This window comes from Manacus candei, unplaced genomic scaffold, assembly GCF_025592945.1.
Source record: "Manacus candei isolate 608988 ecotype Guabito, Panama unplaced genomic scaffold, ASM2559294v1 h1tg000016l, whole genome shotgun sequence".
Lineage (NCBI taxonomy): Eukaryota > Metazoa > Chordata > Aves > Passeriformes > Pipridae > Manacus > Manacus candei.
The window spans coordinates 9,868,234-9,940,000 of record NW_026138064.1 but is presented as its reverse complement, the minus strand read 5'-3'; the positions used below and the strand labels follow the sequence as shown (position 1 = coordinate 9,940,000).

The following is a 71,767-nucleotide window of genomic DNA, read 5'->3' as shown; positions in this document are numbered from 1 at the left end:
TTATCACTTTAAAAATAATAAAGGCCACTTAAAATTTAAGGCCTACATGGAAAGGTACTTGGGAAAACTGGAGTAGCTTAGATATCTATCAACGAATAAAAGAACAGCTCAATCATGGCCATTAATCTAAACATTTTAGATGGGCTCAGGCATTCAGGGTGGAGGAAGATGTTCAAAATAGCACACAGGGAACAGATGGTGACAAGTTGCTATGCCACTGAGGATTTAGGGCTCAGTTTTAGGGTTTGTGGGTTTTTTGCCAAGTTTTTGAAGAGAACCTTGACTAAGAAGTTGTATCAATGCGATTGATATATTCAGGTATATTGTGCTCATATACATCCATTTAGCCACCTCCACTCCTTCCCCAAACCTATTCAACAAATGTGACTGGGACGGAGGTTCAGCACTTCTAGGAGGTTAAGCAGCCAAAGGCAAATTCATCGTGCTGCAGAAAAGCAGACTGCTAGGCAAATTCATACATAAACAGTTAGGAATAAAAAAATTCACGAGGAAAAATTTTATAAAAATCTCAACACAGGGAAAAGTTCTGTGAGAGCTCAATGTATATTAAGAGCCACACAGCCACATGTAACGAAGCATTTATTATTTTTTTGGCACTCTAGGGACTACTTCACAGGGGTTGTTTTGCTTTTTTGTTATTTAGACAAGTAACACCTACTTCCCCAGTTCACTGTTTTACTGCAGTGTGTGCACGCAACTTACCAGATCACACAGCTCAGCTTTTCGAAGTAAGACACATTCATGTTCACATGATAAGCAGATTCTCAACCCAGGCTGCAGTGTCTTCTGAGAAGGGCAATTATCAGTCCACACTAGATTTAAAGCAGCACTGCTGGCAGCTTCAGACAAGAGTAGAGATGATGCAGGTTAAACCAGTTATACGGGTACAGATTGGGCCACCCATCAGTTGATCTGTTCTTTGCAAGTGATCTTGTTCTTCCCTCTACTTACTCGGAACTCCCATAAAGCTGATTTCTAACTACACTTTTTCTAAATTTTGTCTTGCCATAAGTGATTAAAGCCACCAGGGCTGAGGTGATGACAAATGACCCAGTTGTCAAAAATACCTGAGGGTCCCACTTTCAAAAAATGTCTCCAGAGAACGGAAAACTTTCTGAAGAAACCAAACTCCCACCAAGATCCCCACGAAGACTGTGGGGATGTGCTGTCATTTGGTCACTGAAAGCCCTCTACTTTGTATGAAATATAATGCTCAAACTTACTTCAAGCTGAGATGTTCAATTCAAGTGTCTCACAAAAAGCCCCACTTGGCTTGGTATTGCACAGGTAATCCTCCCTTTTTCAGGTGCAGAAGCAGCTTGTTCATCATGTGAGCAAGATTTCCACTATGATCACAGGAGACTTGCAGGGACAAGAGGAGCCCTAACACAGCAATGTCCTTTACACTGTCTTGGATCAACGGATGTGAGTCGTAGTTCCATTTTTATGCAGGCACCACTATCTTTTTCATAAGGTAAGACCACAATGCAACAGAGAGGTGATTTGGGGTACACCTGGGTTATTCTGGGCAGGGAGAAAAACTGAGAAAAACTTCCTTCTTGCCTCTTTACATCAGTTACACCTTCAAGTCACCACAGAGCCTCTGTTTATTGTCAGATTAATTTCTCCAACACTGAGTCCAGGATGGAAAAAGGGAAAGTGGTTACAAGTTTCTTAATTTGCTAATACAATCAAAGAGCTGTGCAGAAAACAGGCACCATGCAAACAAGCCACTGCTTTATAGTGTATGAAAGTCCACAGAGCAGGCAAGATCATTGTCAGGCTTTCAGACTGGCATCAATAGGAGTAACCTAACGGTGTGAAAGGTATATTCCTGTACTGTCAGAGCGTGCCTGGAGTCCTTCACAGCCCCACAAACAGCAGCACCATCACTACCTGTTTTTATGCCAGAGAACACTGTCCAATATGACACGGTCTGCTCAGTGATGGTTCTGTTGTTTGCACTGAGCAAGCACCCATCTGGTGTGTGGCTTGTTTCCGTGTTACTGCCTCTTCCTCAGCCTACTCATGCTGAAATTAGGACAAATGCTGGGTAAGCAGGTAGTCAAAACACAGACCTTCATTCAGGAACACAGCAGAGTGCTCTCTTGGCCTGAATATTTCTACATTGACTGCAGTAAGTTCTGTTTATTGGTTTGTCAAGACATTTTCAGTGCTCTGAAATGAGCTCAAGATTTTGCAGGCTTGGACTGTGCATTAGGAGAGAGACAGGCTTGAGATGGAAATGCTTTCTTCTATCCCTCTATTTTCTCAATAGAAAGGTGCCTGGTAATTTCAGGACTGATAATGAGGGACTCCTTTAAAGTGAAATAGTAGACAGATAGTTATGATACCTCATTTGGTACTGTCTCCTGCCTTGTCATTCCAGAACAGGAATTCCTACTCCCACCCTTGAAATGCTTCTAATTGTTCAGAGATTATCAGGTGGCAAATCCTCAGAGAAGCTTCCATGTGGACATTCCTTTTCATATTGTCATTTATCATTGAACTAAGTGCTTTGGTGGAATGGAGACCAAAGCTGCTCAACCTTGAAGGATTAGGGGACATTTTAGCAAGCATCTCTCAAGAACCAAATGCATTACTTTCACAGATGAAAGGAAGCCTTGACCTTCTGGCTCCTTGACCTTGTAGTCCTGATAAACACTTACGCTTCTTTACACCTCCTGGACTGACAGACTGATTCAGAGTAACAAGACCCTCATTTTTCATTTCAGACAGCTAGAATGTGTAAGTTCTAAAGTATAAAAACCTGAGAAGATGTGACAGAAAGAGTCAGCTGTAATTGGTGAAAGACAGGTTTTGCTCCTAAATTTTCAGTACCAGCTGTTACAAGCAGGAGGAGAGATTTCCACCTCAGCCCAACATCCTCCCTTTCTTTATAAAGAAATAACTCGATGACAAACAAACTTAATTCTGTCTAGAAATACCACTGTGCCACTTTCCCCTTAATCAGCAATGTAACCAGCTGAACTTAAAGATATCCTAGGAAAGACATCCCAACAAAGTAAATAAACCCATCCCAGTGATCCACCATGACAGTCCCAGAGCCAGAGAACATCAAAAGAAATAGCATCCAGCTAGATACAAATCAAGAAAAGAAGATGCATATTGGTTTGTGCATATCCTTTGTTGTACGCCTACTGGAATAGTTGGAAAACCCAACTCTCTGGCACACTGTGAAAGAATTCCCTGTTTCTCCCAGCAGAACACATCTCAGCATGATTAAGTGCTCCCTGTCGCAGCCTCCAGGGAGTTACTGTGCAATTTCTTCCACTGTCTAACAACTCACCCAAGGGACTCAGCTGGTTTTCTCTTCAAGGCAAGTCAAGGAGTCCAGGTCACTGAAATCTGTATTTATGATTTATTCTACTCACTTTTTCCCAGCTTAGGCACAGGGAACAAGATCACTGAGCTGTGTGGCTGATCTGAAAATAGTAAGGGCTTTCTACTGGCATTTTCTATTCAGTCTACACTTTTAAAAAATCCATATGCTTTTTCATCTGTATGACCTGTTTAAAAAAAAAAAGCCACAGGTCTTTTGGAAGGACTTTAGACTCTTGGAAATTTTTCAGAAGCACCAATATATACTGTTATCTGGAGGAGTCGAGGTGGGAAATAAGGCCCACTGTGGAAGCAGTGTTTTCGAAAATAAACTAATAGGCAGTTGCTTCCATACCAGTAGAGGAGTCTGGACGTTTTTACAGTAAATAATACAGGGCATTTATATTATATGACATTAAAAAATCCTTCTTTCCAATTTATGGTATGGTCAGAGCTAACTCTACTAGATTCTGCAACTTCTTATCTTCACATATCACAACCTAAGAAAGAAATAAATTTAAGCCTAATTTAACTTGGGTTGACATCACTGATGAATCTTTTAAAGAACTAACAGTGTCAGCCAAGATTGCTTTGTTGATTTCCACAGGTCTGCTGAAAATATGAAGAGACACAGGATGAAGGTGGCAGAATTCAGTATTCAAATGGTGTTTAGGCAGCCTGTACACTTAAAAAAAAAACAACCTCAAAACCAAACAAACCCTCCCTGCTCCTCCCAAAAAAAAAAGGACAGGAAATGGAAATTGAGGCTAAGCCTTCATAGAAAATAAATCCCCACCAGAATGGTAAGGCTCCATGACAAAAATAATTAAAATGAGGACCTAGATCAGTCAGGGACCTATGGAGATCTTTAGGCCAACGTTCTGCTCAAAATAGGATAAGCCACAGGATCATACCTGAATGCTCAGGGCTTCAACCAGTCTGGACTTGGAAACCTCTGAAAGATGGAGACAGCACAGCCTGTTTAAACATTTAACTCAAATCTTATTTCATTAATAACAATGACCACCATTACTCAAATAAGCCTGGACACAAGTGATCCTGAAACCTGAACTGATTCTGTGTGAGCAGTGCATCCATTGCCAACCTGATCGTGAAGTTTGGGATGCCCATAGGAAATCCCACCCCTTCGTGTCTCACAGATGGTGGTCAAAACCACATAGCCTTTCCACTTCATCTAAAACAGCAGCCTTATAACTGCTACAGGACATTAGCCTTCAAGTAGAACAGTTCTGAGAACAAAAGACAGAAACTCTGTTAGTGGCCTTCACAGGTATTTGCTGATAGCACAGAACATGATGTTCCAGATTCTCAGAAGTTCCAGAGTTTAAAGTACCACAGCTTGGTGATTCATACCCCTGTGATCTGCACAGTTATCTGCAAGCAGGCCCATAAACTGCTGCCAAACAGAAATGGAACATCTCAAAATGATACATAAGCAGAAAGTGAGGAAAAAAATAAAATCAATAAAAATGCCGTCAACAGAGACCTCAAGTTTTACAGATTTGTAAAGCAGCACAATATATTTTCATTTGCTTTTGGTTTAGGCCCAAGTAGCTCAAAAACTCTGCTTCTTTTAGCCAAAGTCCAACATCCTGTGTTCTCCTACTTTCCACTGGTCCTGTCCAAATGTCAAGCCTACAGACTGCTTATGCTCAAACTTATCACAGCAGCCAAGAACAAAAAAAACCCAAACACAACCAAAACCAAACCAAACCAAAAACCACCCCAAAACCCTCATAATTTTTATTCTTTCTGACCAGGCACACAGGTTGGAAAAAAAAAGAAATCACATTCAATAACATCTAGATATATAGTGCTTCTGCTTAGTGAAAAGAATTTGAAATTTGAAAAAATAATGCTTTCTCCTTACCCCCAATTCTGTTTTCTAAAACAGCAGAATTGGTTATTATCTGAAACACTGGGGGGGGAGGGGGAAGGGGGAAGTCACAGGCAGACACCAAGCATGGGAAGTTTCCTTCCAGGTCTTTTAAAGCTGAAAAGTTAAAAATAACACATCAGAGGATCTTATAATAAAGGGCATAAATAAGACTTACAGTTGGTTCTAAAATGTACCAGAATGGCTAATATTTCCAAAGCCCTCATACTATCTCCTTCATAGTCACTACTTTTTCTGAGTGAAATTGCTAGTCCTTAATATATTTAAACTGCTCAGATCTGATGAATGGACCACTCTGATCAAGCAAGGACCAAACTGTAGTCTCTTCTCTTAGACAAAGTCAAATGGCTGTGTTTCCCACCTCTCCTGTGAAGCTCTCTGAAGTTTTATTTGCTTTCTGATTTGGGATAACAGTCTCCATTCAGAAAGAGGCATACAATCTGGCACTGTGAGGTCACACACTGCATAACAGAAGTGACACAATTTTGAGTAGAAATAGCAACTTAAATCTACCCTGTTACTGCAAGTCACATATATTTTTGTATGCCTATAAAAACCCTCAAGGTTTCTTCAGAAATCTACCTCCTTCAGACACCTCATTTACATGTTGTTGGGCTCTCTAACCTGGGACTTTCCAATGCTAGAGTCCCAACAGAGCTCCACAGAAAACATGGCAAACATTTCACCTTCTCTTGCCACAAACACAGAATGAATCACTTTGTCCCTTTCCACCCTTTCCCAGTTACCCTATAAGCCAACCATACAAGATACCTGGTCAGCTTTGTGTGATCTCTTATCTACACTTCTGTAGGTGCTAATTTAATTTGACAGCTGAACTGTTTATTCTTCATCTCCCAAGTGTAGTCTAATTCACAATTACAAAATCTGAGTGTTAACACATGAGGACAACCAACACAGTGGCTGGGGTCAGTTTTAATCAGCAGGATTAAAACTAAGCAACCCATACTTCCACCAACAGTGAAACTCCACGACATCCAGAACAAGTGGTGGATCGATCTAGCTGTAAAAACTAAGTTATGTACAGATACAGGTGATCACAAAGGATTCTATGAGGCCCTGAAAACAGCATATGGGCCTACGTACCAAGTCCAAAGCCCTCTACTCAGCGCTGATGGTCAAACACTTCTGACAGATAAAACCTCCATTCTGAATCATTGGTCTGAACACTTTCAGACTCTCTTCAGTACCAACCGTGTAGTCCAAGACTCAACAATTCAGTCCATCACACGACAACCAGTAAAGTATGAATTGGATACCGCCCCCACTTTAGGAGAAACCCTCAAGGCCATACAGCAGGTGGAAATTGGCAAGGCAGTTGGGGTTGATGGAATTCCACCTGAAGTCTGGAAACATGGGAGCCTTGCACTCCATGCTAAATTTCATGAGTTCGTGGTGCGCCGTTGGGAACTCGGCGAACTACCATCAGACCTTTGTGATGCAGTCATCATCACTTTGTATAAGAAGAAAGGAATTAAATCAGATTGCTCAAATTACCATGGTATTACTCTGCTCTCCATTGCTGGCAAAATCCTGGCAAGAATACTTTTGAACAGACTAATACCCGCTATAGCAGAAGGAATTCGACCTGAAAGCCAATGTGGTTTCAGAGCCAACAGGAAAACCACAGACATGGTGTTTGTTCTCAGACAACTGCAAGAGAAGTGCAGGGAACAGAACAAAGGTCTCTGTGTAACCTTTGTCGACCTCACCAAGGCTTTTGATACTGTGAGCAGGAAAGGTCTGTGGCAGATTTTGGAATGTTTAGGTTATCCCCCCAAGTTCCTCAAAATGATCATCTCACTCCACAAGGATCAGCACGGCCAAGTCAGTTATGGTAACACACTTTCTGAGCCCTTTTTAATTAAGAATGGCGTGAAACAAGGCTGCGTTCTCGCTCCTACCCTATTCACAGTCTTTTTCAGCATGATGCTCCAGAGGGCCACTGCAGACCTCGATGATCAGGACAGTATCTACATTCGATATCGTACTGATGGAAGCCTTTTCAACCTGAGGCGACTGAAGGCCCACACCAAGACCTTAAACCATCTTGTCCGGGAGCTGCTTTATGCTGATGATGCTGCCCTTTTTGCCCACACAGAAGCAGCTCTGCAGCGTTTAACATCCTGCTTGGCAGATGCTGCTGAGCTCTTTGGGCTGGAAGTCAGCTTAAAGAAGACAAAAGTTCTCCATCAACCGGCACCTCAGGAAGTCCCCCATCATCCCCACATCACCATTGGCCAATCAGAGCTCAAATCAGTCCAGGAGTTTAATTACCTAGGTAACCTCATCTCCTCGGATGGTAAGATTGATGGAGAGACAGACAACAGGTTAGCAAAGGCATATAGTGCTTTTGGAAAACTCCATAAAAGAGTTTGAAGAAAAGTACAAAGATCAGTGTTTACAGTGCTGTCTACTCTCTTATACAGATCTGAATCATGGGTCATCTACCGCCACCACCTGCAACTCCCAGAACGCTTCCATCAACGCTGCCTCCGTACAATCCTAAACATCCACTGGTCAGATTATGTGACCAATACATCTGTTCTTGAACAAGCAGCAGTCACAAGTATTGAGGCCATGTTGCTGAGAACACAGCTGCGTTGGGCAGGACACGTCTCAAGGATGAAGGACCACCGCCTCCCTAAGATCTTGCTTTATGGTGAACTTGCCACTGGCTGCTGCATGAGAGGAGCCCAAAAGAGGAGATACAAGGACTCCCTGAAGCAACATCTCAGCCTTGGCCATATTGATCAACTCTGGCCTCAAACTGGGAGATCTGGAGACACACCATCTATAACGCTGCGGATGCTTTTGAGAAAGCACGCAGTATCAGCCTTGAGGAGAAAAGGCAACACAGAAAGAATTGTGCCTTGCAGAATATACCACCTAAGGAGTCTTTCTGCTGTGCCTTTTGCAACCGGACATGCCTATCTTGTATTGGCCTTTTTAGCCACCAACATGCTTGCAACAAACGTGGGTAGAGCCCTCCCCAAATCTTCATTTGCGAAGCCTGGCCATGATGATGATGATACTTCCACCTGATTAAAGCTATTGCATAGTGATGACCCTGCTACTGTTTCTACCAAAGAAAAAATTGCAGCCCTTTTCAGAGCACAGGAGTGTCTAGAAACACACAGGGCTGGATAATAGCAGAATCTAGTAAAATAGAAGCCTATAGAAAACTTATTTTGTCTCAGTGTTCTAAATTACATGTTTCTTCTCACTTCCATGGTTTAGTCCCAGCCAGCAACTAAGCCTACAAAGCTGCTCACTCACTCCCTCAGCAGTGGGATGGGGGAGAAAACCAGACTGGCAAATTGTGAAAACTAGAAAATTTGTGGGTTGAGAGAAAGACAGTTTAATAGGAACAGCAAAAGCCCTGCACACAAGCAAAGCAAAACAAGGAATTCATTCCCACTTCCCATGGGCAGGCAGGTGTTTGGCCATCCCCAGGAAAGCTGGGCTCCATCACATGTAGTGGTGACTTGGGAAGACAAAATTACATTATTCCAAATGTCTCCCCCTCTCCCTTCATCTTCCCCCAACTTTCTATGCTGAGCCTGAATATCCTTTTGGTCAGTTGGGATCAGCTGTCCTGGCTGTGACATTTCCCATCTCCTTTTGCACCCTCAGCCCCCTTGTAGTAAGGAGCAGAAAAGGCCTTTGTGCTGTGCAAGCCCTGCTCAGCAATAACTAAAGCTTCAATATGTTATTATCAGCACTGCTTTCAGCACAAATCCAAATTATAGCCCCATACTGTAATTTTCTCACCGTGAGGAAAATTAACTCTATCCCAGCCAAAACCAGCACACTTACCATAAAGCAAAATTCCCGAGGAGAAGAAGAGGGACAAAAATCCAGTCACTTGCAAAATAACACTAATTTTTCCATGCAAGCCATGAAGATGATGTGACAGCCACGTAGAGGGAATTTTTTCAGCTGGAACGAGTAATCTGATGACAGGCTTGCATCTTCTCCACCCACAAACCATAATCATGCAAATGTAGGCACAGGCCTGATCACTGAGCTATAAGGCACACAAAAGGTAGTATTAAGGCATGATAGCACCTATTAAGGCATAACACAGCATTCTAAAGACACCACAACCTCCAGCAGTGCAGCCATGAAACAAAACTGCAGCATCAGAGTCCTCAATTTCAAAATCTAAATACAGAGAAGATGCACTAGAAGCAGCCCCATTAGTAAACCTATTTTTCTTGCCACCCTGCCTGGCAACAGGGTATTTCTCCCTCTAAAAACACCACTTTGTGTCTGCTGCCTGACAGCATCAACACCAGATACGGCTGCAACAAATGCATGACTTCAAATCCAGCCTCACTTTGCATAAGAATGCTTAAGTAATGTGACTGTTCCCAAAAACAGGTCAAGGTCTTACCACCTCATCAGTGACTTCTCCCTGCTCCTCACTTGCATTCTTAGCTTTCAATTAGCCTTCCCTTTAAGCAGGGTAGGATATACAATTCACAAGTGACAAACTTGGCAGTTTAACAACCTTGCAGAGCAACAGATCCTTTCCAACACCTCTGAAGCAAAGGAAATTCTGTATTTGGATCACCAGGTTCCCCCTGCCAACAGTAATGTACCAATTTAAATACCTCTCCCACAGATGGTCACAGCAAACAGTTGATTTCAGCAATATCAAGCTCTCCATCCTGCTGTCCTGCATGTGAGCAAAATCAACTCTTGTTCATGGCAAACTGAGGTTCAGTGCTTTAGGAACAGCAATTTGCCACAGATTTCAAAGGGAACATAGGCACTGAATGGACACTTAACCAGATGTAGAAAACGGCCTTTTGTGTATTCTGTTTCCTTTATATTTGTGTACCAGTGAGGCAGTTACTGCAAATTCCATGAAATGTGAAAAACAATATAGCTATGTACTCATTTAGTAACAATTTAATTTCTTACTGCAGCTGAACAAAAAATAGCTGTTGATTTGTTATTTATAGTTATGTTATACGTTATTTATGCAGATTTGTTATTTACGCTCATATTTAATATATTCTAATAGCTTCTCATCTTAACCCTGCTGCTCTTCTGAGATTGAGTATTCCCAATTTTTGTGGAAGCTTTCCACAGGACACAGTTTACAGTCCAAGACACAAACTCATGGATCATGAATCACACTCAAAGAGGCATAATCTCATCAGAAACAGTTGTCCAAATGAACTCTGCAGCAGTGTTCCAGTAATGTACTGCATAGTCCTGCCCTTTGCCAAAGGAAAATTTGATATTTTACATGGAGGCAGAGGAAGCCTCCATGTAAAGTGCTACTATGAAATGCACACTTCAGGAGGATCAGCCATTCCTCTCACTTTAAGCAACAAAGGCTCCTCAAGAGACTCAAAGAGCATATCAGGTCTTAACAATGTAAATGTAACTTGAAATAAAAATCAAATTACTTTTTTTTCTCTACCTTTAAGCAGGAGCACCTCAGTGCAGATGGACTGCCCCAGACTACATACTGTCTGTCAGGTACCTGCAAAGCTACACACTAGTTTGTTTCTTTTCACTGCCCTCGTTGTTTTATAATCTCTGTCACCTCTCTCAGAGCTGGTTTTAGAAGCAAAGCACTACACAAAAGCTACTGGCTGAAGAAAACCCTGATAATTTCTCTGAAGTCTCCTTAAATATTAGTTCTGCTCCCAAATTTTCTATCGACCTAACCCATATTTGTACATACAAAGTCCCACCAGCTAATGAACATCAGCTGACTCTCTATTTGGTCCTGTCACACCATCCATTCCTTTAATACACTTCTAACTCTTCCAGGCATGCCCTTTCACACACACTGCTGCCTCTTCCAGGTGTGGACTCCTCACTTCAGCCTCCCTACAGAAGAGATCTCTGTCCCAGGTGTTCAGCACTTCATTGTCCTATTTCACATCTCACCCCGAAGACAGACCATTTCCTATTCCTTTTTCTATTCTGAAATCTTTTTCTCCCATTCTCTAACAGAGGCTGATATCACTACCTTTGCAACTTGCATACTTTCTCCAATAATAAAAAGAAAAAAAACAAAGATTTAGGGTAATGACAAAGGTGTGGGAAGAAGAATGCTTAATTCAAAGATATAATTAAGAATGTGTCTGATTGTGCAAGACCTTGACCAATTCTACATATACAGACACTTGGGAGACGTTGCCTTATTTTCTCATCTTTGGTTGCTGCATATTTGAAGTCAAATGCTTCACATTACAAGGACAGCAACCAACCTTTCCCCTGGGATGGCAAACGGCTGCTTGCTGGAATATCTGGTTACTCCTAGACTGTCACATCTAAAATCTCTTATCTCAGGCAACAAGAATTTCAAGGATGTTGCTCCTTGCCCTCAGCACCACGGAGTATTCACATTAGTGTGTTAAGCCATATAAAAATAGACAACTGTTTTGAAAGAAACTTTGCACTCTAGGTCTCTAGGCACAAACTGCATAGGTACACACAAAACAAAACACATTAAATCCTATTTTTAGTACTAGACTTTCAGGAAGTGAAAGTATAAGGCAGATACTGCTTTGTAAGAGCTCACAAAGGAAAACGCCAAAGCAAAGGGATGAAGTGGAGGTAGATATCTTCAGAGTCTACTATTCCTTTTCTAGACTATTACCATTACTGAAGAACATGTGTTCCTTAATTCTACTGTAGTAGGAAACACCACAGATGCCAGTGTCTTCATAAAATGTGCTTTGATTAGAACTGGAGTTAAATTGGGTGTGTTCTTAATATTTATGTCTCTTGCCTAGCCAGTAAGTATTTGTCACTATGAGGATGATGGAAAGAAGTTAAGTGCTGACCAGAACCAAGAAGTTTCACATCCTGTTCTCTCCCTCACAGGTCGCATCTTCTATAAATAAATATATAAATACAGCACTGGCACTCGACCAGTCAGCAACATCAGCTACAGCCTGCAGCAATGCTGATCCATCATGTATTTTGTGGTAATTGAGTAATTAAATTATTCCCATATACCATTTAATCACAGATGAAATAAGCCTACTTTTCTGGATAGATCAGTGAAGTCACAAAATTTTGTAACTTGTGGCTTCATAATCACATAGCTGTAGGTTCAAAATAATGTTTTCAGAAGAGAGTGTGTAGAACACTGTTGGCAACCCAAATCAGGCAAGGAAAAACTAAAAATATAACTGACAAAGATGTTCTCTCAACTCACGCCACATTGTTTCCGTTGACCCACAGAGTATTTTCAAGCGCAGAAATTCTGGGTTAGTTTTGTACAATGCGCTGGACTTAAGAGAAATCAGAGAATAAAAATTTAAACATTAATGTGGATGCCTCCAAATATCTGTAAAACCAAATGAAATATCCAGGTGTGAGGTCTGTGTATATTATTTGAGGACTGTGTGTCTCAGTTTCATTCATTCATGCATTCTTGAATGAATGCATGCTCAATCTGATGTTTCAAAATGTGAGTCACAGTTTGCCTTCAAAAAAGTTCTGTTAGTGTGGGGTAAGAACAAAGCATATAATCAATCAAACTGCTTGGGCTGTAGCTGGATTCATCAGATGACACTCGACAAGGTCAATGAACCACAGCATTAAAATGTGCACAGAGGACTTAAGAATAGACAACTACAGAATTAGTATGACTTCAGAGTAATTTTTTAATCCCAATTAAAAGTGCATCATAAATAGCTTTTGACTAAGCAGATATTCAGAAGTTTTACAACAAAGGTAAGGACTCCAATACCAAAACTTAGGAAGAAATACTTTATTTTCTTAGCTACTGTTCAGAAAGCCCTGAGGAAACTGATCCCCAAATCCCTAAGAGGGTCTGCAGCAAAGAAGCAGGAAAAGCACTCTGTGCAGACAGCTCCCGGTAGTACTTGGTAAGAAAGCGAGGCACAACATACCCAGAAAGCTTGCTCAGGTCACACCTTCTCAACACCACAGGAATTCCATGTATTCTTCCCTTTTGGCAGCAACTAAAAAGAGAGACACACGGTTCTCCCTGGCAAGTATCCTGCTATTGGACAGGTAACAGGTTTTGCTAGCAAGTTAAGGTCAGACACCTGTTGTTCATCAGAAGTCACAAAAACACTGTTTCACTGCTGGAAAAATGGGAACAGCATTACTCATAAGGCTTCAAACAGAGCAGCCATAAACCCTCTCAGTCACTCAGCATACAAAGTTACAAATGAATAAAGCTTTTTTTTTTTTTTTAAACAAAGAACAAGCTCAACAGACTTTAATTCAAATACACTTATAATAAGTAAACATTTCAGAAATCAAAATTGTAGGGAGCGGACTGAAACACCCAGACATTTTTGCTTTACTCTCCACCCTCCTAAAGAAGGAATGGTTACTTCTGATAGCAGTTTGATCAATACAGAAGACTCCCACAGACTAAAAGCTTTTGCCTCAGTTAGGTATTAGCTATATAGTAAAGTACATTCAAGAAGTCCTTGTATCAATTTGGCATTTTTTCAAGTACCTGACAGCTAGTCCTTTTACAGATAACAAACAGCCCCTTTTGGCCTGCAGTGTTAAATCAAAATCCATCTCAGTCCATATACAAACTGAGAATATTATTTAGATGAAGTCTACTGGCTGTCTCAGGCATTGACATTAACTTCTCTAAAATGAACACATTATGAAAGACTTATTTTTTATTTAGCAGTATCACATATCCTACTGATAGATTTGAGTTGTGTTACTGATAATTTGGATGACATACACCTATGAAATTTTAGAAGAATAAAATCTGAATAATTACAATACACACTATCTGGAAAAATATCACAGATGAAAATAGAAATAAGGAATAGGAAAAAAAGCAAAAGACTTTAATGCATTTAATTGTTTTGTGCAGGTAATATTTTTACAGACTATAGCCAATCAATGAAGAAACAAAATAAAAGTGTTTCAGTCTTTTTCACTCCTTTTTTCCAAGACACTTGATTTGTACTTTGAGCTTAAGTAGTAGTTAGGTAGTTAATCCACTAATAGACAACCTAAGCAGAAAATAATTTTTTAGTTGTACCACTAAATCATTAATATCATTAGTGGTACAGGAATTCAGTGCTGTACCAGTAATAAGATTTTCCTGGTTATTTGTAGAGGTAAATTTGTAATCCAGCTAACTAGACTACAACAGTAGAAAAATCAAACTATCCCCAAGCTGTGTTCAGGAGATGTTGCACGCAACATCTTTAGATTACATTAGCATTTAATTTCATTCCTAGTATTACAATGATGGGCAGAATTATCTCTAAAAGGAAATGTGCATTAAAAAAAAGATTGTTAACACTTTATGACTAAACAAAATAAATGACAAGTAGGTGCCTAGAAGTAAGATTCAAAACTCTATAATCAGAGCTTATTTTCAATAGAAAGGTTTCAGTGCCGATTGTTTCGGGTTGGAATAAACTGATAGCTCACTTGGAATCTCAAGTTATGGACTTCTCTTCCTTATAAAGTGAATAAATCCCCAAAAGTCCTTACTTAACAGAAATAGCTGGAACATTACAATCTACTCAAGAGCAACAGAACACTTATAGCTGTACTGTAAAAGCTGGTTCAACAAAGTTGTGACAGTGAAATTTGATTTGATAAAGTCTCATTGCAGCAGACAAAAATGAAGCTTGCAATTGGTTTGTTGGCAGAAAAAGAATATTCAATTCACTAGAGTGCATATAACAAAACCAAACATGCAACCTATTGGTTTTAAAACTTTTACTGCAACATAGAGAGAACAGTAATTAGATATTTATATTTTTTTCCCCAAAAGAAAATATGTAAACAGGATAATAATTTTATCTGTATGTATACAGCTTCTCAGATAATTTGAGAGGGGAAAAAAGGGGGTGGAGTTTCTCAATAATCAAGACACTTTTAACTGAAATGGGTTTTCATTTGGGAAAAAAGCCAACACTGTTTTAACTCAGCATTAGACAAAAATACTGTGCTTCTTGCACTACTTTCAAACAGCTGAAAAGAGAACCCCAAATATCCTTATTTTGGCATTCAGGATTATATATGCTCAGATCTTCTAAGATTTCACAAAGCTGCTCCCCAGTGTTGCCACGAAATACAGACTGTAGGATCTACGTAGCACAACCTACTTCCAATACCAGCGCTAAGTGGAAAGGAATATGAAGCAGTGCATTACACTACATGTCTGGAACTAGTACAATAAGAGTGAAAAATCTAGAAAAAGTTAAGCTACAGTTTACAGAAGGAACTAATTATCTGCAGAAGCTGATTTTTGGTTGGTTTTTTTTTTTACACTGTGCGATTTTCTGCATCTGCTAATTTAAAGCAGACATAGTTGTTGCTTCCTTTGCTTTGTTTCCTATGTTCTCCCTTCCACCCACCCCCTATATACCATTACATCAAGCATTATGAATATAAGCCCAAATATCCCAGACAATCCAGTGAACAAAGTTAGTGTAATGCACTGGCGTGAGGTGTGAAATAGAAAAAGTTCTCTCAATCCTCGTCGAAGTTCTGTTGTAGAAGAAAGTTGGCAGCCAAGTTTTCGTTCTTCTCACAAGCAAAATACGCCTGTATCACAAGTCCTTCAGGGAACCCTAATGCCTTTAACTGAAGAAAAGAAACACATTTAGAAAGTACATTTTTTTATATTAAGCTTCTTGTATGTTTAGTTGTCTTGAGGTGTCACTTAAGCAATTACTGCCTTCTTGAAAACTACATTGCTGCCTAGGCCAATGCAGCCTCTAGTGAGCAAAAAATAAGGTGTTGTCTCTGCCTTGAATAAACAGAATTCTCACTTGAAAAAATGATGAGTGAGTCTAATGAAGCACCAAAAAACTATGTCACTTCTTTAGTGACATAGTAAGTCACTAAAACAGACCTGGGTCACAGTAATGTCAGGAAGTAAAAGCACATGGCACTGATGCAGAAAAAAACCCCTTCAAACAATGCCCATTTCAAACAATTATACAAAGCTCCAAAGAACTTTTAACGAAAGCTGTCTGGAACAAGAGCTTCCAGGCTGGGATCTCTAGTAGATAGTTCAAGACATCACATTAAGCCATACTTTCAATTGTTTATACTGGGATTTTCACATTAAAAAAAAAATGTTGACTGCACACTGCAGCCAATAGAAGTAAGTTGAGAGGAAGAAGCCAAGAAACTAATTAATGTCTGGGACACAGTGACAGCAAGGCATGAGAACACCAGGGTAGAAGTTATTACTGTGTCAAGGGGAATGGGTTTAGCCTGCACTTAAAGGCAGTCAGCAAATGAAACCTTATTTTAGCCAAAGGCAAGTACATACAACTATCTGGAGATTTTTCTTAAAATCCTCATACCACCTGCATTTCACATATAGGGCAGACCAAATAACTGTGAGAAACTGTATCCTATTACCCCTCGTCAACCATTCTTAGATTTTATTATCTGCCACAAACAGCATGACTGCATTAGCTGCAATACTAGGTTCCTAAAATTCTGAGGTGTGTTTCACGGTAAGGGGAAGAAGTGTACAGGTCTCTGCTGGGTTTTAGAACAGACTGTAGAGGTAATAATGCTCTACTGCATAAAATGGCTTTAAAAGGACAGGCAACAGATTAGAGAGCATGATCTGTGAAGTACATGGACAAACAGACTAATCCTATTAATTGTTAACTTCCTTGAGATCTAGAGAATTGACACCTATATTTAAACAGTTATTTTCCGATGATCCTTACATAACCTTTGGCTTTGCCAGCTGGAAAAAAACCATTGTCTTTGAGACACAAAACCACTACCACAGTATGACAGAAGTCTTGCAATTTTTCCTAAGAAAAAGATCTCAGTGGTGTTGCCATCTATATAAAGCCATATTTAGTCAATGTTACACACAGTAGTTATGATGCAATATACCACCCCCAAGAGTATTTTTATAGACATGTTTACCTGTTGTTTTTAGAAAGCTATAATTAAATAATTCCCATGGATAGACAAATATGTGGGTGAAGTTTTGACTTGAACTAATCTACTTAACTATGAGCCTTCTTACTATCCAAGCACTTTGCAAACAGTGCTCATGCAGACAGATCTTTGCACCTGGACACCTAACACAGAATGATGTAGAACACCACTGGCTGAGGCTTTTGCAAGAGGAATTTCTGCCTGAGTTCCCATTCCTGAGGGAAAACAATTCAGTCATTAATTACTACAAACAGTCTCTGATCACTTAAAAGGCTCTGCATCTTCCTAGTAAGGCAGATTTAAGACATTTTAGACTTAATTGCTATAAAGCAGGAAAAGATGTAGTTTGAAACAGGACTACAACAGCTATGAAATACCAAGTATAAAAATATCAAATATGAAGCAGAACTGCTCAGCATAAGAAAAGTTTAAGTTATGTCTTAAGCACGCACTAGAGTCAACACCCTACACCAACAGCCAAGAAACACTTCAAAGAAGAAAGGCTCACCCTTTCTATAGCTTCTTTTTCCTGCGGTGTTACTTGAATGTAGTTCATATGACCATTTCCAGCATCTGCTACTTCTCCAGTGCTGGCACCATCATCACTCCCACTTAAGCCTTGGCGAGACTCTAGAACTGGTTCGTTCAGCATATGAATAAAGTGTTCCTGGTGCTGGCTTATTTGCTGTGATGCATGGAACAATAAAAGAAAACACACATATTTAAATAACTCATGTTTAAGCCTGCCAACAGACAAGTAAAAATGTTTTCAGGGAAGCAAGTAGTCAAAGGAATGTGTAAAAAGTGCATCAAGAAAAATCATTACATCTAACCATAAGAAACACAATTTCATGTTTCAGTTCAACTGCAGTGATCATTTCCTCTTCCTGACCCCGGTGCACCCTCTTAGTAAGAGTCTCAGACTCATTTCTAATGTCATAGAAAATATGTTCTGTACAGCAACAACTACTGAAAAGTCAACAATAGGATATTGTAACTGCCAGTAACACATTATCCCAGGTAACATCAACATATGCCTCTCTTGTAAGGCTAAATCAGAATTAGCAAGCATTATTTTCTTCTTTTTAGCTTCACCTGCAGTAGTTGAGGGTTTTCCCGTCCAATCTGCTGTAGCAATGCCGGTAGCAGAGAAGGATTTTGCTGGATAATTTGTCTCATCTGCTGGAACTGAGGCTGATTTCGTAAAAACTCAAGGGGATGTCCTGAAAAATCAAAAGGGGTAACATGGTTTTTAAAGATGTTACTAAGAATCTTAATAAAATACATACCTACACTGCAATTTTAGACAGAAATAGGGCTATACATTCCTCACTGAAGGACAGAAAAGCTTGCTTCCTCACACTGACTTACTCTAGTTTAAGCAAGGTTAAACAATGCATTTTCTTTCCACCCAATTTTAAGATCCAACAGCCTTGTGTCTTTTATTTCCAGCATTTTTCTCTTTGTCTCAGCTCTGAGTAACCTCATTCAGAGACATCTACCCAGTCTACTGCCTTGTCTCTGCATCTACAACAGAGCTCCCTATCTACTGCAATGGGTCAGTTCTGACTCAAGGGAGTCTTTCCTTCCCATACAACCTATATTATTTACTGCCTTGAACTGTGTCTGAACCACTCTGAAACACCCCATCCCCCACTACCTCTTTATGGATTATGTCATGTGTGCCTGTCACTACAATCTGTATGTTTAATGCTCTGGTTTCTTATCAAACCTTGTATCTTGAACTCCATCTCTGCCACAGCCTAAAACAGAGCTTCCCTTCCCCTTCATAATGCTCCTTTCATGTATTTATCTCCCTTTAAGACAGAGTTCTCTTCAGCAGGCACCAACCACTGTCCCTGTGCTCCGTGAGGAGTCCCAGGTCATTTACAAGTCTCTTAGGTGCTACACTTCATGACTAATTGCAGGTTTCTCTCTTGATATTCCAGATTCCAAGAGGTAGATACATAAGTACAGCCATGGACAACAGTGCCCAGTTATCCACAGAGCAGAAAGCCAAAGTTTATGTATAAGAAAACACAACCCCACCCACATTTGTGGTCTTACACTTAAATTCAGAATACTGAATCAAAGGAGTTGTGTGAGTTCACTGCATTTTTTGAAACCTCACTGCAGATGTATCAACACATATCAAGCTGCATGTTCCAAGGAAGTACCACATTTGGAATTTCCATGATGCAGCTCTTACCCAGCTCCATTGATCAGTTCACAAGCACCAGGAATTTAAAACTGACTGAAGAAGAGACTGATTAAGCACAATGTTTTTATCGCATCCTCTCAAACATAACCTTTCTTACCTCCTAATGAGCTAGTAGTCGTTGGTATAGTTGCTACTGCTGCTGCCACTGCTGAAGACTGAGAGGCACCACTGCTTGGTGTTTGAGGGGGTTCAGCCACAGCCTGATTATCTCCAGGTATACCCTAAAGCCACAGTTCACACAATTACCTACAGAATGCTACAAAATATTTGTTTCAACTGCATGTAATATTTGCTTTCCAGAATGAAGGGAACAAAAAACCCTTTAATGCTTTCACTGCAAATACAAAGCAAGATACTGTGATAGGTATGCACTTACAACTGAAGAAAGAACACTGTGAAAAGAGCAATTTTATTTTTTGAGAAAAAAAATGAGAAAAATGTGTGGTTTGTACACCAAGGTAGTAAAGCATTCACTGCATCAGTTTAAAAACATGTTTTACTCCATAAAAAGTACTTGCTTTGAATTCTGCTCCAAGATATTTCATATGAGTGAAAAAGTTAACCCAAATATAGTTACAATATGTTATAGTGTTATGCAAAAGAAGTTACATTACAGCAACAGAATTGCAGTACACAATGCTAACTGAGATTATCAATGGCATACAATCTGGGAGGAAACTGTGAAGAGATGTAAGAACACTGCTCCTGGGACCTCCTTCCCCAATGCAAAACTGTCCTTTACTGTATCTCAAGTGTGAAAAGGTCTTTATGTCGTCAAGTGTTAGCAGTTAAAAAAAAAACAACAAAACTTAACTTGCTTTTTGTTTATATTCCATGCAAAAAACTTTATAAAGGAACTGATTGCTCAGGGGGGTGAAATAGACAAAGCTAAAAAGAACAATCATAGTGAATTAGAATGTGGGTTATACAACCAAGACACACCTTACTCTACTACCTTACTCCTGCATGGGAATCCTTCAGACTTCCTACCCTAGCCTTGCCTTCCCCACTGTCACTGAACTCCTGCACCAAATTTGTCCTTTCAGCCTTTCTCCCTGAATCCTGGAAACTCAGACAACTTGCCAGGGGAGAGACACCAGGAAAGAATCCTGTATGACAACAAGCCCAGAGAAGTTACCCAAAAGAAGGCCATCCTTCAGTTTGGGAAGCACAAAACATAAGGAATGGGGCGGATGGAAATATTACAAAATTTCAGTTTAGCCAGACAACAAAGAGGTTTGTCAAGTGATGCCTCAGAGCTTTTTTTTGAATTTTAAACTTTTATAGATTTTAGAAGTAGATGTGTAGTGAATGTAGATTTTAATGTAGCTGTATTATATCTCTTGCCCTGTAGCATTATGCTTACACATACCCAACCCTACTACCCCATTTCATATCAATCCCTCTAAAATTCCATTAGTGTGTTTAGTCTTCTTTTCAAAGTAGAATTGTAGAAAAACACCCTAAGGCCTGGACCAGAAAATATCACACAGACACAGCGACCTTCAAGCCCAGAACTTTGGAAGAACTCCAAGGACTGTGCATGCTGTGAAGAAGACGAGGATGAGGAAGAAGGGGTCCCAAACACTCCCAGACCCAATTCCTCAGGGGGCGTGTCAGGGGGTAGAACTGGGCAGAACTGAGGCTGGACAGATCTGGGATTGGATGGACCTTATTATAAAATCATAGAACCACTGTCTGGGTGAGCTCACATGGTATGTATTCCCTGGGCCTTAGGCCTGAGATTACAGACCTGCTCCCTTTGCCTTATACACTAAACTGGCCTGAAGTATTTTTTCCCTGCAGTCTTTTAGGTAACAGTTTTGGCACTCTGAAAGGCGGAAAAGTGGGACCTGTAACTCCTCCGGATCAGGAAACATAATCCTGCAGGAAATTATTCTTCTGCCAGCATATTTTGGAGAATTCCCGCACCAATCTTGGGAAGCCCAGCTCCTCAACCACACACACAGAGGTGAGATAAAAGAGCAGCTCCTTTGGGTAATTTTGCTAAAGTTGCAAAGGGGTTTTTCCTGGAAACAGGGGAATATGGTAGGCCAGGAAGTGAGACTTTGGGCCCGTGTTGTTGCATAAATTGCTGGTTTTCCAGTCTGTGGGCAGAAGACCAGGACAATTAAAGGGAAGTGGGTGGAGGAACCCCCCCTTACAGCTTCGATAAAGGCAGGGCAGGGACAGTGAAGCCTACCAGTGTGGTTACTCAGGGGCTTTGCATTGGCTTGGTATAGCCAGAAGGAAAGGGATGCCTTTCTCTGCATTAAAATACCCTGCCTGCCCTGGCTTGAAGTTGGTGGTGGTGTTCAGAGAGGGAGCTCGTGGGGTAATCCTGAGGTCACGAGTTCAAATCTGGTGCTGGGAAGCTTTTTCCTGCCTGGTAGTTGTCATCATGGGTTGTGTCGAGTCCCAAGAGGAGGAGATCCCAAAAGGATCTCCTTTAGCCTTGGTTTTGCAGCACTGGAGGCATTTGACTGGCCCTGAAACATCTTTAAAGAGGCAAGAGTTATGCAGGTTCTCTGTAAATATGTGGCCTTTGCACAGGCTGCTCAAAGGGGAGACTTGGCCGAAGTTTGGCTCTTTTCAAATGAATACAGTGTTACAGCTTATGTCAAACCTTCATAAGGAGGAGCGATGGAACGAAGTAGTGTATGCTGAATTGTTTTTGGCCTTTTTAAACCATCCAGAATGGAAGAGAGAGTATAAGTTAGATAAAGCCCCTGCAGAGGCAGAGCTCTCAGAAATGGTTTTAGAGAGAGGAGAGAAGAAAGATCGTGGTAAAGGTGATCCCATCAGTCAAATTTACGTTAAAAGCCCGATAGACGAGGATTTAGATCTTTTAACGGCCCCCAATTTGCAAGGGGGAAACCCAGGAGCCACTCCTGCTGGAGCGGGTGCGGCCGGCTCTGCGGGACCAGCGGCGCCGAGACCCGCCACAGGCGCAGCGGGCGCAGGTCCCACCGGAGCGGCGGGCGGCACAGGACAGGCGGGGGTGGTTGCCAGCGCTGGTCAGACGGCCAGAGGGGTTGAAGGTGTGACTGTAGGTACTGCCCCGGCGCTGCCGCCAGCGTAGCGGGAGGAGGTCCAGCCGCGGGACCGCCAGCGGCTGCGACTGGCACGGGAGTCACCGCGGCGATTCCGGCAGCAGCGACGGGGATCACGGGAGCTCTGGGACTGGCGGGGACAGCGCCTGCCACAGCAGGCCATCGGAGCCATCGCTCCGGGGGCGGCGGCGGGACCCACCGCTACGGGACAGACGGCCGCTTGCGCGGCGGGAGCTGCCACAAGTCGGGCACACGGGACGGCGGCAGCGGCGACCGCGGTCACAGCCGTGGGAGCTGCCATGGGGCTGACGGACGGAGCGGGGAGCGCGGCAGGCGCAGGCACAGACCGCCCCTCGGCTGCGACCGGCCCAGACACGGCTGCCCACGATACCTCAGCAGCTACAGGCAAAATTCCCGCCGGAGCTGTGGGAGGAGGAGGAATGGAGGCGGTGCCTGCAGCCGGGGTCACTGCCCCAATCGACACCATTGTGGGCGGAGCTGGAGCCGCCTCTTGTCCTTTAGCGCTCCCAGTCCCTTGTGGTCCTTACCCTCCCACGGGGTACTCGGGGGGCGCGGTCATTCCCGACTGCCCCCCCTTGGTATGCAGGGTTTCCCATTCTAGAAGAGCAGCCCAGGGGCGTTTCCAGCTTTTACCCCATATCATCAGCGAACGGCTCCACCAAAGAAGAGCAGATCGTTCTTGGCCCCCGACAGGAGGAAAAGGCAAGGTTTTCCCCCTCTTTGACCCCTCGAGCATGAAATTAAAAACTAGAGATAATGATCTCACTGACACAGGTACAGAAGCCTCTGATGACGAATCAGTCAGTACCTCGGAGGAGGAAAAAGCTCCCGTAGTAAAACCAAAAACAAAGGCGAAGGTTTCCTCGGCAACTGCGAAGGGAAGTGGGAGAAGGGTGTGTGAGGCTGTGTCGGATCCAAGCCCGATGGCTAGGAGAACAAGAACAAGAAAGGAGAAAACTGTCATAGAGACTCCCCTGAGACAGGCCATGGGTAACCAAGGACCAGTTTTGATAAAAATTCCTTTTTCTCTGGTTGAGTTACAACAATGGAAGGGCTCAGTGGAGGTATATAGAGAAAACACAGAAAAAATGGCTAATTATGTAGAAAAAGCAGTAAGAACACAAAATCCGGACTAGTATGACCTCAAAGTCATGATGGATACATTGCATAATAGTATGGAGAAGAAAATGGTTAAGCAAGCTGCCTGGTCTGGGATTGAGCTACTACTAGCATCTGGAAAACTCACAGGGGAACTTAAGGATATATTCCCCCCCAGAGGACCCAAAATGGGATCCCAATTCACCAGAAAAGAGGGAAGCATTGAAACACTATCAGGATTGGGTGGGGTATGGTTTAAGACATGGTATTCCAAAAGCAGTAAATTGGACAAAAATGTATGAGGTGAAGCAAGACAAGAATGAATCCCCAACAGACTTCTTGAATAGGCTGAAAGATGTCCTACGAAAGTATACAGATGTGGACATCAGTTCAAACCTTGGGAAAAAACATTTGATCTATTTGTTCATAGGTCAGTCTGCAGATGATATAAGGAAAAAGTTGCAAAAGGCAGGTGAGAAGAAAGAGATCAGTGAGATATTGGATATAGCTTGGACAGTGTATTGGAATAGGGATCAGAAAGGCAAGGCAAAAGTGCTGGAGGTGGAGGCAGATGACTGCCACACACCCCACAAATGCAGTAACTGCCAGGGACGCCACAAGCACAATGCCCACTGCAAGTGTTGTAAATGCAACTGCCAGCATAATAAGGGGAATGATCGGTGTTCTTTCTGCAAAAAGAAAGGGCACTGGAGAAGGGATTGTCCAGATTTGAAGAGAAGTGGAAACCCAGTCCCTCAACTGGCTGTGGACCAGGACGGACAGGGTGTCTGAAAGGGACTGGAAGATTCTTCCCCAGCAGAACCTCTCGTTGTAGCTAAGCTGGGAGGGGAAGAAGTGGAATTCTTGGTTGATACAGGGGCAGCATATTCTGTGTAAACACTTTGGAAGGGAAACTGAGTCATCATACTGTAATGGTGGTTGGTGCTACAGGGGTAAGCAAAACAAGGCCTTTCTTTAAACCTTTGAGATTTAAATTGGGAAAGCACAGGGTAACTCATCAATTCCTCTATATGCCAAACTCTCCCAAGCCTTTACTGGGTAGGGATCTATTGGAGAAATTTGAAGCCAAAATTAAATTCTGCAAGGGGCGTGGAATAAAAGTCATAATTTATGACACTAAATATATCAAGGCAGCTGCCTTTTGCATACAGGAGAACCACGGAGAGATCCCTGCAGAGGTTGAGAATGCTGTCATCCCTATAGTGTGGGCTAGCAATTGTCCTGGGAGGTCCAAGCAAGCAGAACCTGTAAGGATCACATTCAAACCAGGAGCAACACTGGTAAGACCAAACCAGTAAATACCCTTTGAAGCTAGAAAGTTGTAAAGGATTAAATTTGGGTTATTGGTAGAATGTGAATCCAAATACAATACCCCCAGTCCTACCAGTAAAAAAGGCTGATGGTAAGAGCTATCGATTGGTGCAGGATCTAAGGGCAGTCAACAAAATAACAGAGGATATACATCCAGTAGTGGCCAACCCCTATACCTAATTGACCACGTTAACATCAAAAGGGGAAAACAACTCCCGAACTGGGAAATCATTTTGCCAACCAGGCAGCAAAAGAGGCTGCAGAAATAGTATCCTAACAGTAATACCACAGAAGTAAATCGATCTGACAGGGTTCACCCCAAAATATCATGAGAAAGACTACCAGTTAATTAAGTCCCTTAACACTGAAATCAAAAAGTGGATGGGCTGTTACACCTACAGGACAGGTTGTGGTCACACCCCCACTCCTTAGGGAGATAGTTCTGCGGGAACATTAGGCTACCCACTGGGGAACAGAAAACCTTCTAAAACATTTGAAGAAGGTAGTAATAGGGACAGGTATGACCAGAGCTGAGCAATCCATTGTAAGTAAATGTGAAATCTGCAGGCAAAACAATCCTGATACAAGCAAGAGAGTGGTGCTAGGGGTAACAAAGGCCAGGGACCTTCCCAGAGATTACTGGCAAATAGATTTTGCTGAGTTACCACCCAGGGAGAGATATAAGTACATACTGGTACTGGTTGACACTTTTAGTGGATGGCCTGAAGCTTACCCCTGTCGCACTAACACAGCAAGGGAAGTGGTAAAAGCTTTGCTCAACCATGTAATTCCAAGGTTTGGGGTTCCTCTAAGAACATCATCAGGTAGAGGGACACATTTCATTGCAACAATAGCGAAGGAGGTTTGTCACATCCTGGGAATTGTCTGGGACCTGCATATTCCCTACAGACCTCAGGCAGGCAGGAAAGTAGAACGTATTAATGGTACTCTTAAAATGCAAATTGGTAAAATTTGTCAGGAAACATCCATGTCATGGGTTCAGGCTTTGCCTCTAGCTCTGCTCAGAATTCAAGGTGGAGCAACCAAGGTGGAGAGATAATGTAAGTCCTTATGAAATATTATATGGGAGATCATATCAAGCTCTGCACATTCCAGGGGACATTCACACGAGGGGGAAAGTTGATCTACAGAAGTCTTTAGTGGCTCTAGGCTCTACTTTACAGAAACTCCAGAGATTCATCAAGTTATCCAGACCCATAGGATTGGACGCCCCTGCTCATCAATTCCAGCCTGGAGACTGGGTCTATGTTAAATGGTGGGACAGTAACCCATTGCAAGCCAAGTGGAGAGGACCATTTCAAGTCCTGCTGACTTCCCTCAGTGCAGTTGAAATTGCTGGCAAAGGACCCTGGTTTCATTACTCCAGAGTTAAGAAAGCTTCAGTTCCTGGAACTACTAGCAAATCAGAGCCTGACACTGATGAAGAGGATGTGGCCTAGACTGTTTCTTCTCTATATGTTATCTGTAAAGTCAGTAACTATGATTCGGGTTTAGAACCAAAATTTACATTTGGCTTTAGTAAAATGCACCCAATATTCTTCATGAAAGTGAGTGCTGGATTTGCACTATGGATTCCACTAAAATTTGGCATCAAGTTTAAATCCTACATTGGACAATTCCTGAAGATGTCTCATTAGGTTTACAGGGATATCTCCACAAACTTACTTCATGGTTACCAAACTGGAACTGGCTAAAAGAACTGTTTATATTAGTGATGTACACAGAGTTTGTATAATAGCTCATTGCATGACCCGATGCTGCAGATGTTGGTCATCCCTTTGGTATAATGCTAGGTGGAAGTGGTAGAGTTTGGACAAGATTGAGTTTTGTCCATCTCTAAAGGGGAGACTGATGCCTCAGAGCTTTTTTTTTGATTTTTAAACTTTTATAGATTTTAGAAGTAGATGTGTAGTGAATGTAGCTGTATTATATCTCTTACCCTGTAGCATAATGTTTACACATTCCCAACCGTATTATCCCATTTCATATCGATCCCTCTAAAATTCCGTTAGCTTGTTTGGTCTTCTTTTCAAGGTAGAATTGTAGAAAAATACCTTAAGGCCTGAGCCAGAAGATATCACACAGACACAGCAACCTTGAAGCCCAGAACTTTGGAAGAACTCCAAGGACTGTGCGCGCTATGAAGAAGATGAGGATGAGGAAGAAGGGGTCCCAAACGCCCCCAGACCCAATTCCTGAAGGGACATGTCAGGGAGCAGAACCTCGGCCTTATTATAAAATCATAGAACCACTGTCTGAGGGTGTGCACGTGGTATGTATTCCCTGGGCCTTAGGCCTGAGATTAAAGGACCTGGTCTCTTTATCTTATCTTATACACTGAATTGGCTGGAGACTTTTTTCTCTGCGGTCTTTTAGGCAACACGAGCCTGGTAGGTAAGGCAGATTAAAAATCCTGCTGCAACATGGTACGTTCAACACTACAGCTGAACAAAAAGGACAAATATACAGCTAATATGGAAGGTGCATCTAGAAAGGGAGAAATGGACAGTGCACTCCAGGCAAAACTTTGCCTTACTTGTATGATAAGAAGCACAGCAAGGTATAAATCACCTAATCATCACATACATGTTTAAGCCACTCAGAGGAATAAATGCAAGTTTTCCCTGTCACACACTTCATTCATTACCTTTATATGGTTCAGTAACCTTGCTATACATTCCTCCCTCCACAGACGGGAAGGAAAATTCCATTCACAGTGTAATTCTGAGGTAATTCTTTCTTATCAGTGGCTTACAGAGCACCGCTTAAATAACGTCCCATCAAATCAGTCATTTCTGGGAAACTAAGTATAATGTAACAACTTGGGTTAATCTTATGAAACTATTAGCTGATTTCACCTATTCACAGGCCTAAGTCTGTAATCTGCGCTCAGATCAAACAATGTGCTTGTTCAAACCCTAAGTTTGCTCTTGAGTAGAAGCACTATGTAAACTAGTTCAAACAAATTCACTTAGAAATTATTTGTCATCTTGAACATCACCTTAACTGTTAAATACAAGCCTGAGGTGTCACTCTCCAGATAACAGAGACTGTGTACAGCTGTAATCAGACAAGACTAGTGAGGCATGTGGACCTTGTTCATGCATCTACCCAAAGAATAAAATGTGGTATCAATTCACACACAAGTCATATTGAATATACACATTTCTTGGGCAGCAAAAAAGTCCAGGGGTGCCTTACAGTGGATGAAATAATTGTTTACTGTTTAACTGAGCACTACAGCAGTTTTTAGCTGACATTGCTCTCCAAAGGGTAACAATCACAGCAGGTCTGGCCCCTGAGCAGAATGAAGAACAGAACAGTTCCAGTTGGAAGGTACCTACAGTGATCATTTAGTCAAACTGCCTGACCAATTCACGGCTGACCAAAAGTTAAAGCCTGTAAAGGGCATTGTTCAAACCCCTCTGAGACACTGACAGGCACAGGATACTGGCCATCTCTCCAGCGAACATGTTCAGTGTGTGACTATCCTCACAGAAAAATGGTTCCTAAAAATTTCCAAACTAAGAGGCTGCAAGCAGTGGTCTGGTCGTTGATGAGATGACAGGACTCCTTCCCAATTAGGGGTTAGAAAATCCTGGGGTCAAAGAAATCTGAATGTAAATGCCTCCAGAGATGAGTCTGGCATATAGAAAGAGCGTCTTTTGGAATTGAGACCTCCTTCCATGACCACACTCAGACACAGGATTACACCTAGATCCTCAATGATGAAGCCATGAAAACAGAACAGCTTGTCACCTGAACTGTGGACAATAAGCAGAATCTTCAGGGCTCACCTGAGGAACAGCTATGCTTTAAGCACAGGGAGTCTCTTGATGTTTTCTTTCCAACACTCTAAGGTACCTTTGGTGTACTTGTTCTTTAAACCTGGACAATTGTATACACTTAGAGACCTCAACACCCTAAATCCTATTCTGCAGATTATAACAAAGATAACACTGATGATAGTTTGGAGGCAGGTAACAGAGTATCAAAGAACAGTGTCATTAATGGACCTGTATTAACCAAAAATAAGCTTTTTTTAATGCAGCAGGACAGTAAGCAACATGTTTAGAACACAGCAGATCAAGAACAGTTAGAAAGACCATTTATAGCAACATGATTCTCCTAGAAGGGGAACAGAAGTAGGTCAGCTAATATGGTCTCCAAGAGCAACACTGTTCCTCCCCACTTCCTTTTCCAGTAGGAAGAAGAGGAAGAACAGAGAAAAGGTATTCTCAGTAGAGGACAACATGAAACATAAAGGGACCACCTTATGTAAGAGAAGAACTTATTGTATACACAGAACCTACTGAAGGAGCAGAAATTAACTGCTCAGGCCAGTCAGAAAATCTATTTGGCAGATGTGACATGTTGAACTCCATCATAGCGATGTTTTGTTTCTATTCTTGACTTCCTGAACAGAAATAAGACAGAGGAGGGAAATATCAGACTGAGTGTACAAGAACTGCGCACACACACAGCAAACCCAACACTTAGGGGAGACACCAAATTTATAGTGTATGTACAGACTAGATGAACACTAAAATCAACATTTTTATGACATGAAAAACAAAAATTTGAGGTTGCAGACTTACGGCAGATAGTTGGGAGCTACTCCATTCACCCTTGTGGCCTAATGCTAGATGAGAATTGTACATTCTTGTACTCAAAACATTTGTTGTCAGTTTAAAATCTGAAGGGTACAAAGTCTTGAGTACCCTCATGTAAGTAGCAAGCATGCCAGTGACTTGTAGTTGTAGCTACTGAAGAAAAACTTCATTAACGAAAGCAAAGTTTTATAACTGGAGGTAAAGATGCTGGTTTTCTCATCAATCGATTAGAAATTCAATCCACAGATATTTTGCAAGGACTTGTCCAAGATATCTGATTTCCAATTCTAATAAAGTTCAGATTGTCCAGAAAAAAGGAAAAACCACATCAGGGAAAAGAATGATATGCTAGAGTGAAAACTAAATGCACTGGAAATACTGACCAAGTAACAAGATCACAGACAGATTCTACGGTGGTTACAATTCACCTGTCAGATTGAGGTATACAATGAGAAATAATCCAAAAAAGCCCTAAAACAACACACATGGTTTCCCTTAAAGTGAAGTTACTCTTCTATTTCCTCTCACATCAGTGAAGTTCATTTCACCCTTCAAACTGTATTTATCAAACAAAAATTGTTTCTTCTCTAGAACACTGCTTAAATTAAAACATCGGTTAAATTAAGCACACTTAAAAAAACTCTCAAAATTTGCTGTTTGGAAAGTATATTAAGAACACTGTGCATTATTAGCAAAAACAGTGAACTGGAACTTAAAAAATGCCTAGGTGATGCTATAGATACTAATCTAAAAGTACAACTGATCAACTAACACATGTCACTAAGATGTGATGCAAAATCATTGAGTCAGCCATTGGCATTTAGAACTATCACTGCAACAGAACACAATTTACATACATATCCATATAACAAATAGTAAAAGCAAAGAGGTGGTTAGGGATGACTTTGGTGTTTTCTATAACACATCATGTCCCCCAAAGTCTGAATCTCATCCTTCCAGATGCTCTGCCTGGAGAAGTTGTTCCTCTGTGAAAACATATTACTCTCACTGATTGGTTAATATTCAAAATAACATGTAAATCAAAGTGAAAGCTATGTGGAAAACATAAAATCAGAAAGAACAAGGTGTTGGTAAAGCAGCTGCTCACCATCAAGAGGTATTCCACCGCTCTGTCAGGGTTGTTGAAACTGGCCCTCAGTGCCGCAATCACTTGCTCTCGTTCGTAGCCCATTGACATGATCTCAGTCACCATATTCTCATAGGACTGACCTGTCACTAGAAGTCACATGACCACAATTTTAGGGGAATAAGACCAAAAAAAAAAAAAAAAAAAAAAAAAATCACAAAAATGTTTCAATTGATAAACCTCATTTCTACCCAAATTTGAGTCATTCACTGAAAAGTAAAGAGAAGCTCACATTAAATATGCCATGTGGCTTTAATTCCAAATATATTCTGGTGGTTTCATTATGAATTTGACTGGAAATAGGAGAGGGTAATGAACACAGTGTAAACCTCTATTGACAAAAGCAGCACTTGTGATACTTCTGTACTTGTAATTGAAATAATGCTCTCTCTCCAAATTTTCACCTAAGGTCAAGGGCATCGTCACAGTTAATAATTCCTCATGTAATCAAGAAAAGCCTCCTGCAGCATAAAATTGGAAATCAAAACTTTTGAGGCAGAAACCTGCCTGTTAAACTGTTAGCCATTGAGGTTTTCCCAAATAAAGACTTTCTGCTATGCTATTGTTAGATTGATGACAGTGATGACCAAGTTACAACTATACATTGCTACATGCTGGTGATGATGACCAAAGTACTCTAATCAACTTAACACGGACCAACTCAAGTCAGCCAGAAGACTTTAAAGTTGTATCTAGGAAAGCCACTCAAGACCTCAGTGAGACTAAGCTACCTAATTTAATTCATATCTCATTCAATTTATTATTTGACTAGACATCCATCACATCAAACCCCCCATCTCGTACACGGACAAGAACTGTCCCATACCTGCAGCCATTAAGACAAATGGGTACCCACACTATACATGAGCAATTTAAGGGCAACTGATCAGTACACTAATCTCACTGTAGGGAAGATTATTATCTCTTTTCATAATCCATTTAATTTTCCTTCCTTAAAAGAAAAAAACAAACCCAGACATTAAAATACTATCTCCTTCCCTGGATAAAGGTATTCCTGATCTCAGTGGAATATTACTACTGACTGACTCCAACTAGCAAGTTAGTGGTAAGAGAGTAAAATAATTATAGTCATAAAAAACAACTGATTAATTAAAAAACACAGAGAAAACAAATACTGCTAGAGCTACTCTGTTAATACAAGTAAGTCACCATTAAAAGAACCAACAAAACCATCAAGTTTTATTCCCTTAGGGAGAGGGTGTTCAACTCAAGGCAACATTAACACAATGCCACTGGCCTGGTTTTTAACAAATGCTTCTAAATAATCAGTGGATGTATGGCTTAGGGCACTATGCTCAAGAACAAACAATAAGAAAAGCCCTAGCCCATGGACACTTGTGCATTATCCATAAATAAAGGATTTACAACCCTTGACTAATCTGAGTATTTGTTATTTGGGCTTCAAAGTAATAGTGTCAACCTAAGTTTAAGGAATGGTAAGTTCATGTCTTCGTATAGAACTACTTTACACCTACCTTCATTTTTTCAGATATTAAAAAAAACTGACACCAAACCCCCAAAAACCCTATCATCTAAACTTTGACCTAGAGATGCAAAAAAAGTTCAGCCAACAATTGTTCCAACACAATGATTCTGCTGAACTTCTGCTCACATTCTTTCTTATGCAGGACTAGTTTGTTTACCCTTACTATTGCTAACAAACTAATCAAGCAGACAGAAAACCAACAGCAGACAGAACACCTGTTGATATAGGTAGTTACTACTTAACACTTCTGTAGGGCTTTTTCAATATAAGCTAGGTAGAGACTAGAACCAGTATAAGAGATTTGATACAGGAAAAAAAGATGCAAAAAGGTTGACTTGCTCTGCACAGACTGCTACATAAGCCACAATTAAAAGCCAAAGGAGGAAACAGAATCACTGCAAATTTAGACATGTGTACTCCATATACACACTACTTACACAAGCTGGGCAAAAGTAAGATCAAGAATAATAATTCAGAAGTTGCACACCAGCAATGTCATGATAGAGAGTCAGGCCTATCTCTACACAGTGCTAGTGGAAATGTTTGAGGTCAGTGCTGAACTGATTCTGCTCCTTGCTTTTGTCTTTCAAATAACATTTTAAAGCTGGATTAACTCTCAAATCCAGTTCATCACACTCCTCACAATAATTCTCATCCCATGCCCTAAAGAAAGCTCAGGCTGCTCCAGTGAAAGATATAGTTGCACAAGAACTGCAAAACATGTAGATCTTCACGAAGCATAGAAAGCCACATCAGTTTTCAGAATCTAAACAAAATCAAATCAGTAGAAAGCAATCTCTGTTTTCAAAGCAAAGTCAATTAACTTCAGACAATGTAATTGAGAAGCCACAGTTAGAATATGTCTAGGATCCAACTCTGGATGTGAAAACATACAACATGAATTTATGCATATTCCTTTTAGGACAGTTTCTGAAGAAAAAGGATGACACAGTTCACGCCTATTGCCTTTGAAAATTTTTTGGCCTATAACACTACCAGCTTGCTTACCCAGAAAATTACAATCAATGCCTGTTATTTCCAAACTGTCAGGGACACGTGGTTTTACAACCAGACAACAATCACAGAACTTCCACATAAAATGGACAGTGAGGCAACACTCTTGATATGGGATTTTTTTTTTAATTTCTGATGAGACCTGAATCAAGACCACCACCTTAATTTAACTTGTTGATCAATACTGTTAATATGAGTATTTGTGATGACCACACTTTGGCCACCAAGGTACAACAAATGGTTAATGAGGCACCTTTGGTAGCAGCAGTCACTTCAAAAATGTAACAGAACTCAACTGGTTGTCTCCTACAGTATCTATCAGCTATTTCAGCTCTAAAACAACATATCACCTAAGCTGCAGTTAGACAGACTGAATCTAGTCACTATCACTAATAGACGTAAAACATTACTACTGACCTAGATCACTCTGAGCTGCTTAATCACAACACCTGCATCCAATATACCCACATAACCATACACAAAAATGTAAGTAAAACTCTTTTCTTAAACTCTTTGGTACCAAATTGCAGCTTCATATTTACAGACATAAGACAAAACAAACAAACAAAAGACACCTCCTCCTCATTTTTGTACCTTAATTTGCTACACTCTAAAACAATCCAAAAATTTAAGTAGGAGTAAGGAGTTGTGGGTTTGCCTAAATTTCCTAGCAACCAGAATCAGCATGAATGAGGAGCAGACCCTCCCATTGTTTTTATTCTGTCTGTTCTACTGAGAAACAAGGACATTTAAACTGTCAAAATAAAAGTGAATTAACTGTAGGTACAGGGAGGCATTCATTCCTTAGCCCAGATAGCAGCAGATCTGGTGAATTTATCTAATCTAAATGTGTCAAAAGATAAAGTACTTTCAAAGCTGGAACAAGTGAATTATATAGGCAGCCATTTTATCCAACCTACACTCTGGGGAGCAAAAGTGAAAAGCATATATCTATTTACATGTAGTCCTCTATTCAAGCCACTTCAAAGTGAATAGTTAGAAGAGAAATTAAGGCAAATGGGGGAAAACCAGGGATGATAAGGATCTTCCTTTTACACAATAAAAATATATGGAGGGAAGTATTCTTCAGTAAAGAAGCTCCTGAAGCTGCTTCCAAGATATCAGGTCTTACGGAGGGGTACTTTAATTATAATTTTAACAATGACAGATATAGAAGAAAATGTCAACATCTGCTAATCTGTCATGTCTCTGCTGCACCAAAATAATGTCTACATTAAAAAAAACATTCCACTTACCAAGTGCACTTATAGCATCCTCAAAAAGATTTGATCGAGATGTATCACCTGTTGTACTGTAAGATGAAGACAAGTGCAATGGTAATTACAAAACTTTGGAAAATTTCCTGTTAAAAAAAAAAAAAAAGGCAGCAGCAGCTGTAACTCTAATAGCCCCTTTTGTTTCTAAAAAACCAACAAAGCTTTCCAAAGAGTTCTCTTTTGGTCCTATAGTGAGACCAGATTTTACAAACTTACAATGCTACCATTTTTAACACAAGGCCAACCTCCCCCCTGCTACCCCTAGTAGTTTGGCTCTTGCCCATCTGCTCAGGGATTAGCCATCTGCTTTCTTGAATGCTTTAAAGGGTGGGGGAACAAGGTGGATTTTCAAAAGCACACAGCAGTCTCACTAACTGCTTCCCCACAGTCACCGGTCTGACCTCCAAGTGGGTCAGTGCCAAGCACTTATTAAAATCTCAGTATCCTGCTTTCCCAGGAATATAAACTGCTAACATTTGCAATTACTCCATCTCAAGTTATCAAAGCTGTTACATTACAAGGCTCACATCTATCAATAGCGAGGAACACAGAGGCAACACCACCAGGCAGAAGAATCCCAGTTAACTCAGTCAGAGCCAAGGGTGCCCTTTTCCTGACTTATCCCAGGGCTGCAAACTCAAAGCATCAGCCCCTTGGTCTCAGGGTGACACCCCTGATGGGTCAACAGGACTCCTTCTGGCAGTACTGCCTACAGGGTAGTGCAACCCACCATGGGGTGCTGGGAAAAAGAGACTGTGTGAGATTTACTAAGGGAAATCTAGGGGAAAAACCAAAGGTAGGGAAAGGAAAGCATCAAGGCACCCTGCAGATGAAATGCATGGGTCAAGAGAGTTTTAAAAAAAAAAAAAAGAGAAAAAGGGCCGATTCATATATAAACACACTCGCCTGGCCGTGGCCTGAACCTCATCCCCAGTCCATCCTCCTTCCTTATTAAATTCCATTTCTAACTACTTTTCCCAATGGGGGGTTGGCTACATGCAGGTCAAAGGGAATCTGAGTATCAGGGCCTGCAACAGCCTTGCAGGGCTCAAGGCAATCACATGCCCAGGTGCCAAAAACATAGCAAACTCCAGGGGCCTGCTACCGAAACAGTCTCTCTAATGCCAGCTGCTGGAGAAATTAATATTGTTCACTTTTATGTTAGTACATATGTATCTTGCAGGAGTGGGCTTTGTCCTAAAATAGTCAGAGGGGAACAGGATGAAGCTGCTGGTGTTGTATCTTACTTGAGTGATGGTCTTTTTCCTGCCTGAGTTGACCTAAGCAGCCAGCCATATATACAGGAATATACATATTGTGTGTGTATTTTGGAAATTCATATTCAGTCTTGATATGTGATAGAGTTGGGGACATGAAGCACCAGCTTCACTTTTATCAGGCTGCCGGAGCTGGCAACTCCTATCAGCAAGTGAAAGATCATCAGATAAATCTGAATGAGTTTTCAGAAGATGCCACTTAAAAAAAAAAAAATAAATAAAAATCTAACAAGGCATTTAAGAGATCAGTGTTTTTATGCAAGAAAAAATTTGTTCCAACAGGAATGCTTCACTAGCATCTGTCAGTAGTGAGATTAACAACCAAAAAAGACCAAAGGCAAAACAGGACACCAGCTTGCCTGGCCATGGCTCAATAAATCTTCACCAGCCTTAGTTATCTGACTTCTAAAGCAAATCAGAAAAAAGCAGTACTCACTGAAATCAAGGCAGGTGATAATCTTAATAGTCGTATTAAATTATTTTTTTGATTCCTGTTTAGTACACTGAGGCTCCCTTTGCAGTTTAAAACACTGCAATCCGTACAGGGAAAACACTATTTTGGTATCAAAGATTAATCTTTGAACCCACTGGACTAACTGAGCAGAAAAAAATGAGAAGAAACTCACCTATTAAAATTTTTAAAAAATTAAGTTGACTGATAAAGGCAGCTTCATTTGTGTTCCATTTCTAAGAGATATCCGTTTATCATAATTGCAAAATTAAATAACCAATTGGCGTATTTAGTGCAAAAAACTTATGATGACATTTTCAAGATATAAGCAATTGCAAGTTTTGCTTCCTTGTCAAATCAAGGTTTAAACACCAACTGATGGTGTTTAAATATAACCATTTCAAAAATTAATGTCTTATGCACCGGTATTCACATAAATAACACACTAATAACTAAAAACCAGTGTATGAAAAATGAAGATTTGATGCTATGCAGCACTTCAAGGGCCACGAAATTCCAGTTAGCATTTTTATCCCATGCAATACTTAAGCAACTTAAAGTGATCAAAAAAAGGCCACAGCATATAACACGAATGAAACCTGTAACTTAACTTCCATTTGATTTTCTTGAATGTAGTGAATTGTGGTTAAAAGTTATTCCAATTCCCCCAACTATCTGCAGATGGGCCAAAAATAAACTTGTAGCTTTAAGGCATTACATGATTAAGGAGCAATACCATATCCTATATTTTGGAAGAAAAAGCTCTTTCCAGAAATTAAGAAACTCATAGAGCAATAAGGAAGTTATGGTTCAAATCTAGCCAACATGTTTCAAAACAAAGAGGTTTATGAACAGGACAGGACACATTCCTCTTATGCCTTTAAGAGCTTCGTGAAAATTATATTCCCACACAGGTGAATATCCTCAGTCTGAAAAGAAACTTGTGTGATAGTAACTCTGAAATGCCTAATGGGAGCACAAGTCCTGTGTCATTTAGCTCTCCACTCCACGGGTTTATTCCCAAGACCACAATTCCCATGGGAGAAGGTGTAAGCAGGGAGGGGTGCTTCTTAGGATCGATCAGTAATGTTATACTTGAGTCAGAGACTGAAATTACAGTCAAGAAAGGAGAAAAATTATGTAGATTTGAGAGAATGACTAGACTAACACTGTAATGGAAACTTCAAATCAAAACTAGAAGCAGCAGCCTCACTTTTGGAGGCTCATTCATACCTGTCAGTTGATGATGGACTGACAGCAGCTGCTGCCTCAGGTGGTTTTTCTTCTGACTTCTCTTCTCGAGGGGCACTCACAGGTGCAGATTCACAGGCAGCCTCATCTGGTGCTGGTGGTGGAGAGACAGGAGCTGGCACAGGGGCTGGCACAGGGGCAGGAGCAGGGGCTGGTGCAGCAACTGGTGTAGGAGCTGCAGTTGTTGAGCCAACAGTGGAGGTGGCATTTGATTGCTGAGTGACTCCAGTTGCTGCTTTGGGCTACAGGAGGAAAAGAGTTCAGACACAGCACAAAACTCCCAAACCCCTGCTCTCTGCAGGCAACACACTGATTAGGTTCTGTTAAGACCATTTGTGTTTGATATTGCTGCCTCGACATCAAGCATAACATTAAAACATTGCAGGACATTAAATCTGTAATGCAATTTAAACAGAATTTCATTGGTAAGCATCTAGGAGCACCACTGAAGTACTTATTTAGACACCTAAGGATTCACACTCTGAGTATAAAGCGAAATACAAAGATATGATCTAAATATTTATAGACCACAATACTCTAAATGTGAAAACAATCTTGTGTTTTACAAAAGCACATTTTCAAGAAGAAACCAAGAGCACTGTCAAAAAACATCTGACAGGTGTAACAAGCATAAGGTTTTCTCACCACTCAGGTTTGGAAAAAAGTGATAAAGAGAGAAATCACATTTCATTATGAATGCTGTTTGATGGAAAATGAGATTAAAAAACCCCAAAACTTCGCCTGCAACAAGTTTTAGTTATGCAGTCTTTACATTCAAAGCACTACAATAAATATCATTTCACATACTTCAGAAATTTACTTCAGAAGTTCTGTAGTGAGCAGCAAGGATTCAGCAGAATCACAGAGTACCAAATCTACAGCAACAAATTTAGAGCAGTTAATACTTGTATGCAATTGTGATTCAATCTTCACATCTCTAATGGAAACATGAATTTTGCTTGGATGCAGTATTAATCCCATTATTCAGAAATTCAGCTCTTGACAATGTATGTAACTTCCAGATAAGAGATGGAACTACATTTTCACTGTAGTTCCTTACCCGTGAATATCCCTAAGAGCTGACAAAACTGACCTCAGTCCCTGCCTTTCCAAGACAAAATAGCTGAACTTTAACAAAAGACAACTACTTATTCAAGGTGTAACACTTTCAGACAATGCTTTCTTGAAGTAGGAAACATTTATTTCCTCTTTTTGTCTGAAAGGAGAGGTGAGGTTGAGAATGAACAGCTTCCAACATGACAAGCACAACAAGTAACATTTTAATAAGCATTCACAGAAAAACACAGTTGGAATGTAAGTGGCTTTATTTTCTGCTAGATTCTGATACTCTTAACACAAAAACGTTTTGAGCATCAGATATAGTTGGTTGTGCATACATGACTAGTCATGTCTTATCCACAATAGAATCAGAAAAGGGAAACTGAGCTTAAAGACTTGCAAAAAGACTGTAAGGCTGAAGAAATGCCCAAAACATAGGTCCTTTAGATCAGAAAGTATTGCATTTAGCAGTTTCTCACAGAGAGAGGTCTGTGCTTAGAATCATGGAATTGTTTAGGTTGAAAAAGACCTCTAAGATGGTTGAATCTAACTCTTAACCCAGCACTGCTGAGCCCACCACTAGACCACGTCCCTGAATGCCACAGCCACACATTTTTTTGAACACTTCCAGGAATGGCAATTGCACAACTTCCCTGGAGTCTTCTGCTATCAACAAAATGAAAACTGGACTCTGAAATCCATCTGCACCTATTTTCCTGTACTGATAAATGCCTCTGAGGCAAAACACAGCCTATAAAGCTGTTTATTCAAGAAGACAGCAACAATTACATTCAATAAGCCAATACCAGACAGAAGTAAAGGGCAGGCAAAACTCACATAAAGGTTTCTCTTTGTCAGAAGGAGAACCTCTAACTCCAAAATTAACTTCGTATCTCAAGACAGAGATGAAGCAAATTTTATTCAGATCACAAGGCTCTGGAATGCCTAAAAAAATCAATGGCTTGATTCCTGGAAGCAATCTGGCAACTGGTTCAGAGAAGAAATGCTTCAAATACATGTCACAGCCTTTCCTTATAAATTGCCACTGCAGTCTTTCAAAACTCACAGGTTTGTTGATTGGCATATGTATCCTGCCTCTACTGGTTTATGCTGTTGAGCTTGACAAAAGAAACCACCATGAGTTATGAAAAGCAGCATGGCAAGACTGGAAGAGCTCCATTCAGTGGATTTAACAATAAACTACCTAGGTTCCCCTCTTCCTGTTAATAATGTAAGTGTAAAAATAACAGAGAGAAAGAATGAACAGTAAGACCAGCCATTAGGATATTTTTTCTTTGACATAAACATTCAGCACAGAACAGCAACAACAGTAAGCCTAGGCAAACTAGGGCTGTGAAGCAGTATTTTTTATCTATTTGCAAAAACAGGTAAAGTTTTGTTGACCAAAACTTGCACATGATCCAGTTTCACTGGTTTTAAGGATGAGCATAGACAATCACTTAGCACAAAGAAAAATAAAATGAAATTAATGAAGTTTCCTATTAAAAAAATAATGATTACTCACTTTTGTCACCATAACCACCACAAAGTTCTTCTCATCTATTTTGTATTCTTTAAGAGCAGTCTCATCATTAAGGATTTTACCTGGCAAATTGAACAGACAGAAACTAAGAAGTTACTTAGCAGATCAACAGATAATCTTGGGATTTCCTCATAAAAACAATTCCAAAGACCCCATGAAAACATGTTTTATGCAGATTTATAAATATTAAATAATCCTACAAAAAGTGTTTTGGCTATTAACCTTTGGCAGTGGAGCTACAGTTTTCCTCCTGTGATGTCCACACTACTAATCAACTTGAAGGCTGTTGCCCTAAGCGTTGAAGATGCTTCAGAACATTTAAAATAGAAGTGTTAAATCTTGTAAGATTTACTGGACCCTTAACACAGATAAAAGTAATGTAGAAAAAAGGCCATAGCATATAAAAAGCTTGATTGAATAACTTATGTCTGCTTACACACTCAAGTCACAGTAAGAAAACTCCTTTCTGCTTATCTTCTGTTTGGCCTTCAGATAAGAACATTACCCACCTGAAATAAACAAATTTGTGACCTTGCAACTTTAACAATTTGCTCTTAAAAGAAGGCTAAAACATTAGAAAAGCTGGAACCATTCCATAACTTGCTACCTTGCCAGAAGGATAAAAAAGCCATCAGACAAACCCAGAAACATTTGTTATCCTACCACTTTTGATGTTTCACAAGCAGAGGTGGTACTGTGACAAAGCAGATTTGCATCATGTCTACAACAACCCAGAAACACAGTAAGCCATGTGCTTTTTTGCCTTTTTTTGTTAGGATAAGCTGGTTTAGAGGCAGTACCACAAATCAGAAAAGTGTTTCTGCAAGATACATATAATCTACTTCTACTACAGAATTTTCAGGAAATATTTTACAATTTAAATTGATTCATTTTTTGAAGATGTGCCACAGACCACTTCTCTACTTCAGGAGGAAAATACACATTTTCATAACCTTTCTCAATGAGGGCGGAACACACCCTTTGGCTGTAGCTAGCAGGATAGCTATATCCTGATGATTGCAAGGAAATCAAGCAATACATACAAATTATGGTACCCGGAACACAAAAGAGGTGGTGGCACTGTCCTACTCCCTACTGGTTCCACCAGTCCTGCATAGTCAAAGATGCAAGGAAGTATTACATGTACTGCAGTTACAGCAACACCTGTAGCATCTGACTCACAACTAGACAGGTTTACTTACAGATTTCTGGTTTATAGGCATTTTGGGGAAGGCTTCCATAAATGTATGTGTGTGTATCTATCTATCCTGTGCATATAATATATTTTTATATATATATATTAAATATATAGAGGCATCCTCAGGGTGTCTAGACTTTACCCTAATACAGAGGACAACACAGCAGATCTGCCTCTCTAATCAGGTCCACTTGGGGTATCACTTTGCTTTACCAAACTGTGAAAGTTCTATAGCTCATTTTAACAAAAGGAAAAACGTCATCAATATACCCTTGTAACTCTTCTCCAGGGAAAAAAAAATTACAGTCAATCTTTGGGTAGGCTTCTATTCTACATCTTACTTCCTGTATGTCCTCCTTGAGAGGATTATATAATACTGCAAATACATTCTGGCTTTAGAAAACACTCATGTCATACAATCTTATGCAGCCCTTGATTTTTGCAATTATAGAAACAAAATATTAAGAGTGTTATACATATCTCATAAAGCCTTCTGCCTTGTTCACATTTCTTGATTATACATTCAACTTCTACCTTCATGTTCTTGGTATGCATTCCCTTCACTGAAGTATAAGGGACATAAAACTTGCTCAGAAACATAGTCCTGAGGAGTTGTACAAACAAAGAGAGACAACTTCTCTGCCATTACCCTCTCTCTACTGAAATTAGTGACTTATTAGAAGTGGAAAAACAACACTAGTTACAAAGCAGTACATTAAGGAGGTGAAAAGAACAGCAAAGCTTCTTTCAAGCTTGGTTTTAGAAGAAAAAAACACTAGAGGGAGTACTGGAATAGAACTTAAGTTCTGATATGAAGTAAGGAATAAAAATGGATTTCTGTATAACTGGTAGAATGAATACACCAGGTCAATTAAAGCTCAAATAAAGTTAATTTCATGTTTGGGTTTTTTTTTGACATCCTGATTTTTCCTAGTAAATAATACTCATTTCTAGTGACAGAGCTTAAGAGTACTGGAAGTACCTTTGTACAGCAATGATTTCGTGGTGAGTTTCTTCTGTCAACACAAAAGAAATAATCTGATTTTTAATTCTCTGAGGTATATACAGAAATGCTTCAGCTATACACATAATAAATTGAACAAAACAAAAGAATTAACCCAGAACAGGTGATTTGATCTGCTTAAATCCTGATTTCCTGTAACAAAAGTTATTTCTTCTTCACCGAGCTTACCCCCAAGACATCATGCTATACGAGCAAAGATAACAGACGCACATGTAATAAAATCTGAAAAATTCTAATTCAAAATTAAGAGTGCCCTTTGACAATGAGTTTGCTTTTGAGTTTGTGGGGTTTTTTAACCTGTCTACATTTCAATTCTTATAACCTTTAGCAAACTTAATTCACATCAAAGTCAAAGAACAACATAAAATAAGGCAGATCCATATAAGGTATTTTCAGAATATCCATTACCTGCATAAATTAGTTTTTGGCCAGCTATTGGAAAGGCATCTTTTCCTCTTTCTGATTCAATCTTCTCTTTCAGTGCCTTTACCTAAAGCACAAAAACAGTCTTAACGAAAAAGAAAAAAATAGTTCACAATACAAACCTAATTCAGTATACTTTAAGATTTAAATACTAAAGAGTAGTTTCAGTCATATCTTAAGTATCAGCCTTCCAAGGATGTCACTGTAACCACTTGTAGAGGAATATGTTCCCTTGTCAAATAATCTCCTGCGCTTAATCAAATTAGATAAATAATTTCTCCATGAGAAGTTTCCAGTACAAGTGTACAACAAAATGAAAAAATAAATTGAAAAATTTGGGGGATAAAAATATTTTCATCTGCTGACCCATTTGCCCTGTTCTTTCTCTGCATTCAGGCTATACACAGCTGAAGGTTTTCATCATCTTAATATTCTCTTCCAGGAATGCTTTTCTTTTTGGTAAAATCACCATGACATTCAACCTTGAAGTCTCAATATGCAAAGACTTGTGCAAATTGCTCAGCCGCTCATCTTAAATAAGTAGTTTCCAGTAGTTTCCAGCTCTTCCCCCTCCACTGTAATTTCTGGAACTTTTGCACAGCAATTTTAAGCCTACACATTTACTTGCTTACAGGGGCCACTGATGTATCAGCCACACTTTCACAGCATCACATTCAGAGCTCAAATGACACTGTTGTCACATGTCAGAACACTCTTATTCTCCTGGAAGACTCCACAGTGCTGTCCTGAGGAGATAAACAATGTTCCTGCAGAAGCATTCCTGCACTAACACATCTGAAGTCATGTTTTAAGACAAACTGCCTGTATGTACAGTCATTCTTCTTGCTTTCTTATGGACTTTCCAATACACATAAAACAAAGACAACCAATCTGTTATGAACTTATTGCTACAAGCTAACACCATCTTCTAAAGGGTTTTTTTCCCTGAATATTCAAAAAACCTTATTCATAAAACTCTGCAAAGACACAGACCACAACTTATTGCTTCCCTCTGTGCGACTACACCAAAATTGGAAGCCAACTCTTCTTCCTCAGCAGCTGAAGGAAGGATGCTTTTGGTATTTGTATCATACATGACATCCCAGCACTTGCCAAGTGCTTAGGAATCAGCCTCCAACCAGGCAGTTGCTTTTCCATAGGAAAACTAAAAACAGCTCACTGCCATCCCTAAGTCCTGAGGACAGTCAAACCATAACTTGTTTTAATAATGATTTGCTGAAAGCATTATCATTCTCATGCACGCACTTTACAGAAGTCTGTCCTATCCCTGGATTTAAGTTTATTTTTAAAGTGTATTTCCTTGAAAACTAAAAATATAATTTGTTAATTCCTCTTCAATTACTAAGGATGGAAGTCACTTACCTTACGACTGAACAGTTTCCTTAGGCCATGGATAAGCCATCAAGGAGTTTTTCCTGAGCTTTCAACTGTTACATACTTCAGGCAATTCCAGTTAAATGTCCTGCATGCCCTAGGGCAAGTTAATCCCCTAAATCATGTTAAAAGTCAGTTATGTTTTCAAATGCCTAGTTTTTAACACTCTGCTTACCTATTCATATATTTATGCACTTGTATCAATCACTCAAAGATAACGTCTCAAAGCCACTTCTTTTATACCCCATTACCATATTCGTCATAGATCTGTAACAAATATAATGTGACATACAGGTATAATCTATTTTCAGGAAGAAAATTAAGGCTTGTTTCATGTCCACTGCATCAATCAAGCTATTGGTTTCAAATTTCTACTTTGAGTTCTATTCCACACTATAGCCTTTCACCTATGGGGAACAAAACCAAGATCTGTACTCTCAAACAGTGTCTGAACAGCTAACTGTAATAGTCTAGGTCAGGACACGCTAAATACACGTTAATTACTATACAATAACTGGATCCACAAGAAGGAGTTCAGATATTTACTGTAGTAAAATATTGATAGTGATTTTCCAACACTTCCATTTGCCTTTGCTGTCCACCTCATGTGCAGTGCTTCCCCTTACTATGATGTGGCTGACGTACTCCAAGTGACCTGAGGCACTGTTCTCTTCCAAAACCTTCTGTGTAAATCTGTGACAAATGACAGGGCTACGCTTTCACCCCTTTTGGCAGGTGGCACTCCTCTCCAGACATAGGCAAACTTCCATTTACACTATGGAGCCAAGGGAATTGAGAAAATAAATGTGTTCATTATGACAGTGGCTGAACAAGAAGCAGTATTCACAGAACCACAGGATAGTTTGGGTTGGAAGGGACCTGTAAAGATCCCCCAGTCCAACCCCCATGCAGCGAGCAGGGATATCTTCAAGTAGATCAGGCTGATCCAAGCCCCATCCAACCTGGTCTTGAATACTTCCAGGGATGGGGCGTCCACAGCTACTCCAGTGTTTCACCACCCTCACTGTACAAAATTTCTTCCTCACATCTAGTCTAAATCTACCCTCTTTTAGTTTAAAACTATTATCCTCTGCCCCATCATAACAAGCCTGCTCCAAAGTCTGTTTCCATCTTTCTTATATCACAGAACACAGAATATTCTGAGTTGGAAGGGACCTAGAGGGATCATGGAGTCCAACTCTTAAGTCAATGGCCCGTAAGCCCCCTTTAGGTACTGGAAGGTGTTCCAAGATCTTCACAGTCTTTTTCCTCCAGGTTGAACAACACCAGCTCTCTCAGCCTGCCTCCATAGGACAGGCGCTCCAGCACTCTGACCTTTGTGGCCTCCTCTGGACCAGCTCTAACATATCCTTCATGTGCTGAGGACCTTTAAGAGTATGAACCCTCAGCTTCCACAGAATTACACCTGGGAAAACTAACTTGGCATCCACAAGCAGACTGAGCCTCATGAACAACCTGTGTGTCTGACACAGTAGTCTGAACCACCTTCATTAGGATTTAAATAGATGCTCCATTTTAAATGGGAAATTAAAAAAAAAAAAAAAAAAGAATTAAAGCCCTCTCAGTGTTCTTCAGAAAGACTGCTGCATCTTCCAGCTGCTGGTACAGTGAGCTGTTGAAAAAAGCCACATCCTAAACTTTTGTCACTAGCAAATTGGGTTGCTGAGAATCTAGACCTCAGCATAGCCATTGGTTCACACTTAAGTGAAAATTAATTTTGGGAAAGCACACTCAGCACACTGATCTGTCAAACTGAGAAAGCAGGCTTAAAATATACAGCCAACTTCTGAATCCACAGTTATGATGTATTTTTCTCATAAATACAGATCCATAAAAAAAATCCTTCAGGCTACCTAGCCTTATTCAATCTGATCAGAGTTCAAAATGTATTTCAGTCCTCAGTGAATCCCATTTTTCTTCTGCCCCAATAAATTTCACAGCATCTCAAAGGGAGCCTGTACTTTATGATAGTACCTTTAAGAATGAGCATCAATTCATCTACAAACACTTACTCTAAAGACTCAGAAACATCACACTTACAAGACAAGGTGATCTTCCTCTGTCCTCTATGAATTTAGATGCAAAACTCTCCCTGCTATTGAGAGACTGAACTCCATGTCCTCAAGAATATATGCCATGTAATTGAAAGTTAGAGCTGATCAACTCCTACTTGAAAAATTAGGGTCCTCTGAAGAAATAACAGTTCCTAACTGCATCCCAGCTAGGCATCCTAAAATTGTGTTTCACAAAATCACCAGTGCTAAGTTGCCCAGTTGTTCCCCGCAGTTAATTTTCTCCAGATAACCTTGGGTTCCATCTAGACAAGCAGTTCCCTTTGAGCAAACACCCTCCCCTCCCTCTCACACCAGTTTTCATTTCTCCTACCTCATACATATGCTTACACAAAAGAGGTAAAAATAATCAGTTTATTCAAAGACACATTTCAAAAATCCTAATGAAAAAGTGAACAGTATACTTTCATCAATTTTAATTTATATTTTACACAGACTGTACTTACACAGGCAAGATAAACTGCTGTATTCCTCAAGATCTGCAGAGAAACTGAATACAAAACTGAAAAGGATCTCTTCTGACATCAAGCCACAAACCAACCCTCCACACCACAAGCTTCATCAGGAATTTGATCCACCTGAAGACCAATAAGGTTGTTTGCTACTTCTATCACAAGGCTGCTACAAAGTTCATTCTGATGTTGGAAGCCCTTTCCTAATTTACAGCCCAAATCAATTCATATATTATTAATACTCATTTGTTCTCGGGCTGATGTTACAATTCAAGAAGGTATAGCCTTCCCACCTCCCATGGTGCTTATTGGTGTAAAACATTTATGCAACACTACCAAAACTTGTGAGCTAAGCTAGGCAAGAGCCCTTTAGCATCCTTTCACGTGAGAGTCCCAGTTTTCCACAGGCTCCAGGCATCCCTTTTTTTTTCCATCTGATCTGGTGGAAATTCATTCCCCTTGGGAACAGGTGGCTAGCACACATGTAGCAGAGAAGTATCACTACAGGATCTGTGATCTTCAGGGTTTAACCTTTTAGTAAACCTGACTCAATTAGTCTATGCTGCTCATTTGAAAGCCATTTCCAAAAGTCTGACCCTCAATCAGGAAGCCAGGTACTAAAAATCAAACTTTGTTTCTTTCAGTTCCATCACGCTTCTGTTGATTTGTACTCAAATTCTTCATGGCTGGGCTTTGCGAATGAAGATTTGGGAAGGGCTCTACCCACGTTTGTTGCAAGCACATTGACTCAAATTCTTACCAAGTGAATAAAAGGACTATGAAGAGATGGATTACAAGACAAACTCTGGAGGACTTCCACTACCAACCGAACTGTTTCTCTTAACAAAGAAACAGGTTTTTTTAATCTACCTTATAATTCTCTGCCATTCTTCATCTTTTTCTGTAATATACTAACAGGTTTCTCCCAGACTGTGGGGAAAGACATGGTTGGACACGGACAAAATGCTTTCAGTCCAAAAGGCTTTGCTCTCCCCCTTCTCCCTGAGGGAGGATACAATAGTCTGAACACTTCTATTTAGAATTTAGGCTTAATATTCCTGAGTCTTCCCCTCCCACTGCCCTTGCAAACACATTTACCATACATTATACTATCATATAGACACTGCTCCAAGTCAGGTGAGGACAATGAAGTTGTGTCAGACAATAAACCAGCTAATGAAGCAACAAACTGACCAGTGCAACAGGTTTTATTACCCTTAATCGAACTACATGATCAGTAACTAATTAACAACAAATATTGTGCCTACTACTGAAATCTCCAGAGGAAAAGAAACTACTCAGCTCACAAGTCAACACTTTGCAGTACTTTTAGTGTTAAGAACACATTTGGTTCCAGCTACTTCCTTTTACAAATTATAAAAGCAGATTTTTCTGACACAAACCTACATTTACTGTTCCCTGGTATTGCCTTTCTAAACAGGACACTCATATTTAGTCAGGAGACCATACTGGTGGTTGCATGAACAGATTATTGCCCTACTTCACGCTCCAAAGCTATAACAGATAATTGGGAAGAGTCGTGAAGCCAGTCAGATTTGTGAGCTTATTAAGTGCCTGAAAAAAAACCTCAATTGTATTCAACTAAACAAGGCATTTAAAGTTATTCTAACATTTAAAAACAGCCTCACAGACAGGATAAGGCATTCATAAACTTCCATATTTACTAGTTGTATTTACTGTGCTGGAGTTTGTACACAAAGCAGCAGCATTGTCTGGAAGAAAAATAGTCTGGAACCGGTAAGGTAAAAATCCAAATTTAGCTCTGATGTTTTACTTTCTGGGCAATTACCTCTGTCTGTCTAATCTCCAAAAATCGAGCTCATCTAAATCCAGGTGAAATTCATAAATCTAGCAGTTGCTGTTATACACTGCACAGAGATCAACAGCATTAATTTCTGATCTCAGAATTGGCCTCTACACACTTCCATCCTGCATTTCCAAACTGATCTAAGCCCTGCCTAAAAGGAGACACTAGCAGCCAGTTCTCTGATGCAAGATGGTGATAAAAGAGCTGTGCACATGCAGCTTTGTACTAACACAGGAACACAACTATCTGAAGCTCCAAGAAAAGCAGAAAGATGTGGCTATAGACAGCTCTGCCTAGGAACCCACAAAGGCTTGTTTTAAGGAGAAATCTGACATTCTCTAAGTAAGGGAGTCTTGCCTGGTCACACTGATTGGCATGAACAATCCTCCTGTACCTTTAGGCAGCCAATTTCTACAACACAAACTGATTTACGAATGTAAAAGCAACACAGTGGTTTGATTACGAAGATAACTGACAAGACATTTCAAGTAACTATGAAAAGACACTTCTTAAAAAAGCCTTTTCCGTTATTGCATACTGGCAAACCAGTTGGAGAGGTGCCTCTGACACAAAAACATGAGGAATGTCTGTAGTCAGCCTACAGACAACACTCTGGCTGGGTGTGCTCATGGCAGTGGCAAGTCCTTTCCTCTCCTTTTCCTGTTCTTTTGGCACTCCATGCAGGGCAGCATGCAAAGAACAGCAATCTGGGTCCCTTATAGGGACTAGGTAAGACATGCTGCACATCCCCATGTCCTGTAAACTAAAGAGTGATTTGTTTCAGTGAATACACTCCATCCAAGGGAGCTGTGACTGAAGACACAAACCTCTGTGGGAGAAGACATTGTAAGCCGCATCCTTCAGCTCTCTAAGTTTACACCACCTTATTTTATACCTGTAGATACTCATTCAGGAAAGTATTTTCCTGTGTTTTAGGAATTCAACAAAAATATTTTCAAAGGGTTTGTTGGTAAACATGCCCCTGTATGTACAAGGGCAGCAATGAGGCTAGCCAGTAGCAGAATCATCTGCTCCTATAATTCTTTTTAATCAGCAGTACTCTCCATATTCCAAGTTTCAAAGGGAACACCTTCCAGCCTGTTGCTATCCATATGAAGGACACATATCCTTGCTTTCCAATCATACCTGCAAAATAGATTTTAAATATAAGACACAAGTATGTACAGAACTATCTTTAAGTGTGTACAACCTGTATATTTAAATTCTCAGTCTTTTGGCCACGTCGGGAATGGTGTTCCAAGAAAGTTTGGATTGCTGACCACATAATACTGAAAATTTATTGTAAGTACAAAGCTAAGTTTTCATTCCTGACAGCTAAACTGGATAAGAACATTATAAATGAAACAGCTGTAAAATTATGGTCAGAGCCAATGCAACGAAAAATGAGTAACATGTAAAAACATACTCTAATATGTATAAAATAATTTAGTTGTATTAAGTAATTTATCCTATCTTATCCTTTCCTTTACTAAATTTTAAAGAAATAAGTGTCATCCTGCCCAAAGTTCTCTGGAAATTATATTAGAATGCTCAATAGAATCCAAGGAAAATATTCCTGAACATGTGAAAGCCTAGTCTTCCTCAGCTAAGAATGAGAACAACTTCCCTTGCTTGAAAATTCTAACTCTAGCCAGGAAGCAGGAAAAGGAATATCTACCAAAGCAAAGCAGTAGCAAAAAATAACCCCAGAGAGTTTATTAAATAAACATGAATTATCAGAGAACACAACTCTCATAAACGCTACAGTCTGCAAAGTATGAAAATAATAGGAAAAAAGGAAATGCTCTGTGATACTCTTACTCTGGTAATCTCTGAAGTTACGATTTTGCAGAGTCATGTACGGAGCCTCAAGCAGCAAGTACGAACCCTCCAAATTCACACCTCCTCTGACTGTGTAAGTACAAACACTCACCAATAAAATCCTGAAGACATGCAAGAGCAATATAACAATCCTCTAGAAGAGCAAAAAAATATTCACTCTAAAATCAAAGAATACTTAGAGAAAAACACCAGGACTTAAAACAGAAAGGCATCTTTAACCCAAAAGGGTATTTCTGGATTTTGAACAGGAACCATGGGAGCACTTTTCCTCTAACCACTAAAAATTATAAACTCTCAGGGAAATACACATACAATTCTCTTATCCACAACTGTTGCTGGACTAACCTGCCTTGAGACATGTAGGAAGGAAATAGTAGGAGTAGGTTCATACTTCTTCATACGTTACAAGCCTTAAAGTCAACTCTGATTATGTCACCCAGCAACAGTCTCTGATTCTTGCAGAACTGCTTTGTAAATTTAATTTTTCTGACAAATACAATAAACGACATATTCAGTAAAACTGAAATGACCAAAATTAAATCTATTATGTCTATATCTTCTTCTATTATATAAAAGAAAAATGAGATAAATAAATGTACTACTACTTCTACTACTTACAGTTTGTTCACTTACATACTGAATAGTGTTAACCCTTCTTATTCTGCTGGACCAGGAGGGATTTTTTCAACAGAAGCCCACAGTGATGATTGATATATTTTACAAGAACCCATTATTTGTATCCATTTCCTAGTCCTAACAGAACAAGAACTGATGCCAAGTATGCCTTAAAATTACACAGACTTTTAATACTTATCTCCTTTTTTTACTATATGCTTTAGTATAGCTCTCAATATAATAATAGATACAAACAGATATAACTTAATAAAATTGCGTGGGTTCATGAACAGCATTCTCTTTTGTCCTACCCCTTCAGACTATAGTTTGTAGTAATTCATAAATTTATGACTGCACTCTCTAAAGAGAATTAAAGCACTTGTCCTTTTACCATAGACACCCCCCATACACTTATTAAGTACCTTCCTCCCTCATATGTACCACCTCATTGCTGTTACAAAGCCAAAATGTTTTTTATATTCCCTACAAACCAGAAAATAGGAGATTCTTTGTTATTGCATTGCCTTCTGAAAAATGAAAGTAGTATATCTTTTTCCTTGCAGTATACCTATTTTATCTGGAAAAAAATGAAGTATTTGCCAAACCTCACTTCTTCCTTATTACATACCCTTTGGATCACGCTCCATTTTTGCTGGAACACACTCCCCACACATTTAAGAGAACTTCAGGTAGTGTCCAACCTAAATTTCTAAACTTAAAGACCAGGAGCTTCTAGCACTGAAGATCCAAAAATAGCCATAAACAGGTTTAACAATAGAGCATAAACATATTATGGATGCACCAGAACACAGAGAAGCTCAAATTCCCACAGCTCAGTGTTCTGCTGACATGATATTAAACAAGCTGGCTTCCCCTGGGTGTTCAAACACTGTGGTGGAACAGTGAAATGTGAAAGCCTAAATTATGTGACACAGAGACTTGGCCAAAAGACTCCTGACATCCTGAATGTTCCTTGCACCCCTCTGCATTTTGACAAACAGGTTTTTAGGTTAATGGCGCAGGGGAGCTGAAAATCAAACAGGACAGACTTACTTTTGCCTGGCATTTCATTTCCAAAGGAAGTTAATAGTGTTTGTTGAGATTTTTTTAAAGCCTGCTTCATGTCTACATAGTGATAACTACAACAGAGTTGCTACATTTAGAAGCCTACAAGGTCATCACTGTCACCTCAGCCAAGGGATGTGGGTACACAGGCCTGCATCTGTGTCAGACAGGGCTTATTACCTGCTGCTAACATAATGTTCAATGTATTACAGACATCCAAAAACAGAAGCAGCAGCTTGTGCATTTAGATACACGCTTTCATTTTTCCTGTTTGAGCCTGAATGCCCAGGACCCTGAATGGAACACCAGAATGATCACCATGGGTAGATCCACCATTCTACAGAGCCCAAGTGCAACACTGGTACCCCCAAAACTCAACAAAAACAGCCATGCCTGCAAAAATCTCTCCATTTGATGACAAGCCTTCCCCAGTAACAGGGTCTGAGGCTAAACCTTTTCAACTTCTTTAGCCAGTCCTAATATTTGACAGTCTTCAACCAGCACTTTGGCAAGCAGGATGGCTTCAAGTCTAGTTTTTGTTCAGTCAAACTACTCAGCTGGCCAATACTTTAAATCACAACTAAACCAAAATTTAAGTCACATAATGGAAGGCAAGTTTAAAATTCAACTGTCTGATTTAACAGGGGAAAAAGATCAGTTTCTTGTGAAAAAGTCACAAGAAGGCTAACTAATTATTAGAAAATGTGTTGTTTCAAATTCTCACTGGAAGGTTTGTTTAAATATTCCTTACTGTTAATGACAACTCTTAGTTACAAGCATAAACTCTTGTTAGAATGCTACCTTGCACGGTAACATCAAGTCTCTTCAGATTAATGTGGTATCGAGAATAAGGGGAGAAGTTGCTAGACCAGAATCCAACTTTGGAGCAACAGGTTTCCTCTGTCTATCACAACTACATGATTTTGGCCTTGTCACAGTAAAGGGCACAGCTCCAAGTAAACAAGCCTACCTCTGTGTGAGAAATACACACGTGGTCCAATGACTAAAAGTAATGTCTCCTAAACTCCACAAAACACATTTGTTTCAAGATGTTAGAAAATTAATCTAAGAAGCCAGAGTCATGTACGGAGCCTCAAGCAGCAAATACAAACCCTCCAAATTCAGCACTTAGCAAAACTAGCACTTAGCTAAAATTGGTATTTTCCAAAAATGAGCTGAGAACTTCCAAGCACATACTTTTGAAACACTTACTTAACACATTTCAAAGCATTTTCCAATTTTAAGATTCAGTTTCTAGAAGAAGGCTCAAAACTTTTCTTTTCTTTACTAAGTTCTATGCTTTGTAACAAAACACTTTCAACAATAATTTCTTCATAATTTTCTAAAAAAGTATGCCAAGGAAACTTTATATATTTTTTTACCCATACAGGTCAAGTCTTCGTCCTGCCCTCTGTAAAACAAAGTTCTCCTCAAATCCTACCCATATTTCCCTCTATCTTACCATCCATTCCTGGCCAAAACCTGAAATATTATGCTCATGAGAAGCATTCTTATTCTGAGGTCCCATAACATCTACATTTGTAAACAGAGGGTGCAGTCTCATTTCCCACAATCCAACCTGTAGCCATTGCATTCTACTGCCTCATAAACTGGTGAGGGCTTTGACTGGCAACATTCCTCTCCCTGAATTCACCTCCCAGGACCTCAGTGAATACAGGGAGCAGGAGAAAAGATGAAGAGTCCTTACTCCGTAACAGGAAGGACAGATGTTTTAAATATTTGAAGGTTTCTAACACATGCTTCTCCAAGACATTTGCCACATCCCTCGGCCACACTGCTTGCACAAATGAGCTCTCAGTCCAACTTTAACAATCATCCTTTATTTTCTTCTGAAGATGGGAAGGGAAGAGGGTAAACAGACTTTATAAAAGCAGATACAATGTTCCATAGTTTCCAGAGCTTCGCTGCCCACCTGTCACATGAAAGGCTGCTGCAGGCAAGCCTTCACCTGCCAGCCTCCTCAAATTTTTCAAACCAAGGCCACAACTGTGCCTGGGCTTGGCTTTTAGAGCAAACACCCCTGCTGATGACAAGGCAACTTCCAACCCTGCCAACTCACTTATAGGCCCTTCCTCTTATCATGGAACGCTGCATTTCCCTGAGGATTTTTCAGTAGACTCCTGTGGGCCGGTCGAAAACATTCACCTGAGCACACAACACGTCTCCTCCCCGCTCGCAGAATCGTGAGAGACACACACTCACTGTAAACACACCAAGGAGAGATTCACGCTGCTGTGAATCCCACCACACAGCCCAACACCTCTGCAGGACGCTCCACCGAGATCAGCAGTCTCCCGTGCACTCCCTCACCTCCTAATTAACCTGCAGGTTAATTAATCACTGCAGCTCACCCTGCGAGACAAAACAACAAACCCTCCCCGCACTCACCCACCTGCACCGAGCACAGCGTACACACCTGCGATGCACCTGGGAGCAAACACGAGCTGCTCTCCTGCACACACATTCCTGTCCCACAAGAAAAGCCCCACAGCTTTCCCAGCGCCTCCTTTCCTGGTGGGAATCCATGGGAAGGACCACCACGTTTGCCTTCTGCTGCACCGCCCTCCCCCACCCGAGTACTCCCAGTATAAACCATCTGTGCCCATTACCCCCTAATCCATAGGTGTGGGCACCTCGATTCCTGAAAGGAAAAACTTTCGCTATTTGTAGTGCTCCCCTCCTCCCCAGCTCTACGTGAGTTTATTTATTTCTTCTCCCACCTCCCGGGCTATTCCCCCTTTCCCACTTCCTGGGCTATCTCACCTCCCACCTCCGGGGCGTTCTCCTTCAAAACAAGGGATAAAGTCCTTCCGCCAGGGGCTTTGGCCGCGGTAGCCCCTTTCCTTGAGCGATGGGAAGTCACCCTCACCCAGCCGCATCCCGAGGTAAAGGGGATTCCGCATCACCCCCTGCTGCGCTCACACCTCCCTCCCTCCCTCCCCCCCAAACCTCCTCGAACCCCCAGGAATCCTCCACTGCACCACCCCTACGGTCCCATCCTCTCACTGATGCCCCACCATCCCCACCGGAGGGCTCCATCCCCCTCTTTTCCCCCCGGGGGCGAAGGAACGGATCCCCGCATCCCTCCCCACCGCCGCGTCCCGGGGCGGGGTGGAGGGAGCCCAGGAATATCCGCACCGTCTCCTCGGGGTCGATGTCGATGCGGAAGGTTTGCTGCTGGAGGGTCTTGAGCGTGATCTGCATGGCGGCGGGTGATCTCCGCGCTCCGGGCCCCGCGTCCCTTCCCCTGGAAGAAGCCGGGAAGGGGAGGAGAAAAAGAGGAGGAGGAGAAGGAGGCGGTTCCGGCGGGAGGGCGAGACGCGCACGCGCCCGTCGGGGCGCCCGCAATGGCGCAGGCGGCGGCGGTGTGTGAGGGCGGGATGCGCCGGGGGCGGTGCACAAATATACACGCACAGACACACGGGAATAGAAACATAGAGAGTCACGGAGCTGGAGAGCTCTGAGGGAATCGAGTCCAAACGATGACCAGTGACCGAACGCCGCCATGTCGCCCAGACTTTGGCGCTGAGCGCCGCGTTCAGTGTTTCCCTAAATACCTCCAGGGACGGTGACTCCACCACCTCCCTGGGCAGCCCCTTCCAGTGTCTAATAACCTGTTCCGTGAAGAAATTCCTCGTAATGTCCAACCTAAGCCTCCCCTGGTGCAGTTTGAGGCCGTTTTCTGTCATCCTGTCCCTTGTTCCCTGGGAGCAGAGCCCGACCGCCCCGACTCCACCCTCCCGTTAGGGATTTGCAGGGAGAGAGAAGGTCACCCCTGAGCTTCCTTTTCTCCAGGCTGAGCCTCCGCCGCTCTCCTCCAGCTCCCTCAGCCGCTCCGGGTGCTCCAGACCTTTCCCCAGTCCTATTCCTTTCTCTGGACCTGGTCCAGCACCAAAATGTCATTCTTAAAATGAGGGGCCCAGACATACAGTGCTGATAAGTTGATTATCACTTGTTACGCAAGCGTATTAATACACATTCGTGTTTATAGCACCTCAGCTCTGGCAGTACTGGTTTCATAGAATCATAGAATGTTAAGAGGTTGGAAGGGACCTTAAAGATCATCTATTCCCAACCTTCCCCTGCCATGGGCAGGGACACTTTCCACTAGACCAGGTTGCTCAAGGTCTTATCCAACCTGGCACTGAACACTGCCAGGGTTGAGGCATCCACAGCATCCCTGAGCAACCTGTTCCAATGTTTCACTACCCTCACAGTGAAGAATTTATTCCTTTTATCTAACTTTCAATTTGTACCCATTACTCACTATCCTATCACTACAGTTCTGGACAAAAAGTTCCTCTCTGCTTTCTTTGTGGCTCCTTCAGGTACTGGAAGGCTGCTATGAGGTCTCCATGGAACCTTCTCTTTTCTAGACTGAACAGCTCCAACTTTCTCAGCCTGTCTTCACAGCAAAGGTGGTCCAGTCCTCTTATCAACTCTGTGGCCCTTCTCTGGACTTGCTCCAATAGTTCCATGTTCTTCTTGTGTTGGGGACAGCAGAACTGGATGCAGCATTCAAGGTGAAGTCTCACAAGAACAGAGTAGATGGGGAGAATCACCTACCTTGACATGCTGGCCACACTCTTTTGGATGCAGCCCAGGATTCATTTGGCTTTCTGGGCTGCGAGCACACACTGCCCACTCATGATGAGCTTAGTAGTTTAGTCTTTCAGTAGTTAGTGTGTACTTTTGATGGGTTATTAAACTCTATTTGCCCTGATGCTCCTTAGGCAGTAGGGGGAGAGCACTGCTACAAATAAACTTTAAAGTTGAGGAGGCTATGCTGGTAAAAAAGACCCCTGCCCCCACTCCTTATAGCCTCTCTCATCAGCAAGGTGCTATCTCCCTCCTTGTAGCTTCTTCCATTGGCAGGTGTGGGATCTTCCCCCTTACAACCTCTTCCAAGGGCAAGTGTGGGATCCTTTTATAACCCGTTCCATCAGCAGGTTTGGGATCAAGGCATTTTCTTTGTAAACAAGGCTGTCTTTCTGCAAAAGGGGATACTGATGTCAAGCTAGCCTAATACTGTAATGTAATTAAACTCCAAATTTCCTAGTATTGTGTAATGGCTGGAGAAGCTCTGCTCTGCCACATTGTCAGCCTAATGTTTGTAATAAAAAACATATTCTAACATAGTAAGCTTGGCTTGCTAACCATTTCCTCCCAGCAGCGTGGCAGAGCAGGGGCCAGCAGGCAAAGGGAAAGTGGGAGACCCCTCTCCCTGCAGGACTGTGGGAATGGGTACATGTTACACGTACACACAGAGCTGAAGGTGCTGCTGCTGTCAGCGTCCGCCTCGGGCTCTGACACAGCTGCCAGACAGCCAGAGCCTCTTATGGCTTTCACAACCAAAAAGAAACTGCTGACTGTTGCTAGTAGGAATCCAGCATTCTTGGCATTGCAGAATAACTTGCTTGCATTGCATGGTGAGCCATTAAAAAAAAAAAAAAAAAGAGAGAGATGAAATACTGCTGGCTGTCTTTTGCATGAATAGTTACAACTTAAAATATGCTGTTCGTTCACTTTCAGTGTTGCCAGATACCAGATCTAAATCTGTTCGTGTCAGATAAAAGGCATGTTTTCAAACTTTTCATTCAGAAGTCCAGATATGTAAGAGCTGATCTTCACATGCAAATAAAAGTACCTCCTGCTGAGTGTCAGTTTCACTACCCTTTTCAGCTCAGAATATGTTAAATGTAAACTATGCATTCTGCTTTTTGTGGTTGCTGTGTAGAGTGTGAAGCAGTTCTGCCCGTGGTGTGGTGAGGGTTCATTTACTCCATGGCTGTTTAGCTCTGCTGTGAGGGCTTGTAAAAGCCTCAGAAAAACTGGGACTCAACTCCAAAGGCCGTGACTGCTAAGGATGAAGTTTTCCTGATGATTTATTTGAACTTTGAAATAGAATGAGGGAGAAGAAAAGAAAAAGAGAAAGAAAAAAAAGCTGTGATTTTTTTTTCCCCCTCTGAGTGTTCCAGGAACAACTCATTGTATGGGGAGTATAATAAATAAACAAATTCTTGGTATTTCCTCTCCCTGAGCCCATTCAGCTCCATAAAATCTGGCAGTTCTTGACTCTCCTGGGCTTGCAGTTGCAGAATTAAAGGTTAGGTTTTTTTCCCCCAGATTATTCTCAGCATCTAGTTTCATAGTGCTTCTCCTTCACAGCCATTGCTTGTTTTTTTTTCATTCTGCATCTGAAGTACTTTGGATAATTGTCCTGTGTTCAGACTAGAGTATCACAGTTACTAACTTCATTTACAACGGTTTCTATGCTGTCTCAGTGAGCACAGAAACCTCTTCTATGCAAATAAAAAAACTTGGGTTGATTTGAGAGAGATGTGAAATAAGGCCCAAGAGTTGGAAAGACATTTTGGTGGCAAATGCATACGATTACTTTTGATTTTTCAGAACTGCTGGTTCGAAGTAACTTGATCTCCCTGCTGCAGTTTTTCCAGGTTCATGCTTGCCATGGCGTTGTCCTCCTCAGCTCTTTCTGGTTGTCCATGATTCCTAGAAACTTTCTTCTATACATTTCTATTCAAAGCTGTAAACGCACTCCTGGCTTCAAAAACCCTGGCTATTACAGAACTTATTGTGCATAACAGTATCAGTGAGTACATATCTGTGTGTTGTCACCTCAGATTATGCATGTTTCACCTCTTCAGCCACAAAAGAAGACCCTATTGCATGTTATTACAGTTTGCCTACTTTTGGTAAAAGTTTCCATGGTTTCTCTGGCAAAAACTGGGGCAAATAGGAAGAGTTGTTACACAGGTAGATGTGTAGAACGAGTCTAGATGGGCAGCACAGTCTAGAGGGGCTTTGGATCAAATGAAGCACACACTGGTAATGTGTGTCTTTTTCTTCTCCTAACTTCTTCATCTCAGAATTTGGGTAACTTAGAGTTGTATGCGCTAGAGTTTGCTAGTTTGTGAAGTGCCTTACTTTGACTGGATGTTGCCGTAAAATTTGCCTGGTGCCTAATTCTACTTCAGTGTTTTAAAGTTTGCAAGTAAAAGTTTGTCATTCAGCCTGAGAATGTTGTTGTTTTCTCCTGTGCGCTGCCAGGTTGAATCAAAGTACCTAAGCCCCTTTAAAAACTCACTGAGAGAGGTTGGGGCGTAACCAAGTGAAACCAGTACTTAGATTCCAGTTTGCAGTAATTAGTACAGTGTAAATTAATTCACCCTTAATCTAATTCTGTGTGCTCTCAGGAGGTTTATCTGTCTGCAGTTGGCAGCATTATTTCTTTTGCTACAGAAATAATTTGGGGGTTTACTTGAGGTATGAAACTGCTGCCACCCTTTCACAGTCGTCCTCATTTATTGTGCAGCTTCACACCATTTGTCACAATAGTAAAGAGCAGCTGCCCAGAGTAATCAGCTAATTAGACAGTGAGGTATTAGACAGTGACCCTGGGGGCAGTGGTAACATGCAGCAAGGTAGTTGTAACCACTTCAGCCACTACCAGCTGCAGGTAGAAGAGGGTCTGGATCTTACTTTTCACTGGATTTAAGTGCTCTCTCATATCTGCACACCTCATGATCTCAAAGAAAAGAGTCATCAAAAGCAACTGGAGCTTTCAGACTTGGAGAAATCTCACTCTGAGTGCTACTCCCTTGGATAGGGGAAGTCATTGTGTGCATTGTCAGCAGCACACTCAAAAGCATGGAAATTCTTGTTAGAGTTTCCATAAGTACTTGGACATCATGCATGTTAGCACTGGAGTCTACACAGAAGCACCTGTAGTTCACACACACTGACAGAAAGCTAATGTGAGATCAAAATGAAACCCAGCCTTTAGTGATAAAAAGGCACTGAGATTTCTTTTATGCAGGGGTTCAACTTGAGGTCTTTTATTTTGAGAGCAATTGGTTTTCTGTTGTTAACCTTTTAGCCTGATTGGCACTCAAACAGCTGCCAAGAACACTGGGAATTCACTATAAAATAACAGCATGGCAAGTGCATTAGACTATCATCTTGACATGCTTATATATTTATTATGCTGATTATGTGGGTGTAGTAATTGTATTAGGAATATTTAGGTGATGTTTCCCATCAGTAAAATCAGTACCAGGCATGGAGAAACCCACAAAAAATTTACTTACAACTTACTCTATTCTGTAAATTTCCCTTGAACATAGAATAAATGTTTTCATTCGGTTGCAAAACCTTCTATTTTAATTTATTTTCCCTATACAAAGATTTAGGTGCAGTAACTACACTGAGTACTTGAACTTACTTATTTGAAATCACTGTTAATTAATTTTACACCATTTATTTAGGAAGCAAGGGATGAGGGGTGAGGAGAGGAATCTCAGTTCAGGGAGTGGCTGCAGGACACGCTGCCTCTGAAATCTATTCCTGGAGCATTGCTGCTGACAGTCCAGCTTCACGCTAGCACTGTCTGCAATTGGAATCTAACCTCTTCATATATCATTTTATTTGTTTACAGGCTCTCTTACAGTCATATCAGTGTCATTTTGCTGCTGAAGGATATGAAGTTTGCCCAGAAAGGCCAAACGGGACTTGAACTTGAGTACAAGGCTACATACTGCTTCTTGTCCTAAGCGCTTAAAAGCTGAGGTTATCTTCCAGGCTTTTAACAACCGTGGCTCAGCCATGACTCTGGAAGCTTATCCCATCAGTGTCAATGCCCTGAACATAACTATAGATCAGCACTGGAATTAAACTCTGTAAATCCCTGTGTGCAGAAACTACTTGTCAATTAGATATTGGATGCTGTGTTCTTCAGAGACTGTATATGGAAATGCAAAAGTCTTTTTATCCACGAAAAGTTCCGTTACTTAATCACTGGTTTCTTTGGAGTGCTGGACAGCTCAAAGGGGAGGGAATAAAAATTATTGAAGTTTGACACTTGCCAATGTGTGCCTCTGAAGAAAGTTATCTGATGTCTGTGTCTGTTTGCAGGAATGGCTCTTGTGGCTGTAGGGGGGTTTTACAATTTTTCAGAGTGCAGACTCTTTGCCAACTATTCTAATATTGAGGCTTTGTTTGAGTTTCTGTCCTGTCTTTGTCCTCACCTGTCCTGTGATAACAAGGACAAATGGAAGCCAGTAGCTGTCTATTGTCCTTTGTAGTTCTACAGAGCTGCTGTGGAAAGGCCAGACACCTGAATATTTCCAAAACAAGATGAATTATTGCATGAGACATCAGAATGGCAAATAAGGCAGGCAGTCAGGGAAGTCCATTTCTATTCCAGTGATTTGACACTTGTCAGAGGGTGGGTCTTCCCACCTTCACGGCTGGACTGAGCAGTTGCAGAATGGATTGGTGAGTGCACCATAAAAAGCTCCCATGGAAATGACATCAGAAATCATCAGCAATTAATTTGGAACATCAATTCCAAGAATAATATTTATCTGAAAAGTAATGAATCAAATCCTACAGGTCTAGCTGGGCCTACTATGAATAAATTAGATCAGTTTATTTTTATATGAGTCATTAAACATGTTACAGTCATCACTGTGGTTATCTGAAAGTATTTTAATTTAATCAAAATGCAGTTAAAACTCATGTAAACAAATTTGCCTTGAGTTGTACAGTTACACGCACAGACTAATCGTTTCCACCAAAATAGATTTCTCTATTAAGACCTGACCATTACTTGATTTTGAGCATGCACTTTCCAACACTTTTCCCTTTATACTGACTGGCAGATAGAAGAGGACAATACTCTGTTCTCTGAGATTTTTGTCACAGTGTTCATAGCTTGTACAGGCCATCTGCTGTGGAGTAATGTAGCTGCTACAGTGCATTGCTTTCCTAGCATATGTGTAACCTGACAGCTGGGGAGTAAGCCCTCTGGATTCAGCAGGAATTCACTTGTATGTGTAGCTACTCTGTCCTCATAAAGCCTTATGTAAAACAATATGAACTCCTAGGTCACAGAGACCACAAAAGTACTGTAGTTTGCATGGACATTGATGGCTTCTACTCCAAACTTCTGCTTGGAGTAAAAAAATGAATTCAAGAATGAAATCAGACTCTGATGCTCGGACATTTGTCCAGCCAGAGTTTGAAAACCTCCAAAGATCCACAGCCTCTTCTGGCTCCTGCTGTAGTGCATAATTGTTCTCGTTTTTTCCCCTTCTAATCTTGTGGTGAACCTCTCTACTCTCTGCTAATGTCAGTGTCTCTTGCCCTCCTGCCAAGGAGTTGTACTTCACTGGGAAGAGCACGGCCACACCCCTTTGATCTCATCCCCATAGGCACAAGACACTGCTGTGAAGTGCCCCAAACCCATCTCTGTTCCATGTTGAACCAGCCCCAGCCCCACAGACTCTCCTCTCAGGGTGATTATTTCAATCCCACTGTCACAATGGCCTCCCCTGAGCAATTCTGGTCTGTCAGTGTCTCCTGTCTGGGACTCCAAACAGGACACAGTGCCCAAATGAGGCCTGATGGATGCTGAGCAGTGGGGGTCACCTTTGCCCACCTCCCTGTACCCTGGATATGAGAGAAAATAAAAGAAAACAGGCACAGATCTGTGGGGCCTGATAAGATGCATCCCAGGTCCTGAGGGAACTGGCTGATGTTGTTGACAAGCCTCTCTCCATCATATTTGAAAAGCCATGGCAGTCAGGGGAAGTCTGGGGTGTCTGGAAGGAAAGAAACGTCGCTCCTGTTTTTAAAGAGGGAAGAAAGGAAGATCCAGGGAGCTATAGGCAAGTGAGCCTGAACTCTGTGCCTGGGGAGATCATTGGAGCAGACCCTTGTGGAAACAATGTTAAGGCACGTGGAAGACAAGGAGGTGATACAAGACAGCCTGCATGGCAGATCATGCCTTCCAATCTAGTGGCCTTGGAAGGAACCTGGGGGTCTTCTGTGGACATAAATCTTGACATGAGCCAGCAGTGTGTGCTGGCAGCCTACAAGGCCAACTACACCCTGGGCTGCATCCAAAGCAGCACAGGGAGCAGGTTAAGGGAGGGGATTCTCCCCCTCTGCCCTGCCCTCATAAGATCCCACTGGAGTGCTGCATCCAGCTCTGGAGTCCCCAGCACAGGAAAGATGTGGACCTGTTAGAGCTGATCCAGAAGAGTCCACAAAGATGCTCAGAAGGCTGGAGCACCTCTGCTATGGAGGCTGGCTGAGAAAGTTGGGGTTATTCAGCCTGGAGAAGTGAAGGCTCTGGGGAGACCTTTGAGCACCTTCCAATACCTGAAGGGGCTACAACAGAACTGGAGAGGGACTTTTTACAAGGGCATGTGGTGACAAGACAAGGGGGAATGGCTTTAAACTGAAAGAGGACAGGTTTAAATTAGATCTTAGGAAGCAATTCTTAACTTAAATGGTAGTGAGGCACTAGAACAGGCTGACTAGAGAAGCTATGGATGCCCCATCCCTGAAAGTGTCCGAAGCCAGGCTGTCTGGGACCCTGAGCAACCCAGGCTGGTCCACCCAACATCTGTTTAACCCCTGGCACCATGCAGAAATCACCCTACTGGCCTTTCCCTTGCAGCTGGTGCCAGAGAGGATGAAGTGCCGCAGGAGAACCAGAGCTACAGATCAGAAACTCGACCATGGCAGGAACGCTCTAGTTCTGTGTCCATACATGGTACTCTAGCTCAAATGTCAAATGCAGGAATATGAGACAGGGCCAGAAGATCAAACAGGAGTCCCTATTTCCTAGAAACATCTTTAAACAAATTAGAGTGAGGAGTTTTGTTATTGTTGTTGTTTGGTTAAGGGTATTTTAGTCCTTTATGTCCTTATGAGCAATGAATTATGATGAGTCAGAAATTCTCTCTTCTGATACTGAATGTCATCCTCTCCCCAGTAGAATGTGTTTGGGATCAGTTTAAACCTCTTTGGTCTTGGGCCAGCATGACCACTCAGGTTTTCAGCATTCATTTGTATTCGTGCACAGTAATTGTGCTACTTTTGGCTATCACTTTGTGAGACTAAATATGCCAAACTTACGTAATTTTGCCTTCTTTCTTATGATTATTTTAGTTTCATTCTCTCCATCCATTCTAAATAGATTTAATCTTCCTTGGACTTGAGATGGAGCCTACGCAGCATGATTCTGAATCTTGCTTTGCACCTTCCCTGTGAAATCACTTGACTTTTTCCGTCTCACAGCACTCTCTTATTAGTGGCACATAGATACATTAGGACCAGTTACACACACTTACCTGTCTCTTTTGGCAGTTTTCAACCACTGATCTCCAGATTAGAGCAGAAATTCTGGCTCTTGCTGCTGAAGGGATAAGTTTGGAGTCTATACCGCTTACATTTATACACCTTCTTCCAGTTTCTCAGAGGCCCATCTTTTTCCATGTGGACACTAAACTTTGACCTAATACACTAAGGTTCTGCAAGGTGTTTCCACATTTTGCAACACTGTCATTAAAGGAAATTTCCAGTGAGTCCCCTAAGAGTTTTGCAAATAACTTATTCCCAAACTAACGATCCTCTGTGTCACTGCAGATCTCCCTGTGCCTCCTCTTCCTATTCTTCCTACAGTCAGCTTCTTACTTGCTATACCTCAATGTTACTGATCCCCATTTATGCTAGTGCTGGTAATTATTTCTAAGATGACATTGAATGAAATGGATACTGCTTCTGGTTGCAAAGGATATGAGCAGAACATCCAAAATTTTGTAATGGCTCTTTGCACTCAAGATTATTTTTATATTAGTGTAATAGAAGGTGGTGCAGCCTAAACTGTGCTGGCAAGCATAGGTTTTGTATTGCTTCAGGTGACTTGGGCTACGTGGTGATATTGTGTTCAGACACTCCCTAAACTACAGGTGGATACGCATACACACACACACACACACACACACTCTCTTCTTCTACCTTCCCTTGTACATTGTCAATGTCATTTTTTAGCAAGGCGTTCACGGCATTTGCGCACAACTGCCACAGCAAGTGTTTGAATGCCAATGGGGCAGCAGACTGGCTGAGAAGCACTGCCTTGCTTCATTAGGTGGCTGAGAAGCCTGCAGGGTGCTATGTTTAAGAGTGATCTGCACAGATCCTTAGCTGACTGCAGTACGCAGTCCAGTTGAGCACTACTTACTAGCCCAATTTCAAGGTTCAGCAAACAATTCAACTATGGCAGATGGAATAATTAGAGAGTTGCAAAAGGTTGGAATGCATAACAGATGAACAGATTGTTCCCTCTACCTGCCAGACTTGGTGGGGAAAGTTCAACTTCTAGGTAAGTCTATTAGACAGGGGCCTTCCCTGTCTCCCAAAGCCATAAATGTCACTCCAGTGTTAGAGATTGCATTGCACACTTCAGTGCCACATCTTTTGTGAGCATGGTGTCTATTCCTGATGTCCAGCTTATCACCAGGATTACTGTGCATATGGTAGCTAGTGCTAATACCAGGTGCCTGCAAAATACCATGTTCCGAGGATGCTGTTACCAAACTGAATACTGCAAAATCCACCAAGCCCACAGATGGATTTACCTGTCCAACTGCCTATTTCACATTCAGGGCTTGATCACTACTGAACTCCTCAGGCGATGCCTTTTCTAGTGCTAACTGAGGCAAGGGTATGTCACCTTTAATTCATATGCCCTTTCCCATTACACCTGTTCCGTCTCTGCACTGCAGGGAGGGATTGTAGTACTCATGAGGATACCAAGTTTGGCTCTGATTTCACATGGCTACCCATAAAATTAAATATGAATAAAAGAGAGGGCTCATTTCCTTAGATTTAGTAGCATGCTTTTACTTCTTTGCTCCCAGCTGATTGAAATTTTTTCTTCTACCTCAGTGTTCCTGGGTTTCCAACTGCAAGCTTAAGACATGCTTCAGAGGAGTGGGTAGGGTGTCTGACTGGGAGTAAAATGGCCTGCCTACTAATCCTGCCCAAAGTAAATGATCAGCTAATGGTTTTGATTTTAGCTATCTGTGGTTCTGTCCTCTCTGTGGTTCTGTCCTCTCTGTGAAATGCAGTGACTTAAAAATTAGCTTCATTATACTTTTTTTTAAATCAAAATGAAAGAGGAAATTAAGTTGCCGTCAGTGAGAATGAGAAATAAGTAATCCACTAATTGTTTGTCAGAGGACAGGTTCAGTGAAGGGGGAAATCAATTTTGACTGGTTTTGCTGGGTTTGCCTTCATACTTTCTTGGCTAAATGGTGTTTTCTGAGATCAAGTAGAGGACCAAACAAGCAGCAATTCTGTTTCAGAATTTATGCAGCATTCACTTGTATGTCAGGTTACTTGCGTGTCTTGCATACTGGTGGTTACAATGAGACTTCAATTTTGCTACAATTGTCACACACAAATAAGATTATTAGGCATGCAAAAGGCCTGAAAGAGGTAATTTGCTTGAGATAAGAACTTTAAAAGCTGAGCATAAACTCATTCAAGTTGAGCATAAAGGGCAAACATCAAAGATCAGGCAAAGGAGACTTTAACCAAGCTTCAGTGAGATGCAATGGAGAAGTCATGCTCCCCAGGTTCATTGGCACTGAGGAGAGAAAAGTAAAGGATTTTCAGGAGTTGAAAGTTATTCTTTCTCCTGATCACTGTTGGTGCATGGCTGCTGTAAGATGAGAAACTGAAAGGATTCTGCTTCCCTGGATGTGTACATTTAGAATGAAGCTGATAAGAGAGCAAAACTGGTACATGTTCAACAGCACCTCATGGTGAGAGACAGAAAAGCTAAACTGACCATAAACTTTGGCAGTGTGCTGCTTCTTAAAAGAGACAGGGCTTTTATATTTCCAGGTGAAGCACCAGAGACAGACTGTTCATGTGAATTACATCTTTTTCTGCGTAAACGTGCCACCCAGTGCACTCATATGGAGCAAATCACTCACACCTGCTGAGAACAGGACAGAGCACATGGTCCCATATATGGAAACAGAAGAGGTTTTTGCTTCAGCTAGTCAGCACATCAGCCAGGCACGATTGCTGCAGCTGGCTGCCATGGCTCAAGCAGTGCTGAGATCTCATCAGAGATTTCCAGCATTGCAGAAGACACTCTAAATATCCAGCAGGAGGAAAAGGAGAGAACTAACTTTAGAACCCAGACTGAGAGGTTACTGTCTTGAAAGTAGTCTTGCTGGAGAAACTTCTTCAAAAGCTGTGACTTTAGTGTCCACTTTTGTTTTTCTTGAAATGGTTATTCCCTCTTTGCATGGAAGGTGTTGGTTTACTGTTTTACATCTTTTATTCCTCTTTCTTTCACTCCCTAGAGGGCTGTCCAGTCCTAAAAAGGATTTGTTTTCTAATTCTGCAGTTACTTTGTTAGTTGCCAGTAGTTGTAGGGGCACACTATCCTCATATTTCCCCGTGGAAATGGAAAAATGCTTCTTGGATGTGTCAGGATCACTGCACTCTTTTTACCCATCCAGGAGATGGCATCGAAGCTCTAGAAACGTCTGCCTGTGACTATGACAGCTCAGCTTCTTTTTGGCTTCAACATCCTCGGTTTAAACAATCCTAGTGGCAACAGGATTATTTTAGGAGACTTCAATTTAGTTTGCTATTAACTTAAAAAAAACTTATGATGGTAGTATATGTATATATTTTTAAAAGCTGGTGATCTTTTTCCTGAACCTTAACATTCTGGAAATTTTACTTTTCTCCTTCAGGGTGCTTATAGAAAATTTAAGAATTTAACTTATAATACTCTTAAGTGAGGTTATGGTTTATTTCCTAGTTTAAGTCTGATTTTTCTAGTTCATATATTATACTAATGTCTGTATTCCAAATATGTACAAAGTCTGGCTATTATGAATATTGACATAGGTAAAATAGCCTATGTTAATCAAATGTAATGAAATAATATTATTTCTAAATTGTATCACTTCCTGATGTTCTGTTTCACAGTATTGGCTCAGTTTATGCGTGGCGTTCAATAACTTATGAATACTCAGTGCAAAACTTAAATGCTTTAATAGAAAGGCCAGTACGAAAGCCCATTGGGACTATATAAGGTCTAATAAATTCAGTTGCACAGTCATGCATTTATTTAGTTGACTCTGCTTTCCATACTTTGTCAGGAGAAAGAATTTGTGATTACCACTTCACTTCTTATGAGAAGTAAAATATAACCCATTTGCTCTTTCATTTCCAGGATGGCAAAAGGCAGCTGACTGTCTGCATCTAATCCCACACAGACCAATCTTCATAGAAAGTCTCTTGAGCCAGTTTCTTTCCTAGCAAAAACTTCTAATGGGTGCAAAGAGAACAAGAAAAATTATTAAATTAGTGGTTGTTTTCCTGTTGTTCTTTTTTTTTTTTACCAAAACCATTTTAACACTGCTGTATTAAATTACACAGGAATGTAATTGAATTCCACAGGAATATTAAATTACACGAGTGTGATCCAAATAATACTTTTAGTTCAATGGAAGTCATATTTGGTAGAAGACTTTTCTTTCTGAATCCCAGAATATACAGTTCAAATAGTCTCTTAGCAAAAAAAGTATCGAGGCATTTATCCTTCTGTAGGGATAAAATCATTGATAGGCAGTTATAGCTCATCTCTCATCTGTGCTGTTTAAACAAGTCTACATGTGGTTCTCAAATATCTTTTTCTGTCTCCCTGACAAGTAAGTAGATAAGTGAAGTCCACCTGGTCATAAATAAGACCTTTTCTGGCCATTGGATTTTTCCTGACTTTCATAGTCATAGATTGCTTGAGCTGTACCCAGGCATTGGATAAACAATTTTTGCCTATTTCCTGTTTATCCATTATAAATTCAGTTACTGATATTGGTAAAACATCAACAACTTTTTACATCCCTCAGTGGGATGCATTCTGATCAATGTATTCCTTACGTGTTTCTTGAAGCGCTACTGAGGTTTTTGGGAGAGGTTATATAGCATATTCAAGTGTCTTCCTCTGCAATTGTTTTCCTTATCATTAAGGATTACATCTGATACTAATTCTAATTCTATTATTATTAGCTCTACTCCCAATAATTATTCTAATTCTCTACAATTAGTTCTGTTTCACTGATATTATCCGTGCTGGTTAACAATAGTTTTTTTCAGATCTGTAGTATGACAGAATTTATCACATTCTTAGTAAATAAAAAATATATTGGGTGTTAATGCTATTGATTTAATGTATACATGATTGCATACTTGATAAAATTGCCAAAAAGACAAATAATTCTTTCTTCTTAAAAGACTCTTTAAAATATTTTTTTTTAATTGTTCATTTAACAGACATTAATTTAGTTAATACTCCATCACCGAGGTAAACAAAAGTAACAGCTCTAGGAAACATAATGTCAAATACTGGTATTAAATATTGAATAAGTACTGAGAATTGGCAGTTTAAGGGATCAAGTGACTGACTCAGCAGTTTGCTACTGGAAGCCCAGTTTGTTCTCAGAACAACACGCAGGTGTGAAAAGAAGAAAAGGCAGGTTGGGGGAATCCATCAAAACCAGGTTTTGATTCTGGCTGCTGGATAAGGTCTCATTGCTTGCATTCACTGATCTCCCAAACCTCAGAGCTCCATGTGCATGTGCCCATGTGACAGAGCAGGTCCTCCACAACACAACTCTCACAGTCTGCTTTTCTGGGACACGGGGTTTACCAGCTGAGAATGGGCAGAGAGCTCCATCTGAGCCCTTAGCTGCTGCTGCAATACAAATAACAGAGGGCTTTCTGTTGTTCCAGCAGAATTCCTGCTTAGTTCAATCTCCTAACGGTGTTTTTTAGGAAATAGAGGGTGGTAACACCCGAATTGCCAGTTCTGCTGCAGGAGAACAAGTTGAGTTTGTGAGCACATTTTAGCTGCAGGCTCTTTCTCTACCATCATCAAAGTTGGTGAAATGGTAGGAAGGGTCAAACAGAGGTGAGGTTCACTGGCAGCCAAATTGTACTGATGTCCTCAGGTCCTTTTTTGTCATGGGGGCAGTGCGGCTGGGCTGTAACTATGCTTAGAAGGCAAGGTTCAGTCAGCTTCCATTGTCTCTTTCTGCGCCTGATGCGGAGTAAATGACAATTAAAAGGCCTTCTGTGTTCCTTCAGCAGATGACTTTGGTTCATAGTTCTATCCCTATCCTACTTGTCAGTGAAAAGGATCTTTTCCTCCTGTATGTTTTGGAGTCTCAAGTGTTCACCTGCAGCCATACATTTGCATCAGGCCTGTCTTAGGTATGAATGATCATCTTTTGGAAACACCTCTAGTTCTATTTTTCTCTACCTCAACTTACTAGAGAAATAGCATCCACAGCAAACCCTGCACAGGCATCCAGGACAGGCTCTCTGCTCATGCCTTTTGCAAGAAAACCACCCCTTTGTCAGAAGAGGCTTCATCTAATTATCAGCAATTCACTGAAGTGGCAAATGGAAGCTGCTATCCATCCTTCAGCTACCCCAATATTTGTTGGGGAAACAACACAGAGGTGCAGAAGACATCTATATTTCTGTGCTTAGGACAGAGGGTGTCCTGAGTGCTTTTCTGGATATTATCTTTACCAATAATGAAGACTTTTGGGCAGCTTTGCCTATAGTGACTGTAAGATTGTGAAATATAAGGTGCAAAGGAAGCTTGAGGAAGACCAGTAGCAGAATAAAGACCCTGAAGATAGATGCTAGCTTCCTCATGGAAGTATTAGGAGAGATCCCATGGGAGGCTGCCTTGGAGGGCAAAGGAACTCGGGAGTGCTGGAAGATTTTCAGAGACACTTTCAAAGCATAAAAATTATCTACACCTTTCATCAGAAAAAGGACCAGTGCTAACAAGAAGACAACCTGGTTAAACAGTGAGCCACTGGAGGAGCTCCAACACAAAAGAGAGATATGAGACAGAAAAGGTGAGAATTCCACAAAGAAATACAGAAATATTGCTCCTGCAAGAAGAAATGTGGTTAGGAAAGCAAAAATTTATCTAGAGCTTACATTAGCAAACAATGTCAAGCAGCAAAAAAAGCAGTTATTGGTATGTTACAAAGTGGAAGTTGTAGGTGTGCTGCTGAAGGGGAAGGACGGTTAATTAGAAAGTCAAAGGGACTCAGTGCTGCCTTCACATCAGTCTTCATGGGTGAGATCAGCCCCCAAGTCTCTACACTGATAAGGAATGACAAACAAATATGAAACTACCAAAAGTGGAGAAAAGTTGATTTAAGGACCATTTCCACAAATTGGACATCTACAGATATCTTCCCCAATTTCAACGGGAAAAAAAATCACCCTGAGAGTAATTAGCTATGGGAGCCAGAAAAGTGGTGTACTGTCCTTGATGAAAGTATTGACTCAGTTCAAGAGGAGTTGGAGAGCCTAATCTAAGGCACTGCTTTCCCTGGAAGTTTGAAGTCCCCTTCCGACCTGGACCTTTATGTCATTTTTATGATCCTCTTTGGTTTCTGCAGAAGAATTGCAATGAATGAGAAACAAAGCTGTCCCGCATCTCTCGTGATTACTTTAATAAACACTTGTACATAGTTCATCCCTTCAGCTTATGCTTTATTTCTCTTTTTCTTCTATCTCTGCCAGCCCTGTCCCCCTCCAGTAAAGATCACAGTAGTTGCTGTAGAGAGAGAGGGTTTTTTTCCCCAAAACACTGAATTTTTTGTTCTGAGTTATTTGTTCATAAAGTTTGAGCTTTGGCTTCTGGCATTAGCTATTACCTTCTGTTTCAGGGTCATTGGAAAAACACTTTTTTTTAATGATAAAATTTTGTTGTAATTTCTGGTATTTGCAGCTATTCACCAGGTTATGCCTTACAGAGCAAGATGTGATAACT

At 40.9% G+C, this 71,767-nt stretch overlaps 1 protein-coding gene across 2 annotated transcripts; it reads right to left on the bottom strand.

Moving 5' to 3' along the window:
* Window positions 1–12,921: 12,921 nt before the first annotated feature.
* On the bottom strand, window positions 12,922–55,362 carry RAD23B (RAD23 homolog B, nucleotide excision repair protein). 2 transcript variants are annotated; one of them, XM_051782786.1, is made up of 10 exons: window positions 55,198–55,362; window positions 42,734–42,815; window positions 40,086–40,165; window positions 37,484–37,743; window positions 34,502–34,557; window positions 30,686–30,813; window positions 19,537–19,660; window positions 18,314–18,441; window positions 17,727–17,903; window positions 12,922–15,886 (listed from the first exon to the last, which is right to left on the bottom strand). In XM_051782786.1, the coding sequence occupies exons 1-10, from the start codon at window positions 55,261–55,263 to the stop codon at window positions 15,773–15,775; spliced, it is 1,215 nt and encodes a 404-aa protein (XP_051638746.1). In that variant the 5' UTR covers window positions 55,264–55,362; the 3' UTR covers window positions 12,922–15,772. The 2 variants fall into 2 exon arrangements, with proteins under 2 accessions (XP_051638746.1, XP_051638747.1); XM_051782787.1 differs by having other exon boundaries at window positions 42,734–42,833; window positions 55,198–55,343.
* Window positions 55,363–71,767: the final 16,405 nt, after the last annotated feature.

Bases quoted from the DNA above. Each gene is read 5' to 3' on its own strand.
- RAD23B (XM_051782786.1), bottom strand. From the start codon at position 55,263: ATGCAGATCACGCTCAAGACCCTCCAGCAGCAAACCTTCCGCATCGAC. The intron at 42,816-55,197 runs GTGCGGATATTC...TTTGTGCTTTAG, and splicing joins ACATCGACCCCGAGGAGACG to GTAAAGGCACTGAAAGAGAA. The intron at 17,904-18,313 runs GTGAAGCTAAAA...CATGCATCACAG, and splicing joins AAAACCCTCAACTACTGCAG to CAAATAAGCCAGCACCAGGA.